The following is a 72089-nucleotide window of genomic DNA, read 5'->3' as shown; positions in this document are numbered from 1 at the left end:
AAAGAAGCAGGTACCCATGTGCCATCTCCTCATTGGTTATACCCACGTGGGTGATTGAAAGACGAACTGTTTTGCTGGTTGTCGTGGTAATACTATGAAAGTGGAGATGCCAATCACCATATAAGTTCAAAGATGTAAAAGCCTGGGCGGAGAAATGACTAGAAACGATTCGATTGACCGTTTTATGTGTGGATTAATTGTCGAGGACCTTGTGCATTTCAGGTAAAATAACAACTCAATGTTTATATCCCAGGACAAATTATCTAGCAACAGCAAGCTAGCTAAATAGGAAAAATGTGTTAGCAAGTGCAAGCTAACTAGCTAAATTGCCATACATGTTTAATGCTTTTCGACCTGTACCTAAATTATAGTAATTGGTTCAGAGTTTGTTTTGATATTTTAACCTGTGTGTCGTGATCGCGTTTGGTGTAGGGGGACAAAAAAAATGTATGCATGATAGCGTACGATGGCACACCGGTTTGGGTTCCGTGTAAGAAAATAGTGACCTTGTCTGGCAGACACACTACAACAGGAGCCACCTTCACCATCAGTAGAGCTGCTGAGTCTGACCAGGATCTCTACTGGTGTCAGGGAGAGATCCAGTCCAGACCCACATAATCAATTATCAGTGATCTTGTCACTATCACTGTGAATGATGTTGTGTGTGTGTACATGTCTGTGTAGAAATGTGTAGTAATGTTTTGCATTGTCCACTACTTTATTTATTTTCTACAACTACCTCAGAACCTGATAGTGATTTGCTGTTCTCTCTCCAGGTGTAACTCCTGGACCCTCTACATCAGTCCTAGTAGGAGTGGTTGTGGGCCTGGTTATTGCTGGTGTTCTACTGGCCATTCTCCTGGTACTGCTGTGTCGATATAAAAACGCCATAGGTGAGACTTTTATAATTTCTCATTTAACTTTTTGGTTCATGTTTAGGAGAAAAATGTCTAATTACAAAAGTTTAAAACAGTATTATAATATGCATTTCTCATTACAGGTTCATGTTGAAACGGAATAATATCACGAGTACACATGTCTTTCAACTACGTTCCTTTTCACACAGTAAAATCTCATCTGTGTGTTTCATGACTATCTCTCTCCCTGTAGGCCCCCCCAGCCCCAGAGGACCAACCTTGACCCCCAACAGGACCAAGGATCTACCCAGGGCCAGGCTCCTGGTGCTGAGTATACACATCTGCAGCATGGTCAGTCTCTTAATCCAGACCACTCTACTCTCTCTGTAACCTCACATATTGACTTTCACCATCCACTCTGTATACAACATGTTACCGTACTCTATGTCCCTAGGCAAGCTGAGGGAAAACCATCCAATTAATCTATCTCTCTCTTTTTTGACCAACAGGTGGCGCTAACATCTATGATACAATCACTCCCTCAGACATGACGATTAATGACATTAGTGGTGTATTACTCTTACTGCCATTTCCAGTGTCCCTGCATGGTCTGGAAGGTCACTGTTCCAGTTAGGGGGTTTCCGTGTCTATGTGTTTATGTTGTCAGACAGACACCCAGCAGCCCGGTCATTGTCACTGCTCCTGAGAAACAGAAACAGATTGCCACGGAGACCACAAATCACAGGAAGTGACATCACCACAAGATGTTACCTGAAACGTAGAAGAGGGGCCTTTGTCAGTAACCTGGGACCCACTACTTAACGAGAAAGTTGGCAGGTTTTTCATGTCCCTCAGCCACACTGACCTATGAGCATGCAGAAGAAGTCATGCAAACACTTCCGCAGGTATACGAAGCCTAGATGAAAATGAACACACTGCCCCAAATAAAATGCCTGTTACTCAGGCCCAGCCAGGATATGCATATAATTGGTTGCATTGGATAGAAAACACTCTGAAGTTTCTAAAACTGTTAAAATAATGTCTGAGACTATAACAGAATTGATATGGCGGGCGAAAATCTGACCAGAATTTCTGTTTCTTCACCTCCCAGGCTCTGATTATGGAATCCTATTGTTTCTATACATCTCTGGCACCCAAATTGCAACTATTATGGCTTAAACTAGATGCCAATAATCTTTATTCATGGTTTCAGGCTTCTTTTTTGAAAAACGAACAAGTATTTGGAGTTTTTGTAATGGGACCATATTATTTTTCCCATCATTGTAAGCCTACATAAGAATGAGTGAGTTTTTGTCACAACCTGGCTCATGGGAAGTGACATAGAGCTCTTATAGGATAATGGCACAAATGATAATAATATAATAATAATCAATCATTTGCTCTTTATTTAACCATCTTACATATAAAACCTTATTTGTTCATTGAAAATTGTGAATAACTCACCAAAGGTTAATGAAAAGTGTGCGCTTGAAAGGATGTAAATTACCCTATATTTAGTTTTCATGCTAGTAAGGGCCAAGAATCCAGTCTCACATAGGTATGTGGTTGCAAAGGGCATCAGTGTCTTAACAGCGTGATTTACCAAGGCAGGATACTCTGAGTGCAGCCCAATCCAGAAATCTGGCAATGGCTTCTGATTAAATTCAATTTTCACTGAACCGCTTGTTGCAATTTCGACGAGGCTCTCTTTTTCAGATATCGGTAAGTGGACTGGAGGCAGGACATGAAAGGAATAACGAATCCAGTTGTTTGTGTCATCCGTTTCGGGAAAGAACCTGCGTAATTGCGCACCCAAGTCACTCAGGTGCTTCGTTATATCAGATTTGACATTATTTAGCATTCATGACAATAGAAGTATTATACATAAAAAAGCTTAACTTCTTGTTAATCCAGCCGCTGTGTCAGATTTCAAAAAGGCTTTAAGCACACCATGCGATTATCTGAGAACAGCGCCCCGCATACAAAAACATGGAAAACATTTTTCAACCAGGCAGGTGCGACACGAAAGTCCGAAATAGCGATATAATAAATGCCTTATCTTTGAAGATCGTCTTCTGTTGGCACTCCAAAAGGTCCCAGTTACATCACAAATGGTCCTTTTGTTCGATAAAGTCCTTCTTTATTACATTTACATTTAAGTCATTTAGCAGACGCTCTTATCCAGAGCGACTTACAAATTGGTGCATTCACCTTATGATATCCAGTGGAACAACCACTTTACAATAGTGCATCTAACTCTTTTAAGGGGGGGGGGGGGGGGGGTTAGAAGGATTACTTTATCCTATCCTAGGTATTCCTTAAAGAGGTGGGGTTTCAGGTGTCTCCGGAAGGTGGTGATTGACTCCGCTGACCTGGCGTCGTGAGGGAGTTTGTTCCACCATTGGGGTGCCAGAGCAGCGAACAGTTTTGACTGGGCTGAGCGGGAACTGTACTTCCTCAGAGGTAGGGAGGCGAGCAGGCCAGAGGTGGATGAACGCAGTGCCCTTGTTTGGGTGTAGGGCCTGATCAGAGCCTGAAGGTACGGAGGTGCCGTTCCCCTCGCAGCTCCGTAGGCAAGCACCATGGTCTTGTAGCGGATGCGAGCTTCAACTGGAAGCCAGTGGAGAGAGCGGAGGAGCGGGGTGACGTGAGAGAACTTGGGAAGGTTGAACACCAGACGGGCTGCGGCGTTCTGGATGAGTTGTAGGGGTTTAATGGCACAGGCAGGGAGTCCAGCCAACAGCGAGTTGCAGTAATCCAGACGGGAGATGACAAGTGCCTGGATTAGGACCTGCGCCGCTTCCTGTGTGAGGCAGGGTCGTACTCTGCGAATGTTGTAGAGCATGAACCTACAGGAACGGGTCACCGCCTTGATGTTAGTTGAGAACGACAGGGTGTTGTCCAGGATCACGCCAAGGTTCTTAGCACTCTGGGAGGAGGACACAATGGAGTTGTCAACCGTGATGGCGAGATCATGGAACGGGCAGTCCTTCCCCGGGAGGAAGAGCAGCTCCGTCTTGCCGAGGTTCAGCTTGAGGTGGTGATCCGTCATCCACACTGATATGTCTGCCAGACATGCAGAGATGCGATTCGCCACCTGGTTATCAGAAGGGGGAAAGGAGAAGAATAATTGTGTGTCGTCTGCATAGCAATGATAGGAGAGATCATGTGAGGATATGACAGAGCCAAGTGACTTGGTGTATAGTGAGAATAGGAGAGGGCCTAGAACAGAGCCCTGAGGGACACTAGTGGTGAGGGCACGTGGTGCGGAGATAGATTCTCGCCATGCCACCTGGTAGGAGCGACCTGTCAGGTAGGACGCAATCCAAGCGTGGGCCGCGCCGGAGATGCCCAACTCGGAGAGGGTGGAGAGGAGGATCTGATGGTTCACAGTATCAAAGGCAGCCGATAGGTCTAGAAGGATGAGAGCAGAGGAGAGAGAGTTAGCTTTAGCAGTGCGGAGCGCCTCCGTGACACAGAGAAGAGCAGTCTCAGTTGAATGACTAGTCTTGAAACCTGACTGATTTGGATCAAGAAGGTCATTCTGAGAGAGATAGCAGGAGAGCTGGCCAAGGACGGCACGTTCAAGAGTTTTGGAGAGAAAAGAAAGAAGGGATACTGGTCTGTAGTTGTTGACATCGGAGGGATCGAGTGTTGGTTTTTTCAGAAGGGGTGCAACTCTCGCTCTCTTGAAGACGGAAGGGACGTAGCCAGCGGTCAAGGATGAGTTGATGAGCGAGGTGAGGTAAGGGTGAAGGTCTCCGGAAATGGTCTGGAGAAGAGAGGAGGGGATAGGGTCAAGCGGGCAGGTTGTTGGGCGGCCGGCCGTCACAAGACGCGAGATTTCATCTGGAGAGAGAGTGGAGAAAGAGGTCAAAGCACAGGGTAGGGCAGTGTGAGCAGAACCAGCGGTGTCGTTTGACTTAGCAAACGAGGATCGGATGTCGTCGACCTTCTATTCAAAATGGTTGACGAAGTCATCCGCAGAGAGGGAGGAGGGGGGAGGAGGGGGAGGAGGATTCAGGAGGGAGGAGAAGGTGGCAAAGAGCTTCCTAGGGTTAGAGGCAGATGCTTGGAATTTAGAGTGGTAGAAAGTGGCTTTAGCAGCAGAGACAGAAGAGGAGAATGTAGAGAGGAGGGAGTGAAAGGATGCCAGGTCCGCAGGGAGGCGAGTTTTCCTCCATTTCCGCTCGGCTGCCCGGAGCCCTGTTCTGTGAGCTCGCAATGAGTCGTCGAGCCACGGAGCAGGAGGGGAGGACCGAGCCGGCCTGGAGGATAGTGGACATAGAGAGTCAAAGGATGCAGAAAGGGAGGAGAGGAGGGTTGAGGAGGCAGAATCAGGAGATAGGTTGGAGAAGGTTTGAGCAGAGGGAAGAGATGATAGGATGGAAGAGGAGAGAGTAGCGGGGGAGAGAGAGCGAAGGTTGGGACGGCGCGATACCATCCGAGTAGGGGCAGTGTGGGAAGTGTTGGATGAGAGCGAGAGGGAAAAGGATACAAGGTAGTGGTCGGAGACTTGGAGGGGAGTTGCAATGAGATTAGTGGAAGAACAGCATCTAGTAAAGATGAGGTCAAGCGTATTGCCTGCCTTGTGAGTAGGGGGGGAAGGTGAGAGGGTGAGGTCAAAAGAGGAGAGGAGTGGAAAGAAGGAGGCGGAGAGGAATGAGTCAAAGGTAGACGTGGGGAGGTTAAAGTCACCCAGAACTGTGAGAGGTGAGCCATCCTCAGGAAAGGAACTTATCAAGGCGTCAAGCTCATTGATGAACTCTCCAAGGGAACCTGGAGGGCGATAAATGATAAGGAGGTTAAGCTTGAAAGGGCTGGTAACTGTGACAGCATGGAATTCAAAGGAGGCGATAGACAGATGGGTCAGGGGAGAAAGAGAGAATGTCCACTTGGGAGAGATGAGGATCCCAGTGCCACCACCCCGCTGACCAGAAGCTCTTGGGGTGTGCGAGAACACGTGGGCAGACGAGGAGAGAGCAGTAGGAGTAGCAGTGTTATCTGTGTTAATCCATGTTTCCGTCAGTGCCAAGAAGTCGAGGGACTGGAGGGAAGCATAGGCTGAGATGAACTCTGCCTTGTTGGCCGCAGATCGGCAGTTCCAGAGGCTGCCGGAGACCTGGAACTCCACGTGGGTCGTGCGCGCTGGGACCACCAGGTTAGAGTGGCAGCGGCCACGCGGTCTGAAGCGTTTGTATGGTCTGTGCAGAGAGGAGAGAAGAGGGATAGACAGACACATAGTTGACAGGCGACAGAAGAGGCTACGCTAATGCAAAGGAGATTGGAATGACAAGTGGACTACACGTCTCGAATGTTCAGAAAGTTAAGCTTACGTTGCAAAAAATCTTATTGACTAAAATGATACAGTACTGCTGGCTGGTGAAGTAGGCTAGCTAGCAGTGGCTGCGTTGTTGACTTTGTTTGAAAGTGTAGCTGGCTAGGTAACCTCGATAACTGGCTAGGTAACCTCGATAACCTCGATAATTACTCTAAACTACACAATTATCTTGGATACAAAGACAGCAAAGACAACTATGTAGCTAGCTAACACTACACTAATTAAGTCGTTCCGTTGTAATGTAATAGTTTCTACAGTGCTGCTATTCGTTAGAAGTTGGCTAGCTGGCTAGCTAGCAGTGTTGACTAGGTAGGAGAAAGGCGGCGCGGCAGACGAAAATAGCTGGCTAGCTAACCTCGATAATTACTCTAAACTACACAATTATCTTAGATACAAAGACAGCAAAGACAACTATGTAGCTAGCTAACACTACACTAATCAAGTCGTTCCGTTGTAATGTAATAGTTTCTACAGTGCTGCTATTCGGTAGAAGTTGGCTAGCTGGCTAGCTAGCAGTGTTGACTACGTTAGAAGGACGAAAATAGCTGGCTAGCTAACCTCGATAATTACTCTAAACTACACAATTATCTTTGATACAAAGACGGCTATGTAGCTAGCTAAGAAAAAAATGCTAAGATCAAACAAATCAAACCGTTGTACTGTAATGAAATGAAATGAAATGTAATACTACCTGTGGAGCGAAGCAAAATGCGACTACTCAGTTTAGCTGGCCCGCTTCATTCAATAATCCACCGGTTTCCCTCCTTCAAAATGAATCCCATACGTTACAAATCAACTTATCCAAACAAGTGAAACAATGTTTATAATCAAACCTCAGTTCCACTAATATGTAAATAAATTATCAAATTTAAGATGGAGAATAGTATGTTCATTACCGGAGATAAATAACAAAGAACGCGCTTTCACCCATGCGCATGGTAACACTACAGCCAAAATGGGAGCCACTTAGAAGAACTACAACTTCTAGCTCATTTTTCCAAAAACCAGCCTGAAACTCTTTGAAAAGACTAGTGGACGCCGTAGGAACTGCAATCTGGGAGGACTTCGCCTCAAAATTCACATGAAAGCCATTGGAAACAGTGGCAGGATGAAATGTTAATTTTTTGGGATGGTTTGTCCTCGGGGTTTCGCCTGCAATATCAGTTCTGTTAACCTTTTCTCAATATAGGGGGTGCTGTTTCAACGTTAGCATTTATCGTCTCCAAATTAAACTGCCTCATACTCAATTCTTGCTCGTACAATATGCATATTATTGTTATTATTGGATAGAAAACACTCTCTAGTTTCTATAGCCGTTTGAATTATGTCTCTGAGTGAAACAGAACTCATTCTACAGCACTTTTCCTGATATGGAGTGAGATTTCAGAAATTTTGGCCTCTGGTCCCAGGTCAGTTTTAAAGTCCCTGTAAATCCTATGAGGATACAAACACTGCCCATGCCTTCCTCTAGATGTCAGTAAGAGGTGACAATTTGAATGGAGTCGATTGCGCAATCAGGGCCCGTATAAAACGCCAAAGACCGGATGTACCGTTCTTTTCCTGCTGTGCCTGACGCAAGATGGTCGTCGGACTGGCTCTCTTTCCAAGCGTTGGTTTAGCCACTTATATATCGCCGGTCATGTTTTTACTCGTTATAAGTGTTAAAAACATCATAAGGTAGATAATTTAAACCGTTTTATAGCAATTTATATCCGTTTAGTGCGATTTTGAGGCATTGCTTTGTGATGCACTTTGAAGCGCCGGGCACGTTTCGGGGTCCCGGTCGAACGTTAGTGGGCATTTCGACGGACAAGAGGACATCTTTCGACCAAAAGAAGATTAGACCCAAGAAAGGATACATTGCCCAAGATACTGATGGAAGAACAGCTCACAGTAAGAACTATTTATGATGATAAATCGCTGTTCTGTTGAAAAATTTTAAACGCATATATCGCCATTTTGTTATGTGTAGCTTCGCTTGGCGGACCCGGTATTGCACAGTAAGGATAATTTTAGAAATGTAAGTCAGCGATTGCATTAAGAACTAATTTGTCTTTCGATTCCTGTCAACCCTGTATTTTTTAGTCAAGTTTATGATTAGCTATCGATTAGACTAGATCACTCTCAAATATAGCGCCCGACATTTTCAGGCCAGTTTTGCTACTATTCTCATTGTATAACCACGTTTTTTTGTGGCTAAATATGCACATTTTCGAACAAACTCTATATGTATGTTGTAATATGATGTTACAGGACTGTCATCGGAAGAATTCTGAGAAGGTTAGTGAAAAAAATAATATATTTTGGTGATCATAACGTTATCGCTCCCCTTGCCTTGGATTCATGCTGGGGTAACGTTTGCACATGTGGTATGCTAATATAACGATTTATTGTGTTTCCGCTGTAAAACGCTTAGAAAATCTGAAACATTGTCTGAATTCACAAGATCTGTGTCTTTCCATTGCTATGCTTTGTCTATTTTTATGAAATGTTTTATGATGAGTAAATTGGTAATACACGTTGCTCTCTGTATTTATTCTAGTCGAGTTGTGATGGTGGGTGCAATTGTAAACTATGATTTCTACCTGAAATATGCACTTTTTTCTAACAAAAACTATCCTATACAATAAATATGTTATCAGACTGTCATCTGATGAGGTTTTTTCTTGGTTAGTGGCTATCAATATCTTTATTTGGCCGAATTGGTGATAGCTACTGGTGGAGAGAAAAAATGGTGGACAAAGAAAAATGGTGTCTTTTGCTAACGTGGTTAGCTAATAGATTTACATATTGTGTCTTCCCTGTAAAACATTTTAAAAATCAGAAATGATTGCTGGATTCACAAGAAGTGGATCTTTCATCTGCTATCTTGGACTTGTGATTGAATGATATTTAGATGCTACTATTTACTTGTGACGCTATGCTAGCTATGCTATTCAGCTTTTTTACTGGTGGGGGGTGGGGGGTGCTCCCTGATCCGGGTTTCTGACTCGGTAGAAGTTAAACTCACAGACATAATTATAACAGTTTTAGAAACTTTAGATTGTTTTCTATCCAAATCTACCAATTATATGCTTATCCTAGCTTCTGGGCCTGAGCAACAGGCAGTTTACTTTGGGCACGCTTTTCATCCGGACGTAAAATTACTGCCCCCTACCCAAGAGAGGTTATTGCAGACAGAGAAGAGCTACAATTTCTTAATCATAGCCTCAATTTTGTCCAGCACATTGAATATAGTTATGGAGATTCCCTGTAATCCTAGATTCAGATCTTTCAGGCGAGAAAAAACATCACCCAGATAGGCCAGTCGTGTGAGAAACTCGTCATCATGCAAGCTGTCAGACAAGGGAAAACTATGGTCAGTTAAGAAAACTTTAAGCTTGTCTTTCAATTAAAAATAACGTGTCAATACTTTGCAACTTGATAACCGGTGCACTTCTGAATGTTGTGAGAGCTTTACATGGTTGCTGCCCATATCATTACATAGTGCAGAAATACACAACATTTCAGGTGCCTTGCATTAACAAAGTTATCCATTTTCGTTGTAGTGTCCAAAACATCTGTCAAGCTGTCAGGCATTCCCTTTGTAGCAAGAGCCTCTCGGTGGATGCTGCAGTGTACCCAGGTGACGTCGGTGACAACTGCTTGCACGCGCATTACCACTCCCCTATGTCTTCCTGTCATGGCTTTTGCGCCATCAGTACAGATACCAACACATCTTGACCCCCAACGTCCGTTTGATGTCACAAAGCCGTCCAGTACTTTAACTTCTTGGAACTATAGGGGGTGCTGTTTCGCATTAGCATTTTTTGGTCTCCAAATTAAACTGCCTCGTGCTCAATTCTTGATCGTACAATATGCATATTATTGTTATTATTGGATAGAAAACAGTCTCTAGTTTCTATAGCCGTTGGAATTTTGTCTCTGAGTGGTACAGAACTACTTCTACAGCACTTTTCCTGACAGGGAGTCAGATTTCAGAAATTTTGACCCCTGATCTGGGGTCGGTTTTAAGGTGCCTGTAAATGCTATGGAGAAACCGACACTGCCTACGTCTTCCTCTGGGTGTCAGTACGTCATGACGCTTTGAATGGAGTCGATTGCGCAATCAGAGCCACTATAAAACAACAAAACGTGGAAGTACCGTTCTTTCCCTTCGTGCGTCTTACGCAAGATGGACATCGGACTTGCCTCCTTCCAAATGGTTGTTTAGCCAGCAATATTTCTCCGGTCATGTTTTTACTCGTTATAGTTGTTAAAAACATCATAATGTAGTTAATTTGAACCGTTTTATAGCAATTTATATCCGTTTAGTGCGATTTTGAGGAATTTCTTTGTCGTGCACTTTGAAGCTTTGGGCACGTTTCGGGGTCTCGGTCGATGTTAGTGGACATTTCGAAGGACAGAGGACATCTATCGACCAAAAGAAGATTAGACCCAAGAAAGGATACATTGCCCAAGAATCTGATGGAAAATCACCTCATAGTAAGAAATATTTAAGATGATAAATCGTTGTTCTGTCGAAATATTTTAAACGCATTTTCCGCCATTTTGTTTGTTATAGCTTCTCTTGGCGAACGCTGTATAAGAAAGTAAGGATAATTTTAGAAATGTAAATCAGCGATTGCATTAAGAACTAATTTGTCTTTCGATTCCTGTCAACCCTGTATTTTTTAGTCAAGTATATGATTAGCTTTCGATTAAACTAGATCACTCTGAAAGATGACGTCCGACATTTTGAGGCTTGATTTGCTACTATTTTCATGTATAACCACGTTTTTTTATGGCTAAATATGCACATTTTCGAACAAACTCTATATGTATGTTGTAAAATGATGTTACAGGAGTGTCATCGGAAGAATTCTGAGAAGGTTAGTGAAAAAATTAATATATTTTGGCGATGATTACGTTATAGCTCTCTTTGGCTTGAATCGATGCTCTGGTAACGTTTGCACATGTGGTATGCTAACTTATCGATTTATTGTGTTTTCGCTGTAAAACGCTTAGAAAATCTGAAATATTGTCTGAAATCACAAGATCTGTGTGTTTCCATTGCTATGCTTTGTCTATTTTTATGAAATGTTTTATGATGAGTAAATTGGTCATACACGTTGCTCTCTGTAGTAATTCTAGTCGAGTTGTGATGGTCGGTGCAATTGTAAACTGTGATTTCTACCTGAAATATGCACTTTTTTCTAACAAAACCTATCCTATACCATAAATATGTTATCAGACTGTCATCTGATGAGGTTTTTTCTTGGTTTGTGGCTATTTATATCTTTATTTGGCCGAATTAGTGATAGCTACTGATGCAGGAAAAAAATTGTGTAGTTAAAAAAGTGGTGTATTTTGCTAACGTGGTTAGCTAATAGATTTACATATTGTGTCTTCCCTGTAAAACATTTAAAAAAACAGAAATGATGGGTTTATTCACAAGATCTGTATCTTTCATCTGGTGTCTTGGACTTGTGATTTAATGATATTTAGATGCTACTATCTACTTGTGAAGCTATGCTAGCTATGCTAATCAGTGTGTGGGGGGGGTGGGGGGTGATCCCGGACCCGGGGTAGAGGCTCGTGAAAGGTTAAAAATATCCCCTCCTGTTGTCCTGGTTTCCAGTGTTTTGCAGAAGAGGATGTCTTCCTTAACTTCTCTGCGCTACGGATCCCTTTTACGGGATCACTTTCCTAAACAACCACTAGAATTGCAGGGCGCCAAATGCATAAATATTACTAAAAATATTTATAATCATGCAATCACAAGTGAAATATACAAAAACACAGCTTAGCTTGTTGTCAATCCACCTATCGTGTCAGATATTGAAAATATATTTTACAGCGAAAGAAATCCAAGCTTTTGTGAGTGTAGCTTTCAATGCTACAACAGCTAGCTCCAAATTAGCATGGTCACGAAAGTCATAAGAGCAATAAAATGAATCGCTTACCTTAGATAATCTTCGGATGTTTCCACTCACGAGAATCCCAGTTACACAACAAATCTTCTTTTTTTTCGATAAATATTACTTTTATCACAAAAAAACGCCATTTGGGTTGCGCGTTATGTTCAGAAAACTACAGCCTCGTTCCGGTCCTGAAAGGAAGAAGAAAATTCCCAAACATATCAGATAAAAAAATATTACAAAAAATATTTCTAATCATGCAATCACAAGTGAAATATACCAAAACACAGCTTAGCTTGTTGTTAACCTCTAACGAGCCTCTACCCCGGGTCCGGGATCACCCCCCACCCCCCCACACACTGATTAGCATAGCTAGCATAGCTTCACAAGTAGATAGTAGCATCTAAATATCATTAAATCACAAGTCCAAGACACCAGATGAAAGATACAGATCTTGTGAATAAAGCCACCATTTCAGATTTTTAAAATGTTTTACAGGGAAGACAAAATATGTAAATCTATTAGCTAAACACGTTAGCAAAATACACCACTTTTCTAACTCCATCAGTTTCCTACTACTTCAGGTGCTATCACCAATTCGGCTAAACTAAGATATTGATAGCCACTAACCAAGAAAAAACCTCTTCAGATGACAGTCTGATAACATATTTATGGTATAGGATAGGTTTTGTTAGAAAAAAGTGCATATTTCAGGTAGAAATCACAGTTTACAATTGCACCGACCATCACAAGACGACTAGAATTACTATAGAGAGCAACGTGTATGACCAATTTACTCATCATAAAACATTTCATAAAAATAGACAAAGCATAGCAATGGAAAGACACAGTTCTTGTGATTTCAGACCATATTTCAGATTTTCTAAGCGTTTTTCAGCGAAAACACAATAAATCGATAAGTTAGCATACCACATGTGCAAACGTTACCAGAGCATCGATTCAAGCCAAAGAGAGCGATAACGTAATCATCGCCAAAATATATTAATTTTTTCACTAACCTTCTCAGAATTCTTCCGATGACACTCCTGTAACATCATTTTACAACATACATATACAGTTTGTTCGAAAATGTGCATATTTAGCCATACAAAACCGTGGTTATACAATGGAAATAGTCACAACTCAAGCATCAAAATGAGGGACGTCAGCTTTCAGAGTGATCTAGTTTAATCGAAAGCTAATCATATACTTGACTAAAAAATACAGGGTTGACAGGAATCGAAAGACAAATTAGTTCTTAATGCAACCGCTGACTTACATTTTTAAAATTATCCTTACTTTTCAATACAGGGTTCGCCAAGTGAAGCTATACCAAACAAAATGGCGAAATATGCGTTTAAAATATTTCGACAAAACAACGATTTATCATATTAAATATTGCTTACTTTGAGCTGTTCTTCCATCAGATTCTTGGGCAATGTATCCTTTCTATGTTATAAACTTCTTTTGGTCGATAGATGTCCTCTGTCCTTCGAAATGTCCACTAACAACGACCGAGACCCCGAAACGTTCCCAAAGCTTAAAAGTGCACGACAAAGAAATTCCTCAGAATCGCACTAAACGGATATAAATTGCTATAAAACGGTTCAAATTAACTACATTATGATGTTTTTAACAACTATAACGAGTAAAAACATGACCAGACAAATATTACTGGTTAAACAACGATTTGGAATGAGGCAAGTCCGATGTCCATCCTGCTTGTGACGCGCGAAGAAAAGAGAGTGCTACCCCCACGTTTTGTGGTTTTATAGTGGCTGTGATTGTGCAATCGACTCCATTCAAAACGTGATGACGTACAGACACCCAGAGGAAGACGTAGGCAGTGTCGGTTTCTTCATAGCATTCACTGTCGCCTTAAAAACAGACTCCAGATCAGGGGTAAAAATTTCTGAAATCTGACCCCTGTCATGAAAAGTGCTGTAGATATAGTTCTGTACCACTCAGAGACAAAATTCCAACGGCTATAGAAACTAGAAAGTGTTTTCTATCCAATAATAACAATAATATGCATATTGTACGATCAAGAATTTAGCACGAGGCAGTTTAATTTGGAGACCCAAATATGCTAATGCGGAACAGCACCCCCTATAGTTCCAAGAAGTTAATTGACACCCCATAAACGTAAAAGACATATGCCAGGAGCTGTGCCAGTACCACCACATCTGACTCATCCAGCTGTAACGCATAGATTTCACTGGCTTATATGCAAAGCAGTAATTGATTCAAAACATCTCTTGCCATTTCACTGATGCATTGTGAAACAGTGTTGGTTGTTGAAGGCACTGTCTGTATAGTTTTTGGGGCCTTTTCCCTCAGCATTGTCCCAGCCATATCCTGGCAGGAAGAATTAAGTCCTCCACAATAGTATGGGGCTTGTCTGTCCTCGCCACTCGGTAGCTCAACATATAAGACGCTTCTAGCCCCTTCTTATTAATGTCATCTGTTGCTCTTATACATGTCTTATTACTCGAAAGTCGTCTTAATTCTCGCTCAAAAAACTCCTGTGGTTTATTTTTCAAATTGGCATGTTTTGTTTCTAAATGTCTGCGTAAGAGTGAAGGTTTCATCGAGTTGTGAGATAGTACTTTTGAACATATAACACACTCTGACTGAGGAAAGGCACTACTCCCAATATAAGTGAACCCCAAATCAATGTAATTCTCATCATATTTGCGCCTCTTTGATGGTCCAACGTCCCTATCTGTTGTTCGGTTCTTTCCCGGGTAAGGGGGCAGTAGCTCTTCGGCTGCATCAGATTCACAACTGTCAGTGTCCATGCTAGCTGGTCTATCAACAAATGTAGAATTACTGATGCTAGCATTGAATGTGCCCATGGAAGCAGAACAACTTGTGTCATTGACAGGTGTCGGTTTAGTACTGCTGGTAGTATTAGTACTACCAGTAGAGCTGGTATGTGTCTCTATGGACGCCCCCCCCCCCCCCCCCCCTTCCCCGGGAGGAACTGAGCCCTAGGATAATGCCTCAGGACTACCTGGCCTGATGACTCTTGCCTGTCCCCTGTCCACCTGGTCGTGCTGCTGCTCCAGTTTCAACTGTTCTGCCTGTGGCTATAGAACCCTGACCTGTTCACTACCTTGTCCCGGACCTGCTGTTTTCGACTCTCTCTACCGCACCTGCTGTCTTTACCTCTGAATGCTCGGCTATGAAAAACCAACTGTCATTATTATTTCACCCTGCTGGTCATCTATGAACGTTTGAACATCTTGAAGAACAATCTGGCCTTAATGGCCATGTACTCTTATAATCTCCACCCGGCACAGCCAGAAGAGGACTGAGAGCCTGGTTCCTCTCTTGAGTTTTAGGGTTTATTAGATTGCCTTCAAAATCTCAGCAGGCAGCCCGCTCTCCCGCCTCTCTTTCTCCGCCTCCTCTTCACGCAGATCACGGGGGTCGGGGCCTGTTCCAGAGGGAGCCATATATTCTCCGCCTCGGGCTGGTCAGAGTCGTGAAAGAAGACAAATGATTCTGCTAGTCCGTGGTGAGTAATCGCAGTCCAGATGTCTAGAAGTTATTTTCGATCAAAAGAGACGGTAGCGGCAACATTATGTACAAAATTAGTAAAAAAATAAGTTACAAACAACGCAGATAAGCAAAAAAAAAAACTAGCGGTTGGGGGCACGTAAAACGCCTGCCTTCTGCTCCAGCGCCATTTTTTTTCATGTGACCTATGCTGATGTTGACCTTAAACAGAAGGCCAAAGCCAAGAAGAAGAAAGGTAAGACTGGACATCCCTCCTTCCATATTCCCCCTATCATAACCTCACACCTCTGAACCCATATTGATTAGCTGTATAATATTCTGTATATAACTGTTATATTATTCTGATGTTTTATCCTCACTCCTTACAGAAACAGAAACCCCACCTGAGGCAGATTCAGTCTATTCTCAAGTGAAGCCAGGCACATCCCCAGGTAAGACTAATAGCCATATGCTACTGATATTTAATGTGATACTAATTTGGAACTAATTATCTGATATCAAAGTATAAGCTATCTATTTAAAATATGTCTCTTTGTTTTATTCTTAAGAGTGTGTTTGACTGCATGTCCTAAACAACTTTGTGTGATGATATGTTGCAGGTCCTTGAGGGGGGAAGGGATGGAGGGATGGAGGGATAAAAGGATGGAGGGATGGAAATATGGAGGGGTGGAGTGAGGGAAGGATGAAGGGATGGAAAGATAGGATGGAGGGATGGATGGACGATTGGAAATATTGTGGGATGGAGGGATGGACGGACGGAACAATGGAGAGCGAAGGAGAGATGGCGGGATGGAGGGACACACCATCAGAGGAGGAGCAGAAGGAACACAGGAACATGGATTATGCACGTTCAACGAACACAAGCAAACACACACAAACACACACAATAACATATTGTACATTAAGGATTTTTTTCTTATTTTATTTACCAACAGATATATTATACTTAAGCATGGTTTAATTGTGTTTCACTGTAACAGTTTTTTATTATAATGTTTAATGATGATGGATCTTATCTGCAGCTACAGTAATTGTGTCTGCTTTGTATTGTGTATTCCACATGTTTTTTTGTGTAAGTTTAGTAAAACGTATTATCTTTGATTTATTATATCTGTAATTCAGATGATAGAATAACATATTTGTATATTACAAGAATTATTCACGTTTTCATCTAATTGCCTGTACTTTTACAATATCTTTGCATTTTGCTTTTTTAATAAGACATTTTTTATCCACCAGATGGAATGAGTGCTTTCTTACAGTTAATAGATTTTGTCATCGTCATCAACTTTTCCATAAAACCTAACTTGTTCAAAACTCCTTTCAGCCTAGTATAGATCTCAGGCTCCACAATGTGTGAGTTAAAGGGACAATGTGCTATTTCTACATCCATTTTGGACTTATTTATATCTAACCATTGAATCTTGAATGTAACATTAATGCCCCGTGAGCAAAGTTCAAATGCCATACCCCATCTGAAGACCCATTGAGATTTTCAGAATGACTTTTTGATGAAGATTGTCCCTGAAGAGAACAATTCTTCTCAGTTGTATGATGTCATATACTCTGCAGGAGTTCTGAGGAGCTAGTAACCTACGTATGAATGACTACCTGTTCTCCCATATTACCTGTTCATCCTACAGACAGGTCAAAACGATTAATGACATTAGTGGTGTATTACTCTGACTGCTATTTTCAGTGTCCCTGCATGGTCTGGAAGGTCACTGTTCCAGTTAGGGGGTTTCTGTGTCTATGTGTTAATGTCTATGTTGTCAGACAGACAGCCGGCAGCCAGGTCATTGTCACTGGTTCTGATAAAATAAACCAGGTTGCCACGGAGACAACAAGTCACAGGAAGTGACAACACCACAAGATGTTGCCTGAAACATAGAAGGGGGGCCGTTGTCAGTAACCTGGGACCCACTACCTTCCCAAAAGGTTGGCAGGTGTTTCATGTCCCTCAGTCACACTGACCTATGAGCATGCAGAATAAGTCATGCCAATGTAACAGTGTGATGTTGTTCCCCTAGATTATGCACCAAGTTGCACACAAGGACCAATTCAAATAGGCCAGGTCAAGACGGGATGTTAATAACTTGATAATAAAAAATAATTATTCTGTGTTTTTTTTTATTTAATTACAACTGCATAGCTAATGGTTTTCTTTGGTGTACAAACACTTTTTCATATCCATATTGTACATACATGTGATTGTAAAAGTTTTGTATATTTTGGTTTGGCCCATCACGGGTTGTCTGTATTTCCGTACCTCATTATTGTTCTCTTTTGCCTGACCTTTGGCTAGCAAGGTGCCTGAGAGCTAGGACTGCGCCAAGGGTTAACATAATGTGTGTTGTCTCTTCGTGTGCAGGGCAAATAAAAATAATTCAACTAGCAGACCTTCAGTTGTGGCAGCGTCCTAATTAAAAGTACACAACGCAGAACGAACCACGCTACACAAACACTTCTGCAGGCATATGAAGCCAAGATGAAAATGCCCACAAACTGATTTGATATTTTTGCTCTCTCTAACTCTCTCTCTCTACCCCCCCCCCACCCACCCCCAATCTCTCTCGTTCTGTCTCTGTCTCACTCTCTCTCTCTAACCCCCCCCCCCCACCCCCACTCTCTCTCTTTCATTCTCTTTTGTTCTCTCTCACTCTCTTCCCCCGAGCCCTCTATCTACCACCTTTCTCTTTCTGTGCAACTTTGAGTGGTCTGCTCATAAAGTAACAAGTTACCGGTATCTGTGAAACACCAAGACCACGAACCACACAACCAGTAGCAGCTTGGAAACACATGCTCCACCACCATCAGACTGATCAACACAGTGACAGACCCCAAACACACCCACGCCTCATCTTCTAACTCTCAAGCTGAGTGAAGGGGTATTTTCAGAGAGCAACTATAGAATGTGACCTCCTTTTCAGCTAACAAACAGGAATTATTTTTTAGAACAGCAGCCCTCATCAAAAGGAAGTCTGCTCTTTCTCTACTCTACAATTCCTTCTCTGTGTGTATCAGTTAGTCAACTGCTAGCTACCAGTGACAGTGATAGATAAGGACATACAGACTGAGGAAACAGTCAAATCCTTACAGAGATGTCTGGGGGTCCCTTCTCCTGCTTCTCCAAACAGGGAATACTACTTATCCTATTCTCCAACCTCCACTATGGTAAGTTTTGTAAAAAAATATATATATATATTATCCTGTTCGTGCTTTGAATCTATTGCATGGGCTTTCTTGAATTATAAAGTTAGTAAAACTGTTAGCTTTCTCTAACTTCCTTGTTTGTCTTTGCAACTGTGTGTATTGACTGTAGAATGCCAGTGATTGGTTGGGTATTTAGAATCGTTTGCTTTACTCCTGTTTGATAAAACCTACATAATACCTATATTCAAGAACATATCATGATGAAGTGATTCTGCAGTTTTGAATGAGTGCCAATGGTGTGGTTGGGTCAGCAGCTGTTGCATTGTGTTGGATTCGGGGTGAACTTTGAACATTGAGATATTAAAGACATGATAGATCAGACGCATAGTGTATAAAGGAGTGAAAGAGACTGGGTTTTATCTCAGAAGGTAATGGGTCTCTGTAGAAGGACAGATGGCTTTGGAATGTGTTGGGTGGACGGGAGGAGGTCACAGGATTGCTATTGGGGAAGCAGATTGACATCTGTGGATTAGGCGAAGGAGGGGTTGAGGTCAGGAGGTCACTGAAGGGAGAAAAAATTGATTATTATCCTATTACCCTCTTCCTGTTGAACCATAAGATGTAAGGATTGGAGAGAAGGAGGAGTATATATACTTGTGGAGTATATATACGTGTGATCGAGTATATATACTTGTGATGGTGGGAACATGTCTTTGTCTGACTACAGCTGTGTTGACCCTTTGGGAAGAATTCAACTTGTTTAAGTTTCTCTAGTGTCTAAGAACCTAACAATTGCTTCTAGAACGCAACAGATCTTAACACCCTGTGCCTAATGGCTGTCATTCATTAAATTTAAGGCGATATGGGACTGTATCAAATGATTGTTTTTATTACATAATAAGATACTCTGCAGGACTAGGATAACTGCAGTTATGCCCTAAATTCCACACCTCATTGAGTTGTAACTTATTTTGTCTTAATTCACGACAGCTGTTTTTTCGTGTAAGGGTTTATAATTCATTTCTTCAGACTGACATGTATTTATAATGTCGCCAACGCTGTATATGACACATTTCAGGTGAATAATGAAACATTTAACACAGTGGGAGTTGTACTTGTGAGCTGAGGAGGGGTTATCAGATCCACCCCCACTTCTCTTTTCCTGTCATCTCATCCTGTTCTACTGAATATGGGGGAGGAGTGGACTTTAATGAAGTAAAATAGGACCCACACACTCAGATATGTAAAGATATAAAGCGAAAATATGTAAAGTGTCATGTACAGTATAAATTAAACCTGGAAATTAGCTACTTAAATCTAATCCATTATTATATATTATTGATTAGGTAGGACTTTGCATTGCAGTGTATTATTGTGTAATTATTAAATGTAGGCACACTGTAACAAGTATTACACTGTAACAATGAGTAATTACAGTACTTGCTACATCTTACTTACATGAATAATTACACAGTAATAAGATCATTGTAACATAGTGTCCAACCATTGATTGATGTCAGAATAACGTGTACTTGTGTGTTTTCAGGTGTGGGTGTTCCTCTGATCATCAACAAGAGAGTGGGGGACTCTGTGGAGCTGCTGGCAGGCATAGAGAGGGAACATTTCCAATCCTTGGTGTGGAAGTATATGGAAAAGGTTATTACAGAATTCAACTCAGAAGTTGTATATTCACCTGGATCCCAGTTTGAGGGGAGACTAAAGATGAACACCAAAAACTTCAGTTTAACAGTCAGAGAACTGACACTGCAAGACTCAGGGGATTTTCTACTTACAGGCGATGGGGACAAAGGTCAGATTAACAGTACGACCATCACTCTGAAGGTCCACGGTAGGCTGTTTTCATCTTTTTGCATCCTATTTTGATATCATTCTTATTTTTATACACGACCACAGCTGATGGTCTTTACACTATAACACTGAATTTGGGGTTTTACACTGACCTTACTCACCATGCTTTGTTACATTTCAATCACATTTTCAAGTTTAATCCTCAGTCGTCTTTCTTCTGGTTGTATGGCTATGGTATGATTCATTTAGAAGACTCATTATGAGTCTCTATCTCTCTCCTGGTTGGTCAGAGCCTATATCCAAGGTGGTGATCCAGAAAAACATCAAGCTCTTGGCCAATCACTCCTGTACGGTACGGCTGGTGTGCAACGTGTCCTGCTACCCCAACCTTACCTACACCTGGGAGAGAGACAATGAGATCTACGGGGACGCCCAGCAGATTTACTTCTCTCTCTCACCAGCAGAGAGAAACATCAGTGTAAAGTGCAACGCCTCCAACCTGGTCAGTTGGAAAACTGCCTTTGAGACAGTAAAGTGTAGAAATGACACAACCACCCCAACCACCCCAGGTACCAAGATATCATAATAATCCCTTCCATACACTTTTCAGTGTGCTTATACGCTTATGTTGTCAAATATAATATGTAATGCATGTGATTACATTGGATGTATATGATACAGAGCCATTTAGTGTTTATCATATTGTATAGTCTAATCATGTGTGTTGAACAATATGTGACAGGACTGGCGTGGTATACCATCTATATCGGAGTATCAGTGGGAGGTGCTGTGGTGCTGATTCTTACTGCTGTGGCAGTGTGATACTGCAAGGGTCAAAGTATCACGGGTATGTACAGCTTAGGGGCCTCCACTATATTTAAATTGACATTTCTGTTGGTTCTAGAAGTATTCTTCAGCTGATATGATTTTGGGGGGGGGTTTGCTAGAAATTTGAAAAAGAGTGAGACCCCTCATTAATTCCTGGGAATGTTTGTTGATATCCTGTATGAAATATATCTGATTGGTTGATATTTTGTTCTTATAAAACACAGAAGATCTAACTGACAACACAATATATGCTGATGTTATGATCAACACAAGAAGTAGAGATGTAAGTAATCATTGCCGTTATTATGTATCTGAGTGTGTGAGGCTGTATGTACTGTATTGTAATGGGCTGTATTTTGATTCCAGACTAGATCAAACAGTCAGGTAAACCCAATATCCATCTATGAGACTGTCAGTGATCTGGTTATCCCAAGATTGAACAAGGTAAGACATAAATGGTCATAATGGTAGAATGTCTGTGATTGAATGGAAGACTATGTAGTCTACTTTGAGAATAGTCTATACCTTTCTTGATGCTGAAACAGTTTCTTCTTGATTATCTGTCACATGTAGCCGCAGACTCTGTATGACAAGATCGCATTTGGACGCCCAGAAGGCCCCCCTTGTCCCTACCAGAAAGTACTGTGAGCTGAACAGGATGTGGTCATAGGCTGGGCCTACCATAGAAATAGAACCCTCTGCATCCTCTGCATCTTACACGTGTACATTCTGTAGATAGGCCTAGATGTTACTGCTTAATTTCATCACGATCTACACAATTTGCTTACAATTTGATGATTGTACTCTTCTCCCTTTATTAATTATCATATATATAGTGTATCATCAGGCCTTATGCCTTTCTTTGAGGGCCTAGTTACAATTAGGAGATTCTGAAATGTGTCATAGGCAGTTATAGGTGTTGTGATCAGACAAGCTCATATGTCGAATTTCTAGTTTCTAGATGAAAGAAAATAGTTGTAGATAATCGTATGACATTGATTAGTGAGGTTGATTTATGCCTGTGAATAGAAAGTGTACTCTTTTGCATTAGGATTATGTGCTCGCCAGGCATCGATGAGGTTGTAATCAGAGAGTATATGATGGAGAGTCTTTGTTACATGTGGACTGTAGTTGTTCTTATTTGATTTGTCCGCATGTCCAAAATGACATTCATGTCTGTCTCAATAACCAGATGGAATTCAATTAATTCCCCAAAATATTCCGTTCACAGAATAAGAAATGTTTCTACCTTTTTGCATACGTTGAGTGCCTTGCTTTTAGACTGAATTGTAATTAACAATCACAACTGTACTTGTTAGCGACAGAGGCATGATTGTTGTATTGAATTGTTTTCAGTACTGTAGCCTTCACCTCGTGAATGTCTAAGTGGATATGTTATCTTTAAAATTAAACTCATTATGACAACACATTACATATATCATAAAGCCGCTGAGGGCCTAGTTACACCCTAACACACTGGTCTGAAACTCCTGGTTTAGTCAAATTATGCCGGCTTGCAAAGGGATGTGTCATTTCTATTGGAATCCAGCCAAAGTTAGGATATCCAACTATTTAACATTTCAGTCACATGCAACCTGCATTCAGAATGACTGTTGGGGTAGAGAAGATTGATTATTGAGACTACCTAAATCACATAAACTGGAACAGCCATAACAGTAATGTGTGAAATAAGTCCAACTAGTAACAGATAGGATTAGTTTTGAAAAATGTATGTTATCTATGTTTGTGTAGCATAAGATTACTCAACCAGTCATTGTACAAGCAATACACAGGTTTTGAAACAAACCATTCTGAAAATCAACCTGTGAAGAGATCATGCTGGAATAATGATAATGATGATGATTGGTGTGGTTTTGAGCAAAGAATCATTTTGTATTTTACTCAACAAGCTTGTTCAAATACAACTGACTTCCAGCAGAGTTTGTTGATTTAAGACTCTAACAGATTGGCTCAAATTCTCATCATTTTTAAGTCCACGCAACTTGCATAATAATGCTAATTAAGCAATTGGTTAAGTTTGACTTTTCCAGTGCACAGTGTATGCAATTACAAGGCTGAGGAACTTCACATTAGGTCACCTGTTTGTTATAGTTGAGTGGTCATGGTTTGCTCTCTTCGTCTTTAGCAGTGTGGGTTTGTGAAGGAAGGCGCTGTGTGATGCTGATCAGAGAGAGTCAAATAGAGAAATGGTTGTAGTCATATGCAAAAACCTGCGAAAACCTTGTTGTTGTGCTGATGAGTACACATGAAAAGTTGTGCAGGGATGTATGTCCTTGTCAGAGAGAAGAATGACATTGTTCTTGCAGCATACATTTTCTGTAGTTCACTCATTAATTTATCTCTTTTACATTCGATCTACCACTGTGATCACTACTTTCCTGGGTTATTACTTTGAACAGTTGACAGACTGTAACTCAAGAACATCTACATGCAGTTGACCTCCAAATAGCTACAACATAAACCAAATGATAAACATGCCATGACGTCAAACCTTTGACACCTCTCCTAGTGACATTAAAGACTGTACTGAACATGTCAACATGACCAGGTATGATAAATATAATATTGACTTCACTTTTTGTACAACTATGTTTTATCCACTAAGTTTCTTCTCTGATATATACTATAGTTCTCTCTTCCTCCCACAGAAAGACCACAGATCTGATGTGTCCATTTACTTTTACAGTAACAGGAAGTTGTGTGGAGATGAACATGACATCAGATGTTATTTTTCTGTTTCTCTTTTAGCATCTGTACCTTTCTAATTCTGTCAAAGCCCCATTCGTGTCACAGCCACAGGAACTGTAGGAGTCCAGAAGACTTGCCAGAGGCTTAGAATGGAGTACACTTTATGTGCAACTCTGAGATGATGATGATTCATGTATTTCTCTGGATTTTGAATATTGTTAGCTAACTACTTCCTTTATTGGACAAGAAAATGTTTAATTCATTGAATGAATGACGTTGTTTGGTTACACTGTGTTTACCGACTGCAGAGAAATTGAGTTGTTGGTCACTACGGCTTTTAATCAGGTTGTAACATGAGCCTGAGAAACATATAATATAAACTAATATGATGACATAGAGAGATGAAGGAATAAGGGGACAGACCCAGTAGACTGAGGGATTATGTTGTTGCTAAGTGACCAATCAAATAAAAAACTTTGTTCAATCAGTTAAACAAAGCATATTAATTATAAGTGTAGATAATATATTCAGTAAAAAAACAAACATATTTGATTATATGTGGGTACATGTGTTTGTGTGTGTGAGTGAGAGTTAGGCTACATGAAGGGGATTATTGGGTAGTTTGGTTCATCAGGCTGACCCCCTGTCACGGCCGTCAAAAGGAGGAGACCAAGGTGCAGCGTGGTGAGAGTACATATTCCTTTTTATTAGAAATGACACCGACAAAAACAATAAACAATACAAAACAACAGTGAAGCTTAAGAGCTATGTGCCACAAACAACGTTAACTTCCCAAAAAGACAGGTGGGAAAAAGGGCTACCTAAGTATAGTTCTCAATCAGAGACAACGATAGACAGCTGTCCCTGATTGAGAACCCTACCCGGCCAAAACATAGAAATACAAATAATAGAACATAGAATACCCACCCCAAATCACACCCTGACCAAACCAAAAATTTGATTGATTGATTATTTCGATATTGTGATCCACAAGAATGTGGAGTAGTTACAGGTCTGTCCCTGAAGGGGGCGATAAGAAACCCCAGATGTTTACCATAGTATACAAACTAAAGGTGAAGTCTGTAACTGCTTTCCCCTGTAACCTTTCTCCTGGTTTCTTCACAAATGTTGTACATGTGTCCCACACTCTACACTCTACAACATACCACTTAGATATTTTTAGAGGTAAATAGTTAACGAAAATTGATTCATGTATTCAACATGTAATGATGTGAAGCTAAATGAACCTCTAGACTTTAACCTGGAAACCCAGTTCCCCAGTTACAGCTTTGAAACTCCTCCCATCTCTGGTCAGTGGTAATAAATAACACACAAATCAAATGTTATTTGTCACATCCGCCGAATACAAACGTGAAATGCTTACTTACAAGCCCTTAACCAACAATGCGATTTTAAGAAAATACCCCAATATATATATATATATATATATATATATATATATATATAATGTATATAAAAATAAATTAATAAATAAGTTTTCATAAAATAATTTACAAAAAGAAAAGCAATTGAAACAAGTTTAAAAGAATGACAAAATTAAACAACAGGCAAACACAAACAATACACACACACACACACACACACACACACACACACACACACACACACACACACACACACACACACACACACACACACACACACACACACACACACACACACACACACACACAAACAAACAAGCCACACAACACACACACACACACACACACACACAAACAACACACACATAATACAGTACATGAACAATAGCCCTGATACACATCACATATACAAACAAATTAAAATACAACCATAAACAACACAATAACAAACATATCTATTTAGACAATAGCTAACTAAACGTATCACTCAGAACCATCTGAGGTGTGGTGTGTGTGTGTGTGTGTGTGTGTGTGTGTGTGTGTGTGTGTGTGTGTGTGTGTGTGTGTGTGTGTGTGTGTGTGTGTGTGTGTGTGTGTGTGTGTGTGTGTGTGTGTGTGTGTGTGTGTGTGTGTATTGTTTGTGTTTGCCTATTGTTTATTTTTGTCATTATTTTAAACTTTTTTCAATTTATTATTTATTCATTTATTTTTTTGAGTGAGAGAGAGAGTGATTGAGAAGTGAGAGGTGGCTGGAGATGTCCATTTCCATTGTGCCACAACTGAGGTTAGCTGGCTTGGCTTGCCACCTGACAACTGAGCAAAGGTTTGAGGGGAGGCCTACACTTACTTATCTATCTATTTTTACATTTCTCAAGAATCTTTCTCTCTGTTTTTCTGTGTGCGGTGAAGAGGTGTGATCTCAGAGTGAAGTGGTGTGATCTAAGCAGACTGTCATCATATAGGAAGTAAAGGGGACTGTTAGAAGGACTGTAGTTGTAGAGAAAGTCACTTGTCTGTGGGGACAGAATGGAGCACACCTTGCTCTGTTTGCTACTATGTAAGTACTGAGTTAGTGTGTTTGTTAATGAACACTAATTACCTGATTTACTAAGAATTTAAAGGGAAAGGGAATAAGACATTAATCAAAATGAAGACAGTTTCACACTTTAGGTTTGTTTTTGGTGTTTTAGCCCTTATTGAGAAAATCTTAGTAAATGGCACTCAAAGAAAGTGACCACCCTACATTGATGTTGCATCTCTGTGAGAACCTGAGCTTGTATAGCCGATGCCATGCAGACCTGGTTAGTGTGGTGGTGTGCACTTAACCAAGTCATTACTCAGGAACTAAAGAGTAGTGTTAACTCAATGGTTGCAAAATGTGTTGTCAATGACAATGAATATAAAATGCAATATTTGTTGGATGTGTTGTATAATCAAGTTGTGATTATTGTAAATGGTTGAGGGTTCCTTCGCTACAGTCATAGTAAACTGTGTTAACCTGTCTAGGATGAGAGTGCCGCTAGCGGCACTCCCCCCCCACCCCCACTGAAAAACCAGTGCCGCGAAATTCAAAAACAATATTTTTTTTAAATATTTAACTTTCACACATTAAAGTCCAATACAGCTAATGAAAGACACAGATCTTGTGAATCCAGTCAACATGTCCGATTTTTAAAATGTTTTACAGGGAAGACACAATATGTAAAGATGTACATCTATTACCTAAAAATACATTAGCATAATCCACCATCTTTTATTTGTCCACCAACACCAGTAGCCATCACCAATTCGGCTAAACTAAGATATTTATAGCCCCTAACCAACAAAAAAACTCATTAGATGACAGTCTGATAACATATTTATGGTATGGGATAGGTTTTGTTAGAAAAAAGTGCATATTTCAGGTAGATGGCATAGTTTACAATTGCACCCACCGTCACAAATGGACTAGAATAATTACAATGAGCAACGTGTTTACCTAACTACTAATCATCAAACATTTCGTAAAAATACACAGCATACACGAATCGAAAGACACAGATCCTGTGAATACAGACAATATTTCAGATTTTCTAAGTGTCTTACAGCGAAAACACAATAAATCGTTATATTAGCTTAGCACATAGCAATTAGCAGCCCAGCATTGATTCTAGCCAAAGTGAGCGATAAAAGTCAACATCGCCAAAAGATATTAATTTTTTCACTAACCTTCTCAGAATTCTTCCGATGACACTCCTGTAACATCACATTACAACATGCATATACAGTTTGATCGAAAATGTTTATATTTAGCCACCAAAATCATGGTTAGACAATGTGAAATGTAGACAAGCTGGTAAAGAAAAAGTCCTTGCGCCACTTAGACAGTGATCTACTCTTATACATAAATACTCATAAACGTGACTAAAAAATATAGGGTGGACAGGGATTGATAGACAATTTAATTCTTAATACAATTGCGTTATTACATTTTTTAATTTATCCTTACTTTTCAATACAGTTTGCGCCAAGCGAAGCTACGTCAAAAAACATGGCGTCCTAAGCCACTAAAATGTTTCGACAGAAACACGATTTATCATAATAAAAATGTCCTACCTTGAGCTGTTCTTCCATCAGTATCTTGGGCAAAGGATCCTTTCTTGGGAGAAATCGTCTTTTGGTGGAAAGCTGTCCTCTTGCCATGTGGAAATGTCAACTGCGTTCGGGATGAACTGAAAAGCGTGCCCAACTTTTCACATCGTTGCAAAAATAAATGTCCCAAAATCGCACTAAACGGATATAAATTGCTATAAAACGCTTTAAATTAACTACCTTATGATGTTTTTAACTCCTATAACGAGTGAAAAGATGACCGGAGAAATATAACAGGCTAAACTAACGCTTGGAACAGGAGCGGGTCGGTGTCCAGCACGCGCGTTACGCAGCAAGGAAAGACTTGCTAGCTACAGGGTTTTTTGATTTATAGGGCCTGTGAACGCGCAATCGACCCCATTGGAATCGTCATCACGTAAAGGCATCCAGGGGAAGACGTAAGAAGTGTCCGTATAGTCATAGCAATGACAGTGCCCTTTTAACTGACTTCAGAAGAGTGGCCAACATTTCTCAAATCTGACTCCATGTCAGGGAAATTGCTGTAGAATGGGCTCTGTTCCACTTAGAGACAAAATTTCAACTCCTATAGAAACTATAGACTGTTTTCTATCCAATAATAATAATAATATGCATATTGTACGATCAAGGATTTTGTGGGAAGCCGTTTCAAAAATTAGCCAAGTTAGCATAAATAGTCTAAACAGCGCCCCCATCCCCAACAGGCTAAGAGATTAATGAGTGGTGTTTTGGTGTTTTTGGTCTCTGTACACTCTCTGTGTGCAGAACACTGGAAGTCAGCGGCCATTTAAAGCTGCCGTCCGTAATTCAAACTACCACAAAATGGCCACCCTGACACTTTTTAAGGTATATGGCTGGGATGGGGCTAAGGAAATTCATTAATCTACATTGTTTACAATAATTGTCATAAAATAACCATATATTTCGGGTTTATGATGGGATAAGACAGTTCTTCAAGAATAAATGCCTACGACTAATTTAATGATAAAAAATGTGTATAGAAATCATAGATTGCACCTTTAAAATAAAGTACAGAATGGATTTGGTAATCAGTAACATGATTATGGCATGTTATTATTTATTTCAAGTTAATATTGGAGCAATGTGACTTTCTTTGTTGTAGTGCTGAGTACACACATCTACTCTGGACACTCTGAAGATGATGGTAAATATTTGAACACTTGATCAAGCCTCAAACTCTTAATGCTTCATCAAATGTTTTATTTGTGATTTTTAAAGCTTCTTTTGACGAGACATATTTTTAGTTTTGAGTGTCTCAAAAAAACAATTGTATCATGCTGGTTTTATTTTGTGCAGGAAATGCAAAGGCTGTTCTGACCATATACCCCACATCCTCCCAGATATTCAGTGGAGAGTCTGTCACTCTCAGATGTAACATACAGAGGGGAGAAGTCACTGATTGGGAATATATATGGCTCAAGGATGTTGTAGACACAATCAATAGGAATCATGAATATGAGATCAGTGAGGTTAAGATTTCAGACAATGGTGACTACAGGTGTGTGGGTTCACATATTGATCAGAAGAAGCATTCTGAGTGGAGTGATGCAGTCAGACTAATGGTAACAGGTATATCATCTTATCTCTCAAGTGCCTCCATGCCCATAACCACTTGACATAGATACATCTCTCTACATTAGTGTCACTGGTGAGCTCACTATTAATCTTCAATCACTATCTGGACTTTATGAATTTTGAGCCAATGAGGGTTAATCTAAATACAGATATACTGTGTAGACTGTAAATTCTAACTGAATAGAGTCAACATACCCCTATTTAAAATAAACTTTAATCAAAACTTAAATGCAACAGTAAAATTATTTAAAATGACCAAGCATGAAGCCAGATGTTTTGATATTCTGCTCTCTGTTTTCTTAGCTCTTCCTGAAACTACACTGACCGTAAATCCAAACCCTGCATACAATGGAGAGACAGTAACTCTGACGTGTTCAGTGGGATCTGACAGTGGCTGGAGGTATACATGGTACAAATACAACACTAACAAAGTAGTGACCTTGTCTAGCAGACACACTACAACAGGAGCCACCTTCACCATCAGAAGAGCTATTGAGTCTGACCAGGGTCTCTACAGGTGTCAGGGAGAGATCCAGTCCAGATCCATATCATCAATCATCAGTGATCCTGTCACTATCACTGTGAAAGGTGAGTTACTTTATGTGTTTTTTTAATCAAACAAATGGACACTCTTTATATTGAGTCAATCATGTAGATGTGGTCTGTGTGTTAGTATGAATGGAAAAATGAATAGTTACAGTACTACCTACAGAAGTAAGATCATATGTTGGAGAGATTTGTGCTCTGACTGCATTTGTCTTAATATATAACTGTGTTTCCACAGCTCTGCCCACGGTCTCAGTGAAAGCCTCTCCACGGGGTCCCCTCTATTCTGGAGAGACAGTCACTCTGCAGTGTGACATATCTGACAACAGAGACTGGACGTACCGCTGGCACAGAGACAACCATCTGCTTCCCATTCCGACCAGTAAAACCACCACCATCTCTCTCCCTGACCAGGCTGGTCAGTACCAGTGTGAGGGGACAAGGACAAGACGGCCCGAGAGGACATATCTCAGCTCATCTCTCACCATCGTTGTTGCTGGTGAGTTTAATAACATAACCATCACTTACTTAAATGTTGAGAAGGATAAGATCTTCATATTATTCTGTACTGTTAAAGTCTTTTTAAACAAAAACAGTTGTATTCTTTTAATAAAAAATCAAAAAAAGTCAACATACCCCTATAATGTACTTTTATAGTAAGAAAACGTTCCAACAACAGCTAAATCTTTGGATCTTTGGATGTTGCTAAGCATGTATCCAGATCCAGCTGTACATAGTCCATCTGTAAACTACCCACCCTATTTACCTACCTCACCCCCCATACTGCTTTTATTTATTTACTTTTCTGCTCTTTTGCACACCAGTATCTCTTCTTGCACATGATCATCTGATGATTTATCACTCCAGTGTTAATCTGCTAAATTGTAATTATTCGATTTATTGCCTACCTCATGCCTTTTGCACACATTGTATATAGATTCTCTTTTTTTTTTCTACCATGTTATTGACTTGTTTATTGTTTACTCCATGTGTAACTCTGTGTTGTCTGTTCACACTGCTATGCTTTATCTTGGCCAGGTCGCAGTTGCAAATGAGAACTTGTTCTCAACTAGCCTACCTGGTTAAATAAAGGTGAAAAAAATAAATAAACTGACCATAACACCAAACCCTGCATACACTGGAGAGACAGTAACTCTGACGTGTTCAGTGGGGTCTGACAGTGGCTGGAGCTTTACATGGTACAAAGACAACACTAAGAAAGTAGTGACCTTGTCTGGCAGACACACTACAACAGGAGCCACCTTCACCATCAGTAGAGCTGCTGAGTCTGACCAGGGTCTCTACTGGTGTCAGGGAGAGATCCAGTCCAGATCCATATCATCAATCATCAGTGATCCTGTCACTATAACTGTAAAAGGTGAGTAACTGTGTGTGTGTGTGTCTTCAGAATATAAATTGCTTAAAACACTCAAGAGACAAGTAAATGCTATACAATTGACTGTGTTAGGTAAGTCTGTTTTTATGGGATTACAAGAGAAAGACAGAAGGGATGAGGTCAAATAGCAGACAGTGAGATCAATGATGGAACAAAACTATAGTTACATTTAGGGGTGATGTACAATACCATAACAAAATTGGTAAACATTTGGATGGAGACTGAAGAGATACAGAGAGAAAGCAGTGGAGTCAGAGTGTGTCTCTAACTGGGGATCAAAAGCAGGGTCCACATGTACCATCAGGTCCACACGTAAAAAGGACAGTGGAGTGTACTGGTGTGAGTCTGGATCAGGAGAGTACAGTAATGCTGTCAACATTACAGTGGACGGTACATCTATTCTAACCTTTTTTACATTACAATGTATGATAATGATGTTCAATTCTGTAACTGAATGGTTGCATCTCATAAAATAATAGCTCATGTGAGTGATAACTCCAGATTTACAGTATTATTTACATATTCTGTTACACAGTTGGCAGTCTGATCCTGGAGAGCCCTCCCTATCCAATAACTGAGGGAAACTCTGTGACTCTGAGCTGTACAAATAGATATCAGGAAACAAACCCGAACCCCATGGTTCATTTCTACAAAGATGGAAAATTCATCAGGAATGATACCACAGGAGAGATGACCATCCCTGCAGTATCCAAGTCAGATGAAGGCTTCTATAAGTGTAAATCAAATGAATGAGAATCACCAGAGAGCTGGGTGACAGTGAGAGGTGAGAGAGCTGTGTGTGTGTGTGTGTGTGTGTGTGTGTGTGTGTGTGTGTGTGTGTGTGTGTGTGTGTGTGTGTGTGTGTGTGTGTGTGTGTGTGTGTGTGTGTGTGTGTGTGTGTGTGTGTGTGTGTGTGTGTGTGTGTGTGTGTGTGTGTGTGTGTGTGTGTGTTGATGGTAAAACATGTGTTTTGATAGTCCCTCCAGGTTCCATTGTCTCCATCTCTGTGCTGCCCAGGCTGCTGTGTGGTTTACTGGTTGCGTCTCCCTTTCTACTGGTGTCTATCGTGCTCATGGTGAAATGCTGCAGGGCTCGAGGTGACCACTTTATTTCAGTGTGTATCTACAATCAACTTATCCGGCTTGATATTCTCTTTCTTTATGTCATCCTCTTATATCACTCAAATGGTTCATTTCAAATGTAAATAGACAAAGTGGCCAGGGGAAGCTATTTTTGTTAAATGTGTTCTATGGAAATGTTCTCTTCCCAGAAAAGGCAAACTAACCTCATTATTACTTTTGATGGATTACATTTTTATGCTGTTCAGTTGAAAGAGCAGTTGAATCAGTTTAACTCCAATGCTTCTCTCCGTCCGTTATATTCCCATAGGACTGTGTTCAACAGCCAAATCTCTTCAATACGAGTTACCATCTGATGATGTCATCAAACAGACTGAATCATCCGTGTGATCAATACAGTAAGAACTATAAACTGAAGACCCATTTTTTGGATGTTTATGTTTTTGCCATTGTCTTGACATTGATTTATGATAGTGTTTACTGACTCAAATATCTCTGAATTGAATTTTACAAATACTAAATGTTATTATTTAGGAAGTTGACATTTTCAGCTTTTGGGGGCTTGTTTGCTTTGCTTTTGTTGATTGTTGTTCATTTTCTTGAAATATTATATTTACCCCACTTTTACTACAGTTTGTTGATTAAACAATAGTGTAGTGTCTGTTTTGTTTAAAAGTTGCATTTGTATTTTATTATATTTTGTTTTTTACATAATGTCAATCTTTTATATACATTTACTTATTTTTTTAAGACAAAAAGTGGGTTTATACTTGGTTGGCCGACCTGCTAATACAACTTTAACAGTTCATTTGGCAGATTTGTTGTTTGTTTTGAATTCAATTAACGCTTATTTTTATATACATTTTACATAATTTTCACTTCTATGTCTCTATGTTTTTTGTAACATTGTATTTTTACAGTAGTTATAGGAGCCAGATTAGTATTCCACTATGGAACTTGAATGAAGAGGGTGTTTATTGTCTTACGTCAGATAGCGCAATGATTCCGCACGACTATGATCACATAGCAGTGACGCCAACTGACGTAAGACAATGGAGGGTGTGTTGTATTTTGGATTTTACATGTTGTATTAAATCTCATATGTCAAACAAAAAGTCATGATTCCCTACATCATTGTATTCCTTTGAAAACATTGCTGTCAGTCTTCTGTAAACCACATCCAGATTTGACTTCTACTGATATGAACCCATACAGAAGTGGTCCATGTCTGTACTAATATGATGACATAGAGAGAAGAAGGAATACGAGGACAGACGCAGTAGACTGAGGGGTTATGTTGTTGCTGTGGACCAATCACCGTATTCGTTTCTATATTGTGAACTACAATAATGTGGAGTAGTTACAGGTCTGTCCTGAAGGGGGCGATGAGAAGTCCCAGATGTTTACATGGCTTCGTCACGCAGTGTCTCAGAATCACCAACAAAAAACTTAGATATGTTTAGAGGTAAATAGTTCTAAAAATGGATTAATGTATTCAACATGTAATGGTGTGAAGCTAAATTAAACTCTAGACTTTAACCTGGAAATCCAGCTCCCCAGTTACAGCTTTGAAACTCCTCCCATCTCTGGTCAGTGGTAAAAAATTCCACACAGCTCTGCCTCTGATGTAAACTACCGTTCAAAAGTTTGGGGTCACTTTGAAATGTCCTTGTTTTTGAAAGAATAGAATGAATGTATCTTATACTCAATCTAAGCTCATAAGAGGTTAATATATTGTGAGTGATTTACAGTATTATTTATATATTTTGTTACACAGTTGGCACTCTGATCCTGGAGAGCCCTCCCTATCCCATAACTGAGGGAGAATCTATGACTCTCAGCTGTACAAATAGATATCAGGAAACAAACCCGAACCCCAAGGTTGATTTCTACAAAGATGGAGTACTCATCAGGAATGATACCACAGGAGAGATGACCATCCCTGCAGTATCCAAGTCAGATGAAGGCTTCTATAAGTGTAAATCTAATGAAGGAGAATCACCAGAGAGCTGGGTGACAGTGAGAGGTGAGAAAATGGTCATGATCACATGACCTTTTCATAATATCTGTGGTCATCAGTCATTTGTGGTGTTAAAAAGCACACTGTAGGTTTGGAGTTACAAGCTCAGGCTGGTCATCTGATCTCAAGTCAGTTGTCAAATATATATTCACTTTGTCCACTACTTTATTTATTTTCTACAACTACCTCAGAACCTGATAGTGATTTGCTGTACTCTCTCCAGGTGTAACTCCTGGACCCTCTACATCAGTCCTAGTAGGAGTGGTTGTGGGCCTGGTTGTTGCTGGTGTTCTACTGGCCGTTCTCCTGGTACTGCTGTGTCGATATTAAAATGTCAAAACTGTAAAGACCTGATATAATCGTATACATTTCTCATTACAGGTTCATGTTGAAAAAGAATATTCTCACGAGTACACCTGTCTTTCAACTATGTTCCTTTTCATACAGTAAAATATAATCTGTGTGTTTCATGATTATCTCTCTCCCTGTAGGCCCCGCCAGCTCCAGAGGACCAACCTGGAATCCCAACAGGATCAAGGATCTACCCAGCGCCGAGCTCATGATGCTAGGTATGCACGTCTGCAGCATTGTCAGTCTCTCAGGCCAGACCACTGTCACTCTCCTCTCTCTGCATCTTTACACACTCACTTACCACCATCCAATATGTATAAAACATGTTACCATACTCCCTAGACAAGCTGAGGGAAAACCAACCAATTCATCTTTCTCTCTCTTCTTTGACCAACAGGTGGCGCTAACATCTATGATACAATCACTCCCTCAGTGTACAGTACCACTGTCATTACTGTCTATGTTAAGCATGAATACAGTATTGAGTTGTTGTTGCTGTTGTTCTTCATATGTTTAATATTACTAGCATACTAACAGTAAGTAGAGATATTAGTGTATTACCTGTATATTTCAGATGCTGGTGCTGCTACTGCTGGACCAAGTGATGTGATGTACGCACAGATTCAACTCAAAAAGTTGGACAAGAAAAATAAAATAAATTCTCACATAAATTAATACAAAATGTAGCAGTGTTTTTTACTCATCAAATTTGATAAAAATTTACAAATTCTCTCCTCCTCCTCCTCCTCTGAAATGCCAGCTGATTCAAAAGAAAAGCCAGTCTATTCTGAGGTCAAGACGGGGAAGACCACAGGTAAGACACATTCTACAGTTTGTCAATCAGTGAAATCTAAATGTGCGAATTTTGAGTTTCAAAGAAGAATGCAGAATATGTAATAAGCTAATTCCTTAATTTGTTGACCGGAAATGTCAATTTTCAGCAGCATCTGGGTGTCACGTTCTGACCCTAGTTCTTGTGTTATTTCTTTGTTTTCGTTGGTCAGGACGTGAGTTGGGTGGGTTATCTATGTTTTGTGTTTCTATGTTGGTTTTCTCGTTTGGCCTGATATGGTTCTCAATCAGCGGCAGGTGTTAGTCATTGTCTCTGATTGGGAACCATATTTAGGTAGCCTGTTTTCTGTTGGGTTTTGTGGGTGGTTGTTTTCAGTCTTTGTGTGTCTGCACCAGACAGAACGTTACAGGACTGTTTCGGTTTTCCTTTTTGTTTCACTTTGTTAGTTTGTATTTTGTTGTATTTCATTCTCATTAAAAGTCATTATGGATACGTACCACGCTGCGCATTGGTCTTCCGATCCTTCCTACTACTCCTCATCAGAGGAGGAAGAAGAAAGCCGTTACAGAACCACCCACCACAACCGGACCAAGCAGCGTGGTAACGGGCAGCAGCAGCAGCGGCCGAAATCTGAAGAGGAATGGACATGGGAGGATATTTTAGACGGCAAGGGATGTTACACATGGGAGGAGATTCTGGCTGGAAGGGATCGCCTTCCATGGGAACAGGTGGAGGCAGCCAGGAGAACGGAGGCAATAGGAAAAGGGAACTGGCGTTACGAGGGAACACGGCTGGCAATGAAGCCCGAGAAGCAGCCCCAAACATTTCTTGGGGGTGGCACACGGGGAGTGTGGCTAAGCCAGGTAGGACACCTGAGCCAACTCCCCGTGCTTACCGTGGAGAGCGAGCGTACGGGCAGACACCGTGTTATGCGGAAGAGCGCACGGTGTCTCCAGTACGTGTGCATAGCCCGGTGTGGTACATAGCAGCGCCTCGTATCGGCCGGGCTAGAGTGGGCATCGAGCCAGGTGCCATGAAGCCGGCTCTACGCATCTGGTCTCCAGTGCGTCTCCTCGGGCCGGGGTACATGGCACCAGCCCTACGCATGGTGTCTCCTGTACGTGTGCATAGCCCAGTGCGGCCTATTCCACCTCGCCGCACTGGCATGGCTACGGTGAGCATTCAGCCAGGTAGGGTTGGGCAGGATCGGTGCTCGAGACCTGTAGTGCGCCTCCACGGTCCGGTCTATCCGGTGCCTTCTCCATGCACCAGCCCTCCTGTGGCAGCCCCACGCACCAGCTCTCCTGTGGTAGCCCCTCGCACCAGCCCTCCGGTGCCGGCACCACGTACCAGGCCTCCAGTTCCTGTTCCCCGCACTCGCCTAGAGGTGTGTGTCCCCAGTCCGGTACCACCAGTTCCGGCACCACGCACCAGGCCTATAGTGCGCCTCCAGGGTCCAGTATGCCCTGTTCCTGCTCCCCGCACTCGCCCTGAGGTGCGTGTTCCCAGCCCGGTACCACCAGTTCCGGCACCACGCACCAGGCCTACTGTACGCCTCGGCAGGCCTGAGTCTCTCTCCTGTCCTGCGCCGCCGAGTCTCCCTCCTGTTTTGACCAAATTAGGTTGTATGGAAACGTCGATGATGATGATGACAATATCTATTTACTGTAAGAAAGCACTCATACCATCTGGGGGATAAAAAAATTGTTTATTAAAAAAGCTCCATGCAAAGATATTGTAAAAGTACAGACCATTAGAAGGAAACGTGAATAATACTTTTTGGGAAATTCATATAGAATAACATATTTGTATCATCTGAATAAATCAACAATAAAACTCAATACACAATACAAAGCAGATACAATTGCTGTAGCTGCAGATGAGATGCATCATCATTGCACCATATAGTAAAACAAACGAAGCTTTTACAGTGAAACACAATGAAACCATGCTGAAATACAATAAAATAAGTAAGAACTCCTTAATGTACAAGGTGTTATTGCGTGTGTGTTTGCTTGTGTGTGTTTGCTTGTGTGTGCTGAGCGTACAAAATCCATGTTCCGGGTTCCTTCTTCTCCTCTGATGGTGTGTCCTTCCATCCCTCTGTCCCTCCATCCTTCTGTCCCTCCATCCCTTCCCCCTCAGGTACCTGCAACATGTCACCATACAAAGTTGTTTAGGACATGCAGTCAAATAAACTCTTAAGAATTAAACAATGATACATACTTTAAATAATTACATTTACATACATACTTTGATATCAGAGAATTAGATCCATATTAGTATCATATTAATTATCAATTGCATATGGCTATTAGTCTTACCTGGGGCTGTGCCTGGCTTCAATTGAGAATAGACTGAATCTGCCTCAGGTGGTGTTGCTGTTTCTGTTAGGAGTGAGGATAAAACACCAGAATAATATAACAGTTATATACAGAATATTATGCAGCTAGTCAAGATGGGGTCAGAGGTGTGAGGTTATGATAGGGGGAATATGGAAGGAGGGATGTCCTGTCTTACCTTTCTTCTTCTTGGCTTTGGCTTTCTGTTTAAGGTCAACCTCAGCATAGGTCACATCAAAAGGTCCAGTTGCTGCTGAAAATGAACATTTCCAGTCAACAACTGAAGGAATTAGCTTATTATGCATTTTTTTTAAACTATAAAATCATACATTTAGATTTCACTGACTGCCAACCTGTAGAATGGGTCTCACCTGTGGTCTTCCCTGTCTGGAACTCAGAATAGACTGGATTTTCTTTTGTATCAGCTGTCATTTCTGAGAAGGGGGAGAGAATTTGTATGTTTTTATGAAATTTGATGAGTAAAAAACACTGCTACATTTTGTAAGAATTTATAGGACAGTTGAGAGTTACTTTTCTTTTTCTTGTTTCTTGTCCAACTCTTTGAGTTGAATCTTGGCGTACATCACCTCACTTGGTCCAGCAGTAGCATCACCAGCATCTGAAATATACAGATAATACACTAATATCTCTACTTAGTATTAGTATGTTAGTAATATTAAACAACAGCAACAACAACTCTATACTGTATTCATGCTAAAATTAACATACAGGTAGCCTAGTGTTTAGTAACCGAAAGGTTGCTGGATCGAATCCCCGAGCTGACAAGGTAAAAATCTGTCGTTCTGCAACTGAGCAGGGTAGTTAACCACTGTTCCCCAGGCGCCGAAGACGTGGATGTCAATTAAGGCAGCCCCCCGCACCTCTCTGATTCAGAGGGGTTGGGTTAAATGCAGAAGACACATTTCATTTGAAGGTATTCAGTTGTACAACTGACTAGGTATCCCCCTTTCCCTTTCCCAGTACCATTGTCATTACTGTCTGAGGGCGTGATTGTATCATAGATGTTAGCGCCACCTGTTGGTCAAAGAAGAGAGATTAATAGGTTGGTTTTCCCTCAGCTTGCCTAGGGACATAGAGTACGGTAACATCTATATAAAGTGAATGGTGAAAAGTCAGTATATGAAGTTACAGAGAGGAGAGTGACAGTGGTCTGGGCTGAGAGACTGACCATGCTGCAGACGTGTATACCCAGCATCAGGAGCCTGGCCCTGGGTAGATCCTTGGTCCTGTTGGGGGTCCAGGTTGGTCCTCTGGGGCTGGGGGGGCCTACAGGGAGAGAGATACTCATGAAACACACAGATTATATTTTACTGTATGAAAAGTTGAAAGACCTGTAATGAGAAATGCATAATATTATACTGTATCAATTCGTTACTGTTTTAAACTTTTGTAATTAGACATTTTTCTCCTAAACATGAACCAAAAAGATAACTATGAATTGATAAAAGTCTCACCTCCGTCATTTTTATATCGACACAGCAGTACCAGGAGAACGGCCAGTAGAACACCAGCAACAACCAGGCCCACAACCACTCCTACTAGGACTGATGTAGAGGGTCCAGGAGTTACACCTGGAGAGAGAACAGCAAATCACTATCAGATTCTGAGGTAGTTGTAGAAAATAAATAAAGTAGTGGACAAAGTGAATATATATTTGACAACTGACTTGAGATCAGATGACCAGCCTGAGCTTGTAACTCCAAACCTACAGTATGCTTTTTAAACACTACAAATGACTGATGACCACAGATATTATGAAAAGGTCATGTGATTATAATAGTTTTTTTCACCTCTCACTGTCACCCAGCTCTCTGGTGATTCTCCTTCATTAGATTTACACTTATAGAAGCCTTCATCTGACTTGGAAACTGCAGGGATGGTCATCTCTAATGTGGTCTCATTCCTGATGAGTACTCCATCTTTGTAGAAATCAACCTTGGGGTTCGGGTTTGTTTCCTGATATCTATTTGTACAGCTGAGAGTCACAGACTCTCCCTCAGTTATGGGATAGGGAGGGCTCTCCAGGATCAGAGTGCCAACTGTATAACATATATATAAATAATACTTTAAATCTGAAGTAATCACCAACATGAGCTTGTATTTTATGAGATGCAAACATTCAGTTACAGAATTGAACATCATTATCAAACATTGTAATGTAAAAAACGTTAGTGACTGTTGTACAACAGACGTACCGTCCACTGTGATGTTGACAGCATTACTGTACTCTCCTGATCCAGACTCACACCAGTACACTCCACTGTCCCCTGTGTATGGGAACCTGATGGTACATGTGGACCCTGCTATTGATCCCCAGTTAGAGACACACCCTGACTCCACTGCTTTCTCTCTGTATCTCTTCAGTCTCCATCCAGTAGAGTTCCTCTTCTCCTCACAGCTTAGTGAGAGAGACTTTGATGTAAAGTGTTGAGTTCTGTTAGGTCTTATTTTGAGAGACACTGATGGTTGCGGATCTGAAACAAAGAGTGACAGAGACAAATGTATACAGTAGTTATATATACACATGAGGGGGACTTAAATGTGATTAAATGCAGTTTCAATGCAGTTAGTTACCTCCTGACCAGAGAAACTGAGGTTCACTGTAGAGTGTGTCATAGACTGGGTCTCCTCTCCCAGCTCTACACACATATCCTCCTGTGTGACTAGGACCAGCAGGGATCAGAGTGTAGGAGTCTTCACTAGTCCCACTGCCAGATAGAGGCTCTACAGAGTAGGACGTGTCCGATAGGGAGAGTAACCCAGCTGTGTAGGGAACAGTTTGGTACCAGAAGAACCTCCAGCCTGTAGATGACTCTTTAACCCCACAGATCAGAGTAACTGAGTCTCCAGGGTTCAGCCACTGAGGAGAGACACTCAGGACAGCTTGGGGTTTATCTGTTATGAAGGAAATGACAAATCAAATGTTCAGTCTTTAAAATGTTTACCCATTTTGTTATTATGGTATTGTACCTCACCCCAAAATCAAACTATAGTTTTGTTTCATTATTGAAACCACTGTCTGCTATTTGACCTCATCCCTTCTGTCTTTCTCTTGCAATCCCATAAAAACAGACTTACCTAACACTGTCAATTGTATAGCATTACTTGTCTGGGAGTGTTTTAAGCCATTTCTTTTCTGAAGACCTTCACAGGTATATAGACCATTCTTTGCAGGACTGATTCTGTACTCAGGCTCTGTTTTGGTGTAGACCGACTTCCCACTGTTATAAAAAGCATACTCAATCTCTTCTCCCCCTTGAATGTCACAACTGAGAGTGACAGTCTCGCCACTGAATATCTGGGGCCAGATGGGTTGGAGGGTCAGAACAGCCACAGGTCTCTCTGCACAGACACATCACAGAAAATAAACATTATCACACACATTAGAATGTAAAATAATGTTGATCAGCATTCATCACAACATGACCATATCATATGTTGTCATTTCTGAACATACAGTATGTAGTCTGAATTGTCTGACTTACCAAGATCTATCAGAATACTGACGTATACAGTGATGTCTACACACACACACACACACACACACACACACACACACACACACACACACACACACACACACACACACACACACACACACACACACACACACACACACACACACACACACTCACCTTTCACAGTGATAGTGACAGGATCACTGATGATTGATGATATGGATCTGGACTGGATCTCTCCCTGACACCAGTAGAGACCCTGGTCAGACTCAGCAGCTCTTTTTATGGTGAAGGTGACTCCTGTTGTTGTGTGTCTGCCAGGCAAGGTCACTACTTTCTTACTGTTGTCTTTGTACCATGTATACCTCCAGCCACTGTCAGACCCCACTGAACACGTCAGAGTTACTGTCTCTCCATTGTATGCAGGGTTTGGTGTTATGGTCAGTGTAGCTTTGGGCAGGGCTGTGAGAAAAGAGCATAATTTAAAGATCTGGATACATGCTTAGCAACATCCAAAGATTTAGCTGTTGTTGGAACGTTTTCTTACTATAAAAGTCCATTATAGGGGTATGTTGACTTGATTAGGTTTGAATTAAAAGTATACATCTGTTTTTGTTTAAAAAAAATACTTTCACTGTACAGAATAATATGAAGATCTTATCCTTCTCAACATTTAAGTAAGTGATGGTTATGTTATTAAACTCACCAGCAACAACGATGGTGAGAGATGAGCTGAGATATGTCCTCTCGGGCCGTCTTGTCCTTGTCCCCTCACACTGGTACTGACCAGCCTGGTCAGGGAGATAGATGGTGGTGGTCTTACTGGTCGGAATGGGAAGCAGTTGGTTGTCTCTGTGCCAGCGGTACGTCCAGTCTCTGTAGTCTGATATGTCACACTGCAGAGTGACTGTCTCTCCAGAATAGAGGGGACCGCGTGGAGAGGCTTTCACTGAGGCCGTGGGAAGAGCTGTAGAAACACAGTTATATATGAAGACAAATGCAGTCAGAGCACAAATCTTTCCAACGTATGATCTTACTTCTGTAGGTAGTACTGTAACTATGCATTTTCCCATTAATACTGACACACAGACCACATCTACATGATTGACTCAATATAAATAGTGTCCATTTGTTTGATAAAAAAACACATAAAGTAACTCACATTTCACAGTGATAGTGACAGGATCACTGATGATTGATGATATGGATCTGGACTGGATCTCTCCCTGACACCTGTAGAGACCCTGGTCCGACTCAGCAGCTCTACTGATGGTGAAGGTGGCTCCTGTTGTAGTGTGTCTGCCAGACAAGGTCACTACTTTTTTTTTGTTGGTCTTTGTACCATGTAAAGCTCCAGCCACTGTCAGATCCCACTGAACACGTCAGAGTTACTGTCTCTCCATTGTATGCAGGGTCTGGATTTACGGTCAGTGTAGTTTCAGGAAGAGCTAAGAAAACAGAGAGCAGAATATCAAAACATCTGGATTCATGCTTGGTCATTTATATTAATTTTGCTTTTGCATTTAAGTTTTGATTGAAGTTTATTTTAAATAGGGGTATGTTGACTCCATTCAGTTAGAATTTATAGTGTACACAGTATATCTGTATTTAGATTAACCCTCATTGGCTCAAAATTCTTAAAGTCCAGATAGTGATTGAAGATTAATAGTGAGCTCACCAGTGACACTAATGTAGAGAGATGTATCTATGTCAAGTGGTTATGGGCATGGAGGCACTTGAGAGATAAGATGATATACCTGTTACCGTCAGTCTGACTGCATCACTCCACTCAGAATACTTCTTCTGATCAATATGTTTACCCAGACACCAGTAGTTACCATTGTCTGAAATCTTAACCTCACTGATCTCATATTCATGCTTCCTACTGAGGAAGTCTACATCATCCTTGCTCCATGTGTATTCCCAGTCAGTGACTTCTCCCCTCTGTATGTTACATCTGAGAGTGACAGACTCTCCACTGAATATCTGGGAGGATGTGGGGTATATGGTCAGAACAGCCTTTGCCTTTCCTGCACAAAATAAAACCAGCATGATACAATTGTTTTTTTGAGACACTCAAAACTAAAATTATGTCTCGTCAAAAGAAGCTTTTAAAATAACAAATAAAACATTTGATGAAACATTAAGAGTTTGAGGCTTGATCAAGTGTTCAAATATTTACCATCATCATCTTCAGAGTGTCCAGAGTAGATGTGTGTACTCAGCACTACAACAAAGAAAGTCACATCGCTCCAATATTATCTGATTACCAAATCCATCCTGTACTTTATTTTAAAGGTGCAATCTATGATTTCTACACACATTTTTTATCATAAAATTAATCATAGGCATTTATTCTTGAAGAGTATAACTTTTAACTCCCTCAAAACTGTCTGATCCCATCATAAACCGAAATATATGGTTATTTTATGACAATTATTGTAAACAATGTAGATGAATGAATTTCCTTAGCCCCATCCCTCAGCCATATACCACAAAAAGTGTCAGGGTGGCCATTTTGTGGTAGTTTGAATTACGGACTGCAGCTTTAAATAGCCGCTGACTTCCCATGTTCTGCACACAGAGAGTGTACAGAGACCAAAAACACCACAACACCACTCATTAATCTCTTAACACAGTTTACTATAACTGTAGCGAAGGAACCCTCAACCATTTACAATAATCACAACTTGATTATACAACACATCCAACAAATATTGCATTTTATATTCATTGTCATTGACAACACATTTTGCAACCACTGAGTTAACACCACTCTTTAGTTCCTGAGTAATGACTTGGTTAAATGCACACCACCACACTAACCAGGTCTGCATGGCATCGGCTATACAAGCTCAGGTTCTCACAGAGATGCAACATCAATGTAGGGTGGTCACTTTCTTACTTCATATCTACACCATATTTGCTGATATTTCCTTTGAGTGCCATTTACTAATATTTTCTCAATAAGGGCTAAAACACCAAAAACAAACCTAAAGCGTGAAACTGTCTTCATTTTGATTAATGTCTTATTCCCTTTTCCCTTAAATTCTTAGTAAATCAGGTAATTAGTGTTCATAAACAAACCCACTAACTCAGTACTTACATAGCAGCAAACAGAGCAAGGTGTGCTCCATTCTGTCCCCACAGACAAGTGACTTTCTCTACAACTACAGTCCTTCTAACAAACCCCTTTACTTCCTATATGATGACAGTCTGCTTAGATCACACCACTACACTCTGAGATCACACCTCTTCACTGTACACAGAAAAACAGAGAGAAAGATTCTAGAGAAATGTAAAAATAGATAGATAAGTAAGTGTAGGCCTTCCCTCAAACCTTTGCTCAGTTGTCAGGTGGCAAGCCAAGCCAGCTAACCTCAGTTGAGGCACAATGGAAATGGACATCTCCAGCCACCTCTCACTTCTCAATCACTCTCTCTCTCTCTCACACACACACACACACACACACACACACACACACACACACACACACACACACACACACACACACACACACACACACACACACACACACACACACACACACACACACACACACACACACACACACACACCACACCACACCTCAGATGGTTCTGTTATGAGTAATACGTTTAGTTAGCTACTGTCTACATAGATATGTTTGTTATTGTGTTGTTTATGGTTGTATTTCAATTTGTTTGTATATGTGATGTGTATCAGGGCTATTGTTCATGTACTGTATTATGTGTGTGTTGTTTGTGTGTGTGATGTGTGTGTGTGTGTGTGTGTATCTGTGTGTGTGTCTATGTTAAGCGGTTTGTTTGTGTGTGTGTGTGTGTGTGTGTGTGTGTGTGTGTGTGTGTGTGTGTGTGTGTGTGTGTGTGTGTGTGTGTGTGTGTGTGTGTGTGTGTGTATATTGTTTATGTTTGCCTATTGTTTATTTTTGTCATTATTTTAAACTTTTTTCACTTCCTTTTCTTTTTATAAATTATTTTTTTACTAATTTATTCCATGTTTATTCCATTTATTCCATATTCCTTATTTATTCCATAGAGACACATACCAGCTCTACTGGTAGTACTAATACTACCAGCACTACTAAACTGGCACCTGTCAATGACACAAGTTGTTCTGCTTCCACGGGCACATTCAATGCTAGCATCAGTAATTCTACATTTGTTGATAGACCAGCTAGCATGGACACTGACAGTTGTGAATCTGATGCAGCCGAAGAGCTACTGCCCCCTTACCCGGGAAAGAACCGAACAACAGATGGGGACGTTGGACCATCTAAGAGGCGCAAATATGATGAGAATTACATTGATTTGGTGTTCACTTATATTGGGAGTAGTGCCTTTCCTCAGTCAGAGTGTGTTATATGTTCAAAAGTACTATCTCACAACTCGATGAAACCTTAACTCTTGCGCAGACATTTAGAAACAAAACATGCCAATTTGAAAAATAAGCCACAGGAGTTTTTTGAGCGAGAATTAAGACGACTTTCGAGAAATAAGACATGTATAACAGCAACAGATAACATTAATAAGAAGGGGCTAGAAGTGTCTTATATGTTGAGCTACCGAGTGGCGAGACTTGTCTGACAGCTTGCATGATGACGAGCTTCTCACACGACTGGCCTATCTGGGTGATGTTTTTTCTCGCCTGAAAGATCTGAATCTAGGATTACAGGGACTCTCCGCAACTATATTCAATGTGCTAGACAAAATTGAGGCTATGATTAAGAAATTGTAGCTCTTCTCTGTCTGCATTAACAAGGACAACACACAGGTCTTTCCATCATTGTATGATTATGTTGTGTGCAAATAAACTCAAGCTTACGGACAATGTCAAATCTGATATAGCGTAGCACCTGAGTGAGTTGGGTGCGCAATTACGCAGGTACGGATGACACGGATGACACAAACAACTGGATTCGTTATCCCTTTCATGCCCTGCCTATAATCCACTTACCGATATCTAAAAAAGAGAGCCTCGTCGAAATTGCAACAAGCGGTTCAGTGAAAATTGAATTTAATCAGAAGCCATTGCCAGATTTTTGGATTGGGCTGCACTCAGAGTATCCTGCCTTGGAAATCACGCTGTTAAGACACTGATGCCCTTTGCAACCACGTACCTATGTGAGAGTGGATTCTCGGCCCTTACTAGCATGAAAACTAAATATAGGATTATTTACATCATTTCAAGCGCACACTTTTCATTACCTGTGGTGAGTTATTCACAATTTTCGATGAAAAAATAATGTTTTATATGTAAGATGGTTAAATAAAGAGCAAAATGATTGATTGATTATTATATTATTATTTATGCCATTATCCTATAAGAGCTCTATGTCACTTCCCATGAGCCAGGTTGTGACAAAAACTCACTCATTCTTATGTTTAAAAAATGTATTGTTTTGTCTGTGTGTGGCAGGCTTACAATGATGGCAAAAATAATATGGTCCCATTACAAAAACTCCAAATACTTGTTAGTTTTTCAAAAAATAAGCCTGAAACCTCGAATAAAGACTGTTGACATCTAGTGGAAGCCATAGGAATTACAATTTGGGTGACGGAGATATATAGAAACAATAGGTTTCCATAATAAGAGCCTGGGAGGTGAAAAAAATAATAGTTCTGGTCGGATTTTCTTCAGATTTTTGCCTGCCATATCAATTATGTTATAGTCTCAGACATTTTTTTAACAGTTTTAGAAACTTCAGAGTGTTTTCTATGCAATGCTACCAATTATATGCATATCCTGGCTGGGCCACAGTAACAGGCAGTTTATTTTGGGCAGTGTTAATTTTCATCTAGGCTTCATATACCTGCAGAAGTGTTTGCATGACTTCTTCTGCATGCTCATAGGTCAGTGTGGCTGAGGGATAGAAACACCTGCCAACTTTCTCATTAGGTAGTGAGTCCCAGGTTACTGACAAAGGCCCCTAATCTACGTTTCAGGTAACATCTGTGGTGATGTCACTTCCTGTGATTTGTGGTCAATGACCGGGCTGCCAGCTGTCTGTCTGACCACATAGACATAAACACATAGACACGGAAACACCCTAACTGGAACAGTGACCTTCCAGACCATGCAGGGACACTGAAAATATCAGTCAGAGTCATACACCACTAATGTCATTAATCGTCATGACCTGTCTGTAGGATGAGGAGGCAATATGGGAGAACTGGTAGTCATGCATACGTAGGTTCCTATGTGGAATTCAATGCAGAAATTAAAATATTTAATATTGTTTCCCTTTAGGTACCACACCCTGGCTAATGAGTCTTACCTTTGCTTACTTGGAAGATCCCTTTGCCATCATATATGTGCATGTCCACATTTCAATATTAAAAAGGAAGTGATGCACAGTACCAGAACTAACCAGCTCCTCAGAACTCCTGCAGAGTATATGACATCATAAAACTGAGAAGCAGTGTTCTTTTCAGACACACTCTTCCCCCAAAAGTCATTCTGAACATCTCAACGGGTCTTCAGCTGATGGGGTACGGCTTTTCAACTTTGCTTACGGGGCATTTATGTTATATTCTTCAAGATTCAATGGGTAGATATAATTAAGTCCAAAAATTGATGTAGAAATAGCAGATTGCCCTTTAACTCACACATTGAGGAGAGTGAGATCTATACTAGGCTGAAAGGAGGTTTGACCAAATGAGGTTTTATGGAAAAGTTGATGATGATGATGACAATATCCATTTACTGTAAGAAAGCACTCATGCCATCTGGTGGATACATTTATTTTAATTAAAAAGCACAATGCAAACATATTGTAAAAGTACAGGCCATTCACAAGAATACGTGAATAATACTTGTTGGGAAATTCATATACAAATATGTTATTCTATCATCTGAATGACAGATATAAATCAACATCACAATTCAATACACAATACAAAGCAGATACAATTACTGTAGCTGCAGATAAGATCCATCATCATTACACCTTATAATAAAAACATCTGTTACAGTGAAACACAATTAAACCATGCTTAAGTATAATATATCTGTTGGTAAATAAAATAAGAAACAAATCCTTATTGTACTATATGTTATTGTGTGTTTGTGTGTTGCTTGTGTACGTTGACCTTCTATAATCCATGTTGCTGGGTTCCTTCTGCTCCCTCCTCGATGGTGTGTCCCTCCATCCCTCCTTCTCCACATTGTTCCATCCGTCCATCACACCATTACCTCCATCCTTCCATCCTTCCATACCACCATCCCTCCAACCCTCCATATTTCCATGCAGCCATCCTTTTATCCCTCCATCCTTTTATCCCTCCATCCCTCCATCCCTCCATCCCTTCCCCCTCAGGTACCTGCAACATGTCACCACACAGAGTTGTTTCGGACATGCAGTCAAACAAAATCTTTAGAATCAAACAAAGAGACATATTTTAAATAGACACAGTATACTTTGATATCAGAGCATTAGTTCCATATTAGTATCATATTAAGTATCAATAGCATATGGCTATTAGTCTTACCTGGGGCTGTGACTGGCTTCAATTGAGAATAGACTGAATCTGCCTCAGGTCGGGTTGATGTTTCTGTAAGGGGTGAGGATAAAACACCAGAATAATATAACAGTTATATACAGAATATTATACAGCTAGTCAATATGGGGTCAAAGAAGTGTGAGGTTATGATAGGGGGAATATTGAAGGAGGGATATCCAGTCTTACCTTCGTTCTTCTTGGCTTTGGCCTTCTGTTTAATGTCAAACTCAGCATAGGTCACATCAACAGGTCCAGTTGCTGTTGAAAATTGAAATTTCCAGTCAACAAATGAAGGAATTAGCTTATTGCATATTCTGCATCTTCATTGAAACTCAAAAATCGCACATGTAGATTTCACTGAAAGCCAACCTGTAGAATGGTTCTTACCTGTGGTCTTCCCCGTCTTGACCTCAGAATAGACTGGATTTTCTGTTGGATCAGCTGGCATTTCAGAGGAGGAGAAGGAGGAGATAGTACGTTTCTATCAAATTTAATGAGTAAAAAACACTGCTACATTTTGTATTAATTTATGTGACAGTTGAGTATTACTTTTCTTCTTCTTGTCCAACCTTTTGAGTTGAATCTGTGTGTACGTCACATCACTTGATCCAGTAGTAGCAGCACCAGCATCTGAAATATACAGGTAATACACTAATATCTCTACTTAGTGTTAGTATGCTAGTCATATTAAACATATGAAGAGCAACAACAACTATATACTGTATTCATGCTTAACTTAACATAGTGTACAGTACCGCTGTCATTACTGTCAGAGGGAGTGATTGTATCATAGATGTTTTGACCTATTGGTCAAAGAAGAGAGAGAAAGATTAATTGGATGGTTTTCCTTCAGCTTGCCTAGGGACATAGAGTACGGTAACATGTTGTATACAAAGTGGATGGTGAAAAGTCAGTGTGTGAGGTTACAGAGAGGGTAGAGCGGTCTGGACTAAGAGACTGACCATGCTGCAGATGTGTATACTCAGCATCAGGAGCCTGGCCCTGGGTAGATCCTTGGTCCTGTTGAGGGTCCAGGTTGGTCCTCTGGGGCTGGGGGGCCTACAGGGAGAGAGATAGTCATGAAACACACACAGTAGATGTTACTGTATGAAAAGGAACATAGTTGAAAGACAGGTGTACTCGTGATAATATTCTGTTTCAACATGAACCTGTAAAGAGAAATTCATAATTTAACATGGGTCCCTGCTTCTTTAAACCAATGCGGAGATGGGAAAGGCAGGACCTGCAGCGCGATATGTCAAAAATAGAAATGACTTCTATTTTAGCCCTTGGCAACGCAGACGCTCGTTGTCGTGCACGAGCAGTGTTTGTGCAATAATTGAATAACATGTATTTCTAAATATATTTTGTACCGCTCGCGCACGTGACTTGTCTGGTCTGGTCAGCATGTTAGCATTGTCTTTGTAACATGTATAGCTCCAGCCACTGTCAGATCCCACTGAACATGTCAGAATTACTGTCTTTCCAGTGTATGCAGGTGTCACGACTTCCGCCGAAGTTGGTCCATCTCCTTGTTCGGGCGGCGTTCGGCGGTCGACGTCACTGGCTTTCTAGTCACCACCGATCCATGTTTCATTTTCGTTTTGTTTTGTCTTCTTTGTACACACCTGGTTTCCATTCCATAATCATGTTCCTTACTTAACCCTCTGACTTCCCCTTTTGTTTTGTGCGTGATTGTGTTTGTCAAGTGGTTCCGTGTACGTGTTCTGGATTGTTTATATTTATCCTTGTTGGATTATTGTTGATATTGAGTAAAGATCGTGGCTTTACTCATACCTGTGTCCTGCGCCTGACTCCACTTTATTCCATTCACCTGGAACACTGACAGCAGGGTTTGGATTTACAGTTAAGGTAGTTTCAAGCAGAGCTAAGAAAACAAAGACAGGAATGAAAAATGTGGATAAATTCCTGGTTATTTAAAATCATTTATCTGTTTTCAGTTTTGATGAAAGTTGAGTTTACATACTGTAGGGGTATGTTGACTCCATTCAGTTAGAATTTACAGTGTTTACGGTACGACATTTACATTAACCCTCCTTGGCTCAGAATTCAGAAATTCCAGATAGTGATTGAAGATAAATAATGAACTCACCAGTGACGTTGATGTGGAGAGATAAAATGAGATATGAATTTTGGGGCGGTCTTGTCCTTGTCCCCTCGCACTGGTTCTGACCAGCCTGGTCAGAGAGAGAGATGGTGGTGGTTTTACTGGTCTGACCTGAAATCTGTTCTTTATTTATTAACCAGTGGTAAGTCCAGCCTGTGAAGTCCAATATGTCACAATGCAGCTTCTATCAGATACAGAGGTACCATACTCTGGAATTCTTATCTTCACATTGTCAAAACCTCATCATCCCTCAATAACTTCAAACGAAGACTTGGGGTCAGCCTGATGAACCAAACTACCCAATTGTCACGCCCTGGCCTTAGTATTCTTTGTTTTCTTTATTATTTTAGTTAGGTCAGGGTGTGACATGAGGTATGTTTGTGTTTTTGTCTTGTCTTGGGTGGTTGTAGTGTCTAGGGGGATTTGTTAGAGTGTATGGGTTTGTGTTGATACTGACAAGGACATACATCCCTGCACAACTTTTCATGTGTACTCATCAGCCCAACAACTAGGTTTTCACAGGTTTTTGCATATGATTACAACCAATTCTCTATGTGTCTCTCTATGATCACGGTGGGAAACGGCAGCTTCACACAGTGCCTTCCTTCACAAACCCACAGTGCTAAAGAGGAAGAGAGCAAACCATGACCACTCAACTATGACAAACAAGTGACCTAATGTGAAGTTCTTCAGCCTTTTAATTTCATACACCTTGCACTCGAAAAAGTCAAACCTAACCAATTGCTTAATTAGCGTTATTATGCAAGTTGAGTGGACTTAAAAATGACAAGAATTTAAGCAAAAGTTTTAGTCTTTAATCAACAAACTCTGCTTGAAGTCAGTTGTATTTGAACAAGCTTGTTGAGTAAAATACAAAATGAATGTTTGCTCAAAACAACTCAAAAACACACCAATCATCATCATTATCGTTATTCCAGCATGATCTCTTGCAGGTTGATTGTCAGAACGGTTTGTTTCATGTATTTGCATGTACTATGACTGGTTGCTTACGCTACACAAACATAGATAACATACATTTTTCTAAACAAATCCAATCTGTTAGTTGGACTTATTTCACACATTACTGATATGTTTGTTCCAGTTTATATGATTTAGGTAGTCTCAATAATCAATCTTCTCTACCCCAACAGTCATTCTGAATGCAGGTTGCATGTGACTGAAAGTTTCAATAGTTGGATATCCTAACTTTGGATGGATTCCAATAGAAATGACACATCCCATTGCAAGCCGGCATAATTTGACTAAACCAGGAGTTTCAGACCAGTGTGTTAGGGTGTAACTAGGCCCTCAGGGGCTTTATGATATATGTAATGTGTTGTCATAATGAGTTTAATTTTAAATGTAACATATCCACTTAGACATTCACTTGGTGAAGGCTACAGTACTGAAAACCATTCAATACAACAATCATGTTGCTAACAAATACAGTCGTGAGTGGAAATTACAAATCACTCTAAATGCAAGTCACTCAAGGTATGCAAATAAGGTAGAATTATTTTTGATTCTCTGATCAGCATATTTTTTTTAGAATGAACTGAATTCCATCTGATTATTGGGACAGACATGAATGCCATTTTGGACATGCGGACAAATCAAATAAGACTAACTACAATCCACATGTAACAAAGGCTCTCCATCATATACTCACTGATTACAACCTCATTGATGCCTGGCGAGCACATAATCCTAATGCAAAATAGTACATCAACCTCACTAATCAATGGCATACTAGTATCTAAATCAATTTTCTTTAATCTAGAAAATAGAAATTCGACATATGAGCTTGTCTGATCACCACGCCTTCTACTGCTTATTACACATTTCCGAATCTTCTAATTGTATCTAGGCCCTCAAACAAAGGTATAAGTGTAACGTTCGTCGTCGGTGGAAGGAAGAGTGGACCAAAGCGCAGCGTAGAAAGAGTTCATGATATTTATTTTCAAGAAACACTCAAACAAAAATAACAAATTCAAAAAACCGAAAGCGAACAGTTCCGTCAGGCACAGACACTAAACAGAAAATAACACCCCACACAACCCAAACGGAAAATCACAACTTCTATATGATCCCCAATCAGATACAACGATAGACAGCTGCCTCTGATTGGGAACCATGCTCAGCCAAAAACACAAAGAAATAGAAAACATAGATTTTCCCACCCGAGTCACACCCTGACCTAACCAAACATAGAGAATAATAAGGATCTCTAAGGTCAGGGCGTGACAATAAGGCCTTATGACATACTGTATATATGAGAATCATCAAAGGGAGAAGGAAATAAAGCAAATCGTGTAGGTTGTGATGAAATTAAACAGTAACATCTAGGCCTATCTACAGAATGTACACGTGTACGATACAGAGGATGCAGAGGGTTCTATTTCTATGGTAGGCCCAGCCTATGACCACATCCTGTTCAGCTCACAGTACTTTCTGGTAGGGAGAGGGGGCCTTCTGGAAGTCCAAATGTAATCTTGTCATACAGAGTCTGTGGCTACACGTGACAGATAATCAAGAAGAAACTGTTTCAGCATCAAGAAAGGTATAGACTATTCTCAAAGTAGACTACATAGTCTTCCATTCAACCACAGACATTTTACCATTATGACCATTTATATCTTACCTTGTTCAATCTTGGGATAACCAGATCATTGACAGTTTCATAGATGGATATTGGGTTTACCTGACTATTTGATCTTGTCAAAATACAGCCCAATTACAATACAGTACATACAGCTTCCACACATTCAGATACATAATAACGACAATGCATACTTACATCTCTAATTCTTGTGTTGTCCATAATATCAGCATATATTGTGTTATCAGTTTCATCTGCTGTATTTTATAAGAACAAAATATCAACCAATCAGATACATTTAATACAGGATATCAACAAACATACCCAGTAATTAATGAGGGGTCTCACCCTTTTTCTAATTTCTGAAATGTCACCTTAAGTATAGTGGAGGCCCCTAAGCTGTACATACCTGTGTTACTTCGGCCCCTGCAGTAGCACACTGCCACAGCTACAGTGAGGATCAGCACCACAGCGCCTCCCACTGATACTCCGATATAGATGGTATACCACACCAGTCCTGTCACATATTGTACAACACACATGATTAGACTATACAATATGATAACGACTAAACGTGTCACGACTTCCACCGAAGGTGGCTCCTCTCCCTGTTCGGGCGGCCCTCGGCGGTCGCCGTCGCCGGTCTACTAGCTTCCACCGTTCCCCTTTCCTTTTCTTTTGGTTTTGTCTGTTTTGTGTATCACCTGGTTTCACTTTGGTTAATTAGGGGGGTATTTAATTCGACATTTCCTTTGGGGTTTTGTGCGGGATTGTTTTCGTTGAACTGTCATGTAGTTTGGGGTTTCGTTTTATTTGCTCATGTTCTACAGGGGGGTTTTCCCTGGACTGTGTCTGAGTGGGGATTTTCATTGCGATTACTGTAGCCCGGAGTCCTGTTGTTTTCTTGAGCCAGTTAAATTAAACGCCCTTTCTTTGGTACTTGTTTCTCCTACGCCTGACTCTACACCCACATCTCCTTGGGGAGATCTGACAGAATCCCACAACAAAATCATGGAGTCAGCAGGAGGGGACACGCCCACCCCGTCCATGGAAGAGCGTGTGCAACAGCACACTGCGGTATTACACCGATTGGGGACAGCGATGGATCAGGTGTTGGCGAGAATGGAGAGATGGGAGAGGAGCGGCCTCCCTACCTCGTCTTCAGCCACTCTCCAGCCTACACCACCAACTTCTCCGGCGGGGTCCGGCCCCAGCGAGATTCGGCTCGCTCTCCCGAGGGACTACGATAGGACGGCTGCCGGGTGTAAGGGGTTCCTGCTGCAGCTGGAGCTTTACCTCGTCTCCTGTCTTTCGGGTCAAGCCCTGGAGTGGGCCAACGTGGTCTGGGAGGGCCCGGACTCGGCGAGGGACCATTACCCAGAGTTCACCTGCCGCTTCCGGGCGGTGTTTGATCACCCACCAGAAGGCAGAGCTGCGGGTGAACGGCTGTTTCACCTAAGGCAGGAGAGGAGGAGCGCACAGGATTTCGCACTGGAGTTCCGGACCCTGGCCGCCGGCGCGGGGTGGAATGACATGGCCCTGATGGACCATTGTAGGTGTAGCATGCGGGAGGACGTCCGCCGGGAGCTAGCCTGTCGTGACACCACTCTTTCACTGGACCATTTAATAGACATGTCCATCAGGCTGGACAACCTGCTGGCTGCTTGCGGGCGTCCTGATCAGGGTCTGTTCGTTCCACCTCCCAGCTCTCCTGCTCCGACACCCATGGAGTTAGGGGGTGCTGCTGGTAGGGCCACCGGAGCTGGAGCCTCCTCCTGCACCAGCTGTGGTCGGAGAGGACACACTGCTGACCGGTGCTGGAGGAGCTCGTCTGGGAGTCAAGAGGGCAGGCAGAGCACGGTTCGAACACCTCAGGTGAGTCAGCACCTGTAGAAGTCAAATCTGGATGTGGTTTACAGAAGACTGACAGCAAAACATACCTCTAAACATATCTAAGTGTTTTGTTGTAGAGTTTGAGTCACTGTGTGAAGAAACAAGGTGAACATCTGGGACATCTTATCGCTCCCTTCAGGACAGACCTGTAACTACTCCACATTCTTGTCTGCTGGGTCTGCCATCTTATTCCTTCCTCTCTCTATGTCATCATATTAGTACAGACATGGACCACTTCTGTATGGGTTCATATCAGTAGAAGTCAAATCTGGATGTGGTTTACAGAAGACTGACAGCAATATTTTCAAAGCAATACAATGATGTAGGGAATCATGACTTTTTGTTTGACATATGAGATTTAATAGAACATTTAAAATCCAAAATACAACACACCCTCCATTGTCTTACGTCAGTTGGCGTCACTCCTATTTAATCGTCGTCATGCGGAATCATTGCGCTATCTGACATAAGACAATAAACACCCTCCTATAACTACTGTACCAGCCTGAGCTTGCAACTCCAAACCTACAGTATGCTTTTTTAACACTACAAATGACTGATGACCACAGATATTATGAAAAGGTCTTACTGATGACCACAGATATTATGAAAAGGTCATGTGATTATAATAGTTTTAGAGATGGAGACAATGGAACCTGGAGGGAATATCAAAACATATGTTTTACCATCAACACACACACACACACACACACACACACACGCACACACACACGCACGCACGCACGCACGCACGCACGCACACAGCTCATCTCACCTCTCACTGTCACCCAGCTCTCTGGTGATTCTCCTTCATTAGATTTACACTTATAGAAGCCTTCATCTGACATGGATACTGCAGGGATGGTCATCTCTCCTGTGGTATCATTCCTGATGAATATTCCATCTTTGTAGAAATCAACCTTGGGGTTCGGGTTTGTTTCCTGATATCTATTTGTACAGCTGAGAGTCATAGATTCTCCCTCAGTTATGGGATAGGGAGGGCTCCCCAGGATCAGAGTGCCAACTGTGTAACATAATATATAAATAATACTGTAAATCTGGAGTAATCACTCACATGAGCTTGTATTTTAATGAGATGCAACCATTCAGTTACAGAAATGAACATCATTATCATACATTGTAATGTAAAAAAGGTTAGAATAGACTTACCGTCCACTGTAATGTTGACAGCATTACTGTACTCTCCTGATCCAGACTCACACCAGTACACTCCACTGTCCCCTGTGTATGTGGATCTGATGGTACATGTGGACCCTGCTATTGATCCCCAGTTAGAGCCACACTCTGACCCCACTGCTTTCTCTCTGTATCTCTTCAGTCTCCATCCAGTAGAGTTCCTCTTCTCCTCACAGCTTAGTGAGAGAGACTTTGATGTAAAGTGTTGAGTTATGTTAGGTCTTATTTTGAGAGACACTGAAGGTTGCGGATCTGAAACAAAGAGTGACAGAGTCAAACGTACACAGTGGTTATATATACACATGAGGGTGACTTAAATATGATTAAATGCAGTTTCAATGCAGTTAGTTACCTCCTGACCAGAAAAACTGAGGTTCACTGTAGAGTGTGTCATAGACTGGGTCTCCTCTCCCAGCTCTACACACATATCCTCCTGTGTGACTTGGACCAGCAGGGATCAGAGTGTAGGAGTGTTCAGTATTCCCATCTCCAGATAGAGGCTCTACAGAGTAGGACGTGTCCGATAGGGACAGTAACCCAGCTGTGTAGGGAACAGTTCGGTACCAGAAGAACCTCCAGCCTGTAGATGACTCTTTAACCCCACAGCTCAGAGTAACTGAGTCTCCAGGGTTCAGCCACTGAGGAGAGACACTCAGGACAGCTTGGGGTTTATCTGTTATGAAGGAAATGAAACAAATCAAATGTTCAGTCTTTAAAATGTTTACCCATTTTGTTATTATGGTATTGTACCTCAACCCAAAATCTAACTATAGTTTTGTTACACCATTGAAACCACTGTCTGCTATTTGACCTCATCCCTTCTGTCTTTCTCTTGTAATCCCATAAAAACAGACTTACCTAACACGGTAAAATGTATAGCATTACTTGTCTGGGAGTGTTTTAAGCCATTTGTTTTCTGAAGACCTTCACAGGTATATAGACCATTCTTTGCAGGACTGATTCTGTACTCAGGCTCTGTTTTGGTGTAGACCGACTTCCCACTGTTATAAAAAACATACTCAATCTCTTCTCCCCCTTGAATGTCACAACTGAGAGTGACTGTCTCCCCACTGAATATCTGGGGCCAGTTGGGTTGGAGGGTCAGAACAGCCACAGGTCTCTCTGCACAGACACAACACAGAAAATAAACATTATCACACACATTAGAATGTAAAATAATTTTGATCATCATTTATCACAACATGACCATATCATAAGTTGTCATTTCTGCATACAGAATGGACTCTGAACTGTCTGACTTACCAAGATCTATCAGAATACTGACATTACAGTGATGTCTACACACACACACACACACGCACGCACGCACGCACGCACGCACACACGCACACACACACACACACACACACACAGTTACTCACCTTTCACAGTTATAGTGACAGGATCACTGATGATTGATGATATGGATCTGGACTGGATCTCTCCCTGACACCAGTAGAGACCCTGGTCAGACTCAGTAGCTCTACTGATGGTGAAGGTGGCTCCTGTTGTAGTGTGTCTGCCAGACAAGGTCACTACTTTCTTAGTGTTGTCTTTGTACCAAGTATACATCCAGCCACTGTCAGACCCCACTGAACACGTCAGAATTACTGTCTCTCCAGTGTATGCAGGGTTTGGTGTTATGGTCAGTGTAGCTTTGGGCAGGGCTGTGAGAAAGAAAATAATTTAAAGATCTGGATACATGCTTAGCAACATCCATAATAATTTAGCTGTTGTTGTGAATGTTTTCTTGCTATACAAGTCTGATTTTAAATAGGTGTACAGTGCAGTCAGAGCACAAATCTCTCCAACGTATGATCTTACTTCTGTAGGTAGTACTGTAACTATTCATTTTTCCATTCATACTGACACACAGACCACATCTACATGATTGACTCACATTTGCCTCAAAATTCAGAATATCTAGATAGGGATTGAAGATTAATAGTGAGCTCACCAGTGACGCTAATGTGGGGAGATGAGCTGAGATATGAATTTTGGGGCCGTTTTGTCCTTGTCCCCTGACACTGGTACTGACCAGCCTGGTCAGAGAGAGATATAGTAGTGGTTTTACTGGTTTGACTGGAAAGCCGTTCTTTATTTATTAACCAGCGGTACGTCCAGTCTGTGTAGTTTGATATGTCACACCGCAGCTCGACTGTGTCTCCGGAATACAGTGTCTCCTGGGTAGTGACTATCTTCACTGAGGCTGTAGGCAGAGCTGTGGAAACAGTTTGCCATCAATCAGTTAAAAGTATGATCTTATTACCATACACCATATTTCTTCAATTATTACATGAAAGGAGAATTAATTAAAGTAAGAATCTCAACTGCAATAGTAGACAGACCCTTTTAAAACGACAAAATAGCATTCTTATAATGGGCCCAATGTCAAGTGGTTATGGACAAGGAGGCACTGATGTGAATGAGAGATAAGATGACTTACCTGTCACTGTCAGTCTGACTGCATCACTCCACATAGAATACGTCCCATTATCAATATGTTTACCCAGACACCAGTATTCAGCACTGTCTGAAATCTTAATCTCTCTGATCTCATATTCATGCTTCCTACTGATTGAGTGTCCATCATCCTTGTGCCATGTGTATTCCCAGTCAGTGACTTTTCCCCTCGGTACGTTACATCTGAGAGTGACAGACTCTCCACTGAATATCTGGGAGGATGTGGGGTATATGGTCAGAACAGCCTTTGCCTGTCCTGTAAAAAATTAAACCAGCATGAAACAATTAATTTACACATGTTATTTTGAGACACTCAAAACACAAAATATGTCTATCCAAAAGCAGCTTTTAAAATTACAAATAAAACATTTGATGGAGAATTAAGAGATGAAAGCTTGATCAAGTGTACAAATATCTACCATCATCGTCTTCAGAGTGTCCAGAGTAGATGTGTGTACTCAGCACTACAACAAAGAAAGTCACATTGCTCCAATACTAGCTTGAAACAAATAACATCATGCCATATTCATGTTGCTGATTACCAAATCAATCCGGTACTTTATTTTAAAAGTGCAATCTATGATTTCTACACACATGTTGGATCTTTCAATTAGTCGTAGGCATTTATTCTTGAATATTATAACTTTTAATTCCCTCAAAACTGTCTTATCCCATCATAAACCGATATATATGGTTATTTTATGACAATTATTGTAAACAATGTCCTTAGCCTTATATTACAGAAAGAGTCAGGGTGGCAATTTTCTGGTAGCCCGCATTATGGATTGCAGCCATAAATACATCTACATTACATTAAGTCGTTTGCAGACGCTCTGTGAGCGATTACATATTGGTGCATTCGCCTCATGATATCCAGTGGAACAACCACTTTACAATAGTGCATCTGCTCTTTTAAGGGGGGGGCTAGAAGGATTACTTTATCCTATGGCCGCTGACTTCCCATGTTCTGCACACAGAGAGTGTACAGAGACCAAAAACACCACAACACCACTCATTAATCTCTTAACACAGTTTACTATAACTGTAGCGAAGGAACCCTCAACCATTTACAATAATCACAACTTGATAATACAACACATCCAACAAATATTGCATTTTATATTCATTGTCATTGACAGCACATTTTGCAACCACTGAGTTAGCACCACTCTTTAGTTCCTGAGTAATGACTTGGTTAAATGCACACCACCACACTAACCAGGTCTGCGTGGCATCGGCTATACAAGCTCAGGTTCTCACAGAGAAGCAACATATTTGCTGCATATTTCCTTTGAGTGCCATTTACTAATATTTTCTCAATAAGGGCTAAAACACCAAAAACAAAGCTAAAGCGTGAAACTGTCTTCATTTTGATTAATGTCTTATTCCCTTTTCTTTTAAATTCTTAGTAAATCAGGTAATTAGTGTTCATAAACAAACACACTAACTCAGTACTTACATAGCAGCAAACAGAGCAAGGTGTGCTCCATTCTGTCCCCACAGACAAGTGACTTTCTCTACAACTACAGTCCTTCTAACAAACCCCTTTACTTCCTATATGATGACAGTCTGCTTAGATCCCACCACTTCACTCTGACATCACACCTATTCACCGTACACAGAAAAACAGAGAGAAAGATTCTAGAGAAATGTAAAAATAGATAGATAAGTAAGTGCAGGCCTTCCCTCAAACCTTTGCTCAGTTGTCAGGTGGCAAGCCAAGCCAGATAACCTCAGTTGGGGCACAATGGAAATGGACATCTCCAGCCACCTCTCACTTCTCAATCCCTCTCTCTCTCTCTCTCACACACACACACACACACACACACACACACACACACACACACACACACACACACACACACACACACACACACACACACACACACACACACACACACACACACACACACACACACACACCACACCTCAGATGGTTCTGTTATGAGTAATATGTTTAGTTAGCTACTGTATACATAGATATGTTTGTTATTGTGTTGTTTATGGTTGTATTTCAATTTGTTTGTATATTTGATGTGTATCAGGGCTATTGTTCATGTATTGTATTGTGTGTGTGTGTGTGTGTATATTGTTTGTGTTTGTCTATTGTTTGTTTTTGTCATTATTTTAAACTTCTTTTCACTTAAATTTTATTTTTGTAAATAATTGTTTTACTTATTTATACATTTATTTGGATATACATCCTTTTTTAAATTATTTTTGATTAAAACTGCATTGTTGGTTAAGGGCTTGTAAGTACGCATTTCACTGTTGTACAAATAACATTTGATTTGATTTGTGCGTTATTTATTACCACTGACCAGAGATGGGAGGAGTTTCAAAGCTGTAACTGGGGAACTGGGTTTCCAGGTTAAAGTCTAGAGGTTAATTTAGCTTCACATCATTACATGTTGAATACATTAATCTATTTTCGTTAACTATTTACCTCTAAAAATATCTAAGTTCTTTGCTGTAGAGTGTAGAGTGTGGGACACATGTTCAACAACATGTGTGAAGAAACCAAGAGAAAAGTTACAGGGGAAAGCAGTTACAGACTTCACCTTTAGTTTGTACACTATGGTAAACATCTGGGGTTTCTTATCGCCCCCTTCAGGGACAGGCCTGTAACTACTCCACATTCTTGTGGATCACAATATCGAAATATTCAATCAATCAAATTTTTGGTGTGGTCAGGGTGTGAGTTGGGGTGGGTATTCCACGTTCTATTAATTGTATTTCTATGTTTTGGCCGGGTAGGGTTCTCAATCAGGGACAGCTGTCTATCGTTGTCTCTGATTGAGAACCATACTTAGGTAGCCCTTTTTCCCACCTGTCTTTGTGGGAAATGAACTTTGTTTGTGGCACATAGCTCTTAAGCTTCACGGTTGTTTTGTATTGTTTATTGTTTTTGTCGGCGTCATTTCTAATAAAAAGTAATATGTACTCTCACCACGCTGCACCTTGGTCTCCTCCTTTTGACGGCCGTGACAGGGGGTCAGCCTGATGAACCAAACTACCCAATAATCCCCTTCATGTAGCCTAACTCTCACTCACACACACAAACACATGTACCCACATATAATCAAATATGTTTGTTTTTTTACTGAATATATTATCTACACTTATAATTAATATGCTTTGTTTAACTGATTGAACAAAGTTTTTTATTTGATTGGTCACTTAGCAACAACATAATCCCTCAGTCTACTGGGTCTGTCCCCTTATTCCTTCATCTCTCTATGTTATCATATTAGTTTATATTATATGTTTCTCAGGCTCATGCTACAACCTGATTAAAAGCTGTAGTGACCAACAACTCCATTTCTCTGCAGTCGGTAAACACAGTGTAACCAAACAACGTCATTCATTCTATGAATGAAACATTTTCTTGTCCAATAAAGGAAATAGTTAGCTAACAATATTCAAAATCCAGAGAAATACATTAATAATCATCTCAGAGTTGCACATAAAGTGTACTCCATTCTAAGCCTCTGGCAAGTCTTCTGGACCCCTACAGTTCCTGTGGCTGTGACAGAAATGGGGCTTTGATAGAATTAGAAAGGTACAGATGCATAAAGAGAAACAGAAAAAATAGCATCTGATGTCATGTTCATCTCTACACAACTTCCTGTTACTGTAAAAGTAAATGGACACATCAGATCTGTGGGCTTTTTGTGGGAGGAAGAGATAACTATAGTATGTATCAGAGAAGAAACTTAGTGGATAAAACATAGTTGTACAAAAAGTGAAGTCAATATTATATTTATCATACCTGGTCATGTTTACATGTTCAGTACAATCTTTAATGTCACTAAGAGAGGTGTCAAAGGTTTGACATCATGGCATGTTTATCATTTGGTTTATGTTGTAGCTATTTGGAGGTCAACTGCATGTAGATGTTCTTGAGTTACAGTCTGTCAACTGTTCAAAGTAATAACCCAGGAAAGTACTGATCACAGTGGTAGATCGAATGTAAAAGAGAAATTAATGAGTGAACTACAGAAAATGTATGCTGCAAGAACAATGTCATTCTTCTCTCTGACAAGGACATAAATCCCTACACAACTTTTCATGTGTCCTCATCAGCCCAGCAACTATGTTTTCATAGGTTTTTGCCTATGATTACAACCATTTCTCTATTTTACTCTCTCTGATCACAGCGGGAAAAGACAGCTTCACAGAGTGCCTTCCTTCACAAACCCACACTGCTAAAGACGAAGAGAGCAAACCATGACCCCTCAACTATGACAAGCAAGTGACCTAATGTGAAGTTCCTCAGCCTTTTAATTTCATGCACTTTGCACTAGAAAAAGTCAAACTTAACCAATTGCTTAAATAGCATTATTATGCAAGTTGAGTGGACTTAAAAAGGACAAGAATTTGAGCCAATATGTTTGTGTCTTTAGTCAAGAAACTCTGCTTGAATTCAGTTGTATTTGAACAAACTTGTTGAGTAAAATTACAAATTAATGTTTGCTCAAAATAACTCAAAACCACACCAATCATCATCATTATCATTATTCCAGCATGATCTCTTACAGGTTGATTTTCAGAATGGTTTGTTTCAATACCTGTGTATTTGCATGTACTATGACTGGTTGAGTAATCTTATGCTACACAAACATAGATAACATACATTTTTCAAAACTAATCCTATCTGTTAGTAGTTCGACTTATTTCACCCTTTACTGTTACGGCTGTTCCAGTTTATATGATTTAGGTAGTCTCAGTAATCAATCTTCTCTACCCCAACAGTCATTCTGAATGCAGGTTGCGTGTGATTAAAAGTTCCAATTGTTGGATATCCTAACTCTGACTGGATTCCAAAGGAAATAAACATCACTTTGCAAGCCAACATAATGTGACTTGCAGGCTTGATGTGGCCTGTAAACCAGGAGTTTCAGACCAGTGTGTTAGGGTGTAACTAGGCCCTCAAAGGCTTTATGAATTTTAAAGACAACATATTCACTTAGGCACTCACTTTGTGAAGGCTGGAGTACTCAAAACCATTCAATACAACAATCATGTCTCTGTCGCAAACAAATACAGTCATGAGTGTTTAATTACAATTCACTCTAAATGCAAGGAACTCAACGTACGCAAAAAGGTAGAAACATTTTTTATTCTGTGAACGGCATATTTTTGGGAATTAATTAAATTCCATCTGGTTATTGGGACAGACATGAATGCCATTTTGGACATGCGGACAAATCAAATAAGAACAACTACAGTCCACATGTAACAAAGACTCTCCATCGTATACTCTCTGATTACAACCTCATCGATGCCTTGCGAGCACATAATCCTGATGCAAAAGAGTCCACTTTCTATTCACAGGCATAAATCAACCTCACTAATCAATGTCATACTATTATCTACAACTATTTTCTTTAATCAAGAAAGATACATAGGAGCTTGTCTGATCACAACATCTACTACAGCCAGTGACACATTTAAGAATCTCCTAATTGTAACTAGGCCTTCAAAGAAAGGCATAAGGCCCGATGATAACCTGTATGTAGGATAATTAATAAAGGGAGAAGATTACAATCGTGAAAAAGAAAGCAAATAGTGCAGTTTGTGAGGAAATGAAACAGTAACATCTAGGCCTATCTACAGAATGTACACGTAGAGGATGCAGAGGGTTCCATATCTATGGAAGGCCCAGCCTAAGACCACATCCTGTTCAGCTCACAGTACTTTCTGGTAGGGAGAGGGTGCCTTCTGGGCGTCCAAATGTAATCTTGTCATACAGAGTATGCGGCTACATGTGACAGACAGTCAAGAAGAAACTGTTTCAGCATCAAGAAAGGTATAGACTATTCTCAAAGTAGACTACATAGTCTTCCATTCAATCATAGACATTCTACCATTATGACCATTTATATCTTACCTTGTTCAATCTTGGGATAACCAGATCATTGACAGTTTCATAGATGGATATTGGGTTTACCTGACTGTTTGATCTTGTCTGGAATCAAAATACAGCCCATTACAATACAGTACATACAGCTTCACACACTCAGATACATAATAACGTCAATGCATACTTACATCTCTACTTCTTGTGTTGATCATAACATCAGCATATATTGTGTTGTCAGTTATATCTTCTGTGTTTTATAAGAACAAAATATCAACCAATCAGATACATTCCATACAGGATATCAACAAACATACCCAGTAATTAATGAGGGGTCTCACTCTTTTTCTAATTTCTAGCAAATCCCCCCCAAAATCCCCCCCAAAATTCTTCACCCTATCAGCTGAAGAATACTTCTAGAACCAACAGAAATGTCAATTTAAGTATAGTGGAGGCCCCTGAGCTGTACATACCTGTGTTACTTCAGCCCCTGTAGTAGCACACTACCACAGCTACAGTGAGGATCAGCACCACAGCACCTCCCACTGATACTCCGATGTAGATGGTATACCACGCCAGTCCTGTCACATATTCTACAACACACATGATTGGACTATACAATATGATAAAGACTAAATGGCTCTTTATCATATACCTCCAATGTAATCACATGCATTGCATATTCTACTTGACAACATAAGCTTATAAGCACAGTGAAAAGTGTATAGAAGGGATTGTTATGATATCTAGGTACCTGGGGTGGTTGTGTCATTACTACACTTTACTGTTGCAGTGGCAGTTTTCCAACTGACCAGGTTGGAGGCGTTGCACTTTACACTGATGTCTCTCTCTGCTGGTGAGAGAGAGAAGTAAATCTGCTGGGCGTCCCCGTAGATCTCATTGTCTCTCTCCCAGGTGTAGGTAATGTTGGGGTAGCAGGACACGTTGCACACCAGCCGTACCGTACAGGAGTGGTTGGCCAATAGCTTGATATTTGTCTGGATCGCCACCTTGGATATAGGTTGTGACCAACCAGGAGAGAGATAGAGACTCATAATGAGTCTTCTAAACGAATCCTACCATAGCCATACAACCAGAAGAAAGATGACTGAGGATTAAACTTGAAAATGTGATTGAAATGTAACAAAGCATGGTGAGTAAGGTCAGTGTAAAACCCCAAATTCAGTGTTATAATGTAAAGACCATCAGCTGTGGTCATGTATAAAAATAGGAATGATATCAAAACAGGATGCAAAAATGGTGATAACAGCCTACCGTGGACTTTCAGAATGATGGTCTTACTGTCAATCTGACCTTTGTCCCCTTCGCCTGTAAGTAGAAAATCCCCTGAGTCTTGCAGTGTCAGTTCTCTGACTGTTAAACTGAAGTTTTTGGTGTTCATCTTTAGTCTCCCCTCAAACTGGGATCCAGGTGAATATATAACTTCTGAGTTGAATTCTGCAATATCCTTTCCCATATACTTCCACTCCAAGGATTTCAAATGTCCATTCTCTAAGCCTGCCAGCAGCTCCACGGAGTCCCCCACTCTCTTGTTGATGATCAGAGGAACACCTACACCTGAAAACACACAAATACACACGTTATTCTGACATCAATCAATGGTTGGACACTATATTACAATGATCTTATTACTGTGTAATTATTAATGTAAGTAAGATGAAGCAAGTACTGTAATTACTCATTGTTACACTTTAATAATACTTGTTACAGTGTGCCTACATTAATAATTACACAATAATACACTGCAAAGCCCTACCTAATCAATAATAGATAATAATGGATTGGATTTATATAGCCAATTTCCAGGTTTCATTTATACTGTACATGACACTTTACATCTTTATGTATCTGAGTGTGTGGGTCCTATTTTACATCATTAAAGTCCACTCCTCCCCCACACTCAGTAGAACAGGATGAGATGACAGGAAAAGAGAAGTGGGGGTAGATCTGATAACCCATCCTCAGCTCACAAGTACAAATACCACTGTGTTTACTGTGTAATTATTCACCAGAAATGCATCATATACTGCATGGGCAACATTATAATTACATATCAGTCTGAAGTAATGTTTTATAAACCCTTAAACGAAAAAACATCTGTCATGAATTAAGACAAAATAAAGTTACAGTTTATTGAATGAGGTGTGGTATTTAGGGCATAAATGCAGTTATCCTAGTCCTGCAGTATATCTTATTATGTAATAAAAACAATAATTTGATACAGTCCCCTATCACTTTAAATTTAATCAATGACAGCCATTAGGCACAGGGTGTTAAGATCTGTTGCGTTCTAGAAGCAATTGTTAGGTTCTTAGACACTAGAGAAGCTTAAACAGGTTGAATTCTTCCCAAAGGGTCATCACAGCTGTAGTCAGACAAAGACATGTTCCCACCATCACAAGTATATATACACTATCACAAGTATATATACTCCACAAGTTATATATACTCCTCCTTCTCTCCAATCCTTACATCTTATGGTTCGACAGGAAGAGGGTAATAGGATAATAATACACTTTTTTCTCCCTTCAGTGGATCTGACCTGACCTCCTGACCTCAACCCCTCCTTCGCCTAATCCACAGATGTCAATCTGCTTCCCCAATAGCAATCCTGTGACCTCCTCCCGTCCACCCAACACATTCCAAAGCCATCTGTCCTTCTACAGAGACCCATTACCTTCTGACATAAAACCCAGTCTCTTTCACTCCTTTATACACTATGCGTCTGATGTATCATGTCTTTAATATCTCAATGTTCAAAGTTCACCCCGAATCCAACACAATGCAACAGCTGCTGACCCAACCACACCATTGGCACTCATTCAAAACTGCAGAATCACTTCATCATGATATGTTCCTGAATATAGGTATTATGTAAGTTTTATCAAACAGGAGTAAAGCAAAAGATTCTAAGTACCCAACCAATCACTGATGGCTAGGCATTCTACAGTCAATACACACCGTTGCAAAGACAAACAAGGAAGTTAGAGAAAGCTAACGGTTTTACTAACTTTATAATTCAAGAAAGCTCATGCAATAGATTCAAAGCACGAACAGGATATTTATTATTATTTTTTTTTACAAAACTTACCATAGTGGAGGTTGGAGAATAGGATAAGTAGTATTCCCTGTTTGGAGAAGCAGGAGAAGGGACCACCAGACATCTCTGTAAGGATTTGACTGTTTCCTCAGGCTGTATGTCCTTATCTATCACTGTCACTGGTAGCTAGCAGTTGACTAACCGATACACACAGAGAAGGAATAGTAGAGTAGAGAAAGAGCAGACTTCCTTTTGATGAGGGCTGCTGTTCTATAAAATAATTCCTGTATGTTAGCTGAAAAGGAGGTCACATTCTATAGTTGCTCTCTGAATATACCCCTTCTCTCAGCTTGAGAGTTAGAAGATGAGGCATGGGTGTGTTTGGGGTCTGTCACGGTGTTGATCAGTCTGATGGTGGTGGTTTTGGAGCATGTGTTTCCTAGCTGCTGCTGGTTGTGTGGTTCATGGTGTAACGGCAGCCTTCCCTCTGTTCACGAGAAGAGAGGGTGTAACAGGGATCGGACCAAGACGCAGCGTAGTTGGTGCTCAACATATTTAATAATGATAAACAGTGAACACTTAACAAATTACAAAATAACAACATGTGGCAAACCGATACAGTCCTAGCTGGTGCAGAGAAAACACAGAGACAGGAAACAACCTCCCACAAACCCCAACACAAAACAAGCCACCTATATATGATTCCCAATCAGAGACAACACATTTACATTTAAGTCATTTAGCAGACGCTCTTATCCAGAGCGACTTACAAATTGGAAAGTTCATACATAATCATCCTGGTCCCCCCGTGGGGAATGAACCCACAACCCTGGTGTCGCAAGCGCCATGCTCTACCAACTGAGCCACACGGGACCAACACAAAACACCTGCCTCTGATTGGGAACCATATTAGGCCAAACACAGAAACAGACAAACTAGACACACAACATAGAATGCCCACCCAGCTCACGTCCTGACCAACACTAAAACAAGAAAAACACACAAGAACTATGGTCAGAACGTGACACATGGTCTTGGTCATGGTGTTTCACAGATACCGGTAACATGTTACTTTATGAGCAGACCATTCAATGTTGCAGAGAAAGATAGAGGGCTCGGGGAAAGAGAGACAGAGTGAGACAGAGACAGAGAGAGAAAGACAGAAAGTGATAGAGAAATAGATACAGAGAAAGAGAGAGAGAGAACAAAAGAGAACGAAAGAGAGAGAGTGGGGGGGTTAGAGAGAGTGAGAGAGAGAGAAAAAATATCAAAGCAGTTTGTGACAGTACCCCCCTCCTGAGGTGCGGACTCCGAACGCACCCCCTAAAACTCTAGGGGAGGGTCTGGGTGGGCATCTGTCCGCGGCGGCGGCTCCGGCGCTGGACGAGGACACCACTCCACCATTGTCTTTGTCCCCCTCCTTAGCGTCCTTTGAGTGGCGACCCTCGCCACCGACCTTGGCCTAGGAACCCTCACAAAAGGCCCCATCAGACTGAGGAGACAGCTCCGAACCGAGAGGTAGCTTAGGACAGAGAGGTAGCTCAGGACAGAGAGGTAGCTCCGGACTGAATGGCAGCTCCGGACTGAATGGCAGCTCCGGACTGAATGGCAGCTCCGGACTGGAGGGCGGCTCATGACTGGAGGGCGGCTCATGACTGGAGGGCGGCTCATGACTGGAGGGCGGATCATGACTGGAGGGCGGCTCATGACTGGAGGGCGGCTCATGACTGGAGGGCGGCTCATGACTGGAGGGCGGCTCTGGCAGCTCCTAACTGGCTGGCGGCTCTGGCAGCTCCTGACTGGCTGGCGGCTCTGGCAGCTCCTGACTGGCTGGCGGCTCTGGCAGCTCCTGACTGGCTGGCGGCTCTGGCAGCTCCTGACTGGCTGGCGGCTCTAATGGCTCGGGACAGACGGGCGGCTCTGACGGCTCGGGACAGATGGGCGGCTCAGATGGCGCTGGGCAGACGGATGGCTCAGATGGCGCTGGGCAGACGGATGGCTCAGATGGCGCTGGGCAGACGGATGGCTCAGATGGCGCTGGGCAGGCAGGCAGCTCAGACGGCGCTGGGCAGGCAGGCAGCTCAGACGGCGCTGGTCAGGCAGGCAGCTCAGACGGCGCTGGGCAGGCGGGCAGCTCAGATGACGCTGAGCAGGCAGGCAGCTCAGATGGTGCTGAGCAGGCAGGCAGCTCAGATGGCGCTGGGCAGGCGGGCAGCTCAGATGACGCTGGGCAGGCGGGCAGCTCAGATGGCGCTGGGCAGGCGGGCAGCTCTGACCTGCTGAGCTGCACAGTAGGCCTGGTGCGTGGTGCCGGAACTGGTGGTACCGGACTGGAGACACGCACCACTAGGCGAGTGCGGGGAGCAGGAACAGGGCACACTGGACGCTCAAGGCGCACTATAGGCCTGGTGCGTGGTACCGGCACTGGTGGTACCGGGCTGAGGGCACGCACCTCAGGGCGAGTGCGGGGAGAAGGAACAGTGCGTACAGGGCTCTGGAGACGCACAGGAAGCCTGGTGCGTGGTGTTGGCACCGATGGTACTGGGCTGAGGGCACGCACCTCAAGGCGAGTGCGGGGTGCTGGAACTGGAGGCCTGGTACGTGGCGCCGGCACCGGAGAGCTGGTGCATGGGGCTGCCACAGGAGAGCTGGTGCGCTGAGCTGGCACAGGACGTGCAGGGCTAGGAAGGCGCACAGGAGGCCTGGTGCGTGAGGCTGGCACTGTCTTCACCAGACGGCTAGCCCGCACCTCAGGACGAGTATGGGGAGCTGACTCAGGTGACATCAAATCCCCGACATGTTCCGTCGGGCGGATGTCGTGCCTCATGCACCAAACCAGCAAATCCCTCATTTCTCTCTCCTCCAATTTCCCCATTAGATCCTTCACAGTCTCTACTTCGCTCACCTCCAATACCGCCCTCACTGGCTCTGGTTCCATCCTTGGCTCCTTACGGTAAGCAGGGGGAGTTGATTCAAGTCTTCTACTTGACCCAGCTACACACCCCTTTAGCCCCCCCCAAGAAATTTTTTGGGGAGCCTCTCGGGCTTCCAGCCGCTCTGCCTTGCTAGCGCCTCATAATGCCGCCTCTCTGCTTTTGCTGCCTCCAGCTCTGCTTTAGGGCGGCGACATTACTCTGGCTCTGCCCAGGGTCCTTTTCCGTCCAGCTCATCCTCCCATGTCCACTCCTGAACTCGCTGCTGCTGCTGGTGCCCGTTGCTACGCTACTTGGTCCGAGATTGGTGGGTGGTTCTGTAACGGCAGCCTTCCCTCTCTTCACGAGAAGAGAGGGTGTAACAGGGATCGGACCAAGACGCAGCGTAGTTGGTGCTCAACATATTTAATAATGATAAACAGTGAACACTTAACAAATGACAAAATAACAAAATGTGGCAAACCGATACAGTCCTAGCTGGTGCAGAGAAAACACAGAGACAGGAAACAACCACCCACAAACCCCAACACAAAACAAGCCACCTATATATGATTCCCAATCAGAGACAACACAAAACACCTGCCTCTGATTGGGAACCATATTAGGCCAAACACAGAAACAGACAAACTAGACACACAACATAGAATGCCCACCCAGCTCACGTCCTGACCAACACTAAAACAAGAAAAACACACAAGAACTATGGTCAGAACGTGACACATGGTCTTGGT

The 72089-nt window shown here is 41.3% G+C and overlaps 2 protein-coding genes, 3 long non-coding RNA genes and 1 pseudogene across 5 annotated transcripts; 3 read left to right on the top strand and 3 right to left on the bottom strand.

The window, feature by feature from the left end:
* Positions 1 to 734: 734 nt before the first annotated feature.
* Positions 735 to 1406, top strand: LOC139534917 (uncharacterized). Its single transcript, XR_011667031.1, has 3 exons — positions 735 to 893; positions 1111 to 1208; positions 1367 to 1406. It is a non-coding gene; the product is annotated as an uncharacterized lncRNA (long non-coding RNA).
* Positions 1407 to 18437: 17031 nt separating this feature from the next.
* On the top strand, positions 18438 to 21407 carry LOC139533327 (SLAM family member 8-like). The gene is made up of 4 exons (XM_071331382.1): positions 18438 to 18797; positions 20323 to 20625; positions 20876 to 21154; positions 21328 to 21407. The coding sequence occupies exons 1-4, from the start codon at positions 18725 to 18727 to the stop codon at positions 21405 to 21407; spliced, it is 735 nt and encodes a 244-aa protein (XP_071187483.1). The 5' UTR covers positions 18438 to 18724.
* An 8216-nt stretch (positions 21408 to 29623) lies between these two features.
* On the top strand, positions 29624 to 35225 carry LOC139533326 (sialoadhesin-like; annotated as a pseudogene).
* A 2994-nt stretch (positions 35226 to 38219) lies between these two features.
* Positions 38220 to 39528, bottom strand: LOC139534913 (uncharacterized). Its single transcript, XR_011667028.1, has 5 exons — positions 39430 to 39528; positions 38772 to 39275; positions 38612 to 38674; positions 38419 to 38493; positions 38220 to 38285 (listed from the first exon to the last, which is right to left on the bottom strand). It is a non-coding gene; the product is annotated as an uncharacterized lncRNA (long non-coding RNA).
* Positions 39529 to 39692: 164 nt separating this feature from the next.
* Positions 39693 to 58700, bottom strand: LOC139533325 (basement membrane-specific heparan sulfate proteoglycan core protein-like). Its single transcript, XM_071331381.1, has 19 exons — positions 58421 to 58700; positions 57897 to 58160; positions 57391 to 57711; positions 57012 to 57290; positions 56617 to 56865; positions 55606 to 55835; positions 55245 to 55403; positions 50184 to 50280; positions 49408 to 49479; positions 49210 to 49272; positions 43484 to 43749; positions 42882 to 43101; positions 42426 to 42686; positions 41897 to 42181; positions 41340 to 41603; positions 40836 to 41156; positions 40457 to 40735; positions 40052 to 40300; positions 39693 to 39832 (listed from the first exon to the last, which is right to left on the bottom strand). Exons 1-19 carry the CDS (start codon positions 58608 to 58610, stop codon positions 39693 to 39695), a joined length of 4209 nt encoding a protein of 1402 aa, XP_071187482.1. The 5' UTR covers positions 58611 to 58700.
* On the bottom strand, positions 49609 to 50019 carry LOC139534914 (uncharacterized). The gene is made up of 3 exons (XR_011667029.1): positions 49977 to 50019; positions 49791 to 49851; positions 49609 to 49662 (listed from the first exon to the last, which is right to left on the bottom strand). It is a non-coding gene; the product is annotated as an uncharacterized lncRNA (long non-coding RNA).
* Positions 58701 to 72089: the final 13389 nt, after the last annotated feature.

Source organism: Salvelinus alpinus, chromosome 11 (genome assembly GCF_045679555.1).
Source record: "Salvelinus alpinus chromosome 11, SLU_Salpinus.1, whole genome shotgun sequence".
NCBI lineage: Eukaryota > Metazoa > Chordata > Actinopteri > Salmoniformes > Salmonidae > Salvelinus > Salvelinus alpinus.
This window is presented reverse-complemented; position numbering and strand designations above follow the sequence as displayed.

What these genes read in the sequence shown, in the direction of transcription:
- LOC139533327 (XM_071331382.1), top strand. Translation starts at nt 18,725, where the DNA reads ATGTCTGGGGGTCCCTTCTCCTGCTTCTCCAAACAGGGAATACTACTT. An exon ending in ATTCTCCAACCTCCACTATG is followed by an intron (nt 18,798 to 20,322) that starts GTAAGTTTTGTA and finishes GTGTGTTTTCAG; the next exon opens with GTGTGGGTGTTCCTCTGATC. An exon ending in AACCACCCCAACCACCCCAG is followed by an intron (nt 21,155 to 21,327) that starts GTACCAAGATAT and finishes AATATGTGACAG; the next exon opens with GACTGGCGTGGTATACCATC.
- LOC139533325 (XM_071331381.1), bottom strand. Translation starts at nt 58,610, where the DNA reads ATGTATACTTGGTACAAAGACAACACTAAGAAAGTAGTGACCTTGTCT. An exon ending in TCAGTTTTTCTGGTCAGGAG is followed by an intron (nt 57,291 to 57,390) that starts GTAACTAACTGC and finishes TCTTTGTTTCAG; the next exon opens with ATCCGCAACCTTCAGTGTCT. An exon ending in CAAAGCCAAGAAGAACGAAG is followed by an intron (nt 49,273 to 49,407) that starts GTAAGACTGGAT and finishes CACCCCTTACAG; the next exon opens with AAACATCAACCCGACCTGAG.